General features: G+C 43.4%; 1 long non-coding RNA gene across 1 annotated transcript; it reads left to right on the plus strand.

Moving 5' to 3' along the window:
* Positions 1 to 33,889: 33,889 nt before the first annotated feature.
* On the plus strand, positions 33,890 to 60,703 carry LOC134740152 (uncharacterized). The gene is made up of 3 exons (XR_010127413.1): positions 33,890 to 33,984; positions 54,706 to 54,845; positions 59,852 to 60,703. It is a non-coding gene; the product is annotated as an uncharacterized LOC134740152 (long non-coding RNA).
* The last annotated feature ends 245 nt before the right edge of the window (positions 60,704 to 60,948 follow it).

Below are 60,948 nucleotides of genomic sequence, written 5' to 3' on the forward strand. Positions count from 1 at the left end.
AACAATGTGCTTGCATCTCACAAACATAATGCTGAGCTAAGGAAACCAGACACCAGAATAATGCATACAGTAGGCTTCCCCTATACTTGGAGGAGGAGTGAGTAGCTAGGTGGGAGTGTGAAGGCTTCTGGGGTGCTACTGATGCTTTACTTCTTTATATTGGTTGTTTTATGGGTGTGCTCACATTGTGAAAATTCAGTGAGCTGGACACTTGTGATCTGTGCACTTGTAAATACGATATCTTAAAAAAGATTTTTACTTTTAAAAGTATAGCAAGAATTAGAGAAAGCTTGAGGGCAGCCAAGATGGCCGAATAGAAACAGCTCCAGTCTACAGCTCCCAGTGTGAGCGACGCAGAAGACGGGTGATTTCTGCATTTTCCATCTGAGGTACCAGGTTCATCTCACTAGGGAGTACCAGACAGTGGGTGCAGGACAGTGGGTGTGGTGCACCATGCACGAGCCGAAGCAGAGAGAGGCATTGCCTCACTCTGGAAGCACAAGGGATCAGGGAGTTCCCTCTCCTAGTCAAAGAAAGGGGTGACAGACAGCACCTGGAAAATCGGGTCACTTCCACCCTAATGCTGTGCTTTTCCGACGGGCTTAAAAAGCGGCGCACCAGAAGATTATATCATGCACCTGGCTCAGAGGGTCCTACACCCACGGAGCCTCGCTGATTGCTAGCACAGCAGTCTGAGATCAAACTGCAAGGCAGCAGCGAGACTGGGGGAAGGGCACCCACCATTGCCCAGGCTTGCTTAGGTAAACAAAGCAGCCAGGAAGCTCGAACTGGGTGGAGCCCACCACAGCTCAAGGAGGCCTGCCTGCTTCTATAGGCTCCACCTCTGGGGGCAGGGCACAGACAAACAAAAAGACAGCAGTAACCTCTGCAGACTTAAACATCCCTGTCTGACAGCTTTGAAGAGAGCAGTGGTTCTCCCAGCACGCAGCTGGAGATCTGAGGACGGGCAGACTGCCTCCTCAAGTGGGTCCCTGACCCCTGACCCCCGAGCAGCCTAACTGGGAGGCACCCCCCAGTAAGGGCAGACTGGCACCTCACACGGCCAGGTATTCCTCTGAGACAAAACTTCCAGAGGAATGATCAGACAGCAGCATTCGCGATTCACGAAAATCCGCTGTTCTGCAGCCACCGCTGCTGATACCCAGGCAAACAGGGTCTGGAGTGGACCTCTAGCAAACTACAACAGACCTGCAGCTGAGGGTCCTGTCTGTTAGAAGGAAAACTAACAAACAGAAAGGACATCCACACCAAAAACCCATCTGTACGTCACCATCATCAAAGACCAAAAGTAGATAAAACCACAAAGATGGGGAAAAAACAAAGCAGAAAAGCTGGAAACTCTAAAAAGCAGAGCACCTCTCCTCCTCCAAAGGAACGCAGTTCCTCACCAGCAACGGAACAGAGCTGGACGGAGAATGACTTTGACGAGTTGAGAGAAGAAGGCTTCAGATGATCAAACTACTCTGAGCTACAGGAGGAAATTCAAACCAAAGGCAAAGAAGTTAAAAACTGAAAAAAATTTAGATGAATGTATAACTAGAATAACCAATACAGAGAAGTGCTTAAAGGAGCTGATGGAGCTGAAAGCCAAGGCTCGAGAACTACGTGAAGAATGCAGAAGCCTCAGGAGCCAATGCGATCAACTGGAAGAAAGGGTATCAGTGATGGAAGATGAAATGAATGAAATGAAGTGAGAATGGAAGTTTAGAGAAAAAAGAATAAAAAGAAATGAACAAAGCCTCCAAGAAATATGGGACTATGTGAAAAGACAAAATCTATGTCTGATTGGTATACCTGAAAGTGACAGGGAGAATGGAACCAAGTTGGAAAACACTCTGCAAGATATTATCCAGGAGAACTTCTGCAATCTAGCAAGGCAGGCCAAAATTCAGATTCAGGAAATACAGAGAATGCCACAAAGATACTCCTCGAGAAGAACAACTCCAAGACACATAATTGTCAGATTCACCAAAGTTGAAATGAAGGAAAAAATGTTAAGGGCAGCCAGAGAGAAAGGTCAGGTTACCCACAAAGGGAAGCTCATCAGACTAACAGCAGATCTCTCGGCAGAAACTCTACAAGCCAGAAGAGAGTGGGGGCCAATATTCAACATTCTTAAAGAAAAGAATTTTCAATGGAGAATTTCATATCCAGCCAAACTAAGCTTCATAAGTGAAGGAGAAATAAAATATTTTACAGACAAGCAAATGCTGAGAGATTTTGTCACCACCAGGCCTTCCCTAAAAGAGCTCCTGAAGGAAGCACTAAACATGGAAAGGAACAATCAGTACCAGCTACTGCAAAATCATGCCAAATTGTAAAGACCATCAAGGCTAGGAAGAAACTGCATCAACTAACGAGCAAAATAACCAGCTAACATCATAATGACAGGATCAAATTCACACGTAACAAGATTAACTTTAAATGTAAATGGACTAAGTGCTCCAATTAAAAGACACAGACTGGCAAATTGGATAAAGACTCAAGACCCATCAGTGTGCTGTATTCAGGAAACCCATCTCATGTGCAGAGACACACATAGGCTCAAAATAAAAGGATGGAGGAAGATCTACCAAGCAAATGGAAAACAAAAAAAGGCAGGGGTTGCAATCCTAGTCTCTGATAAAACAGACTTTAAACCAACAAAGATCAAAAGAGACAAAGAAGGCCATTACATAATGGTAAAGGGATCAATTCAACAAGAAGAGCTAACTATCCTAAATATATATGCACCCAATACAGGAGCACCCAGATTCATAAAGCAAGTCCTGAGTGACCTACAAAGAGACTTAGACTCCCACACAATAATAATGGGAGACTTTAACACTCCACTGTCAACATTAGACTGATCAACGAGACAGAAAGTGAACAAGGATACCCAGGAATTGAACTCAGCTCTGCACCAAGCGGACCTAATAGACATCTACAGAACTCTCCACCCCAAATCAACAGAATATACATTTTTTTCAGCACCACACCACACCTATTTCAAAATTGACCACATAGTTGGAAGTAAAGCGCTCCTCAGCAAATGTAAAAGAACAGAAATTATAACAAACTGTCTCTCAGACCACAGTGCAATCAAACTAGGATGCAGGATTAAGGAACTCACTCAAAACTGCTCAACTACATGCAAACTGAACAACTGGCTCCTGAATGACTACTGGGTACATAACGAAATGAAGGCAGAAAAAAAGATGTTCTTTGAAACCAATGAGAACAAAGACACAACATACCAGAATCTCTGGGACACATTCAAAGCAGTGTGTAGAGGGAAATTTATAGCACTAAATGCCCACAAGAGAAAGCAGGAAAGACCCAAAATTGACACCCTAACATCACAATTAAAAGAACTAGAAAAGCAAGAGCAAACACATTCAAAAGCTAGCAGAAGGCAAGAAATAACTAAAATCAGAGCAGAACTGAAGGAAGTAGAGACACAAAAAACCCTTCAAAAAATTAATGAATCCAGGAGCTGGTTTTTTGAAAGGATCAATAAAATTGACAGACCACTAGCAAGACTAATAAAGAAAAAAAGAGAGAAGAATCAAATAGATGCAATAAAAAATGATAAAGGGGATATCACCACCGATCCCACAGAAATAAAAACTACCATCAGAGAATACTACAAACACTTCTATGCAAATAAACTAGAAAATCTAGAAGAAATGGATACATTCCTCAGCACATACACCTTCCCAAGACTAAACCAGGAAGAAGTTGAATCTCTGAATAGACCGATAACAGGATCTGAAATTGTGGCAATAATCAATAGCTTACCAACAAAAAAGAGTCCAGGACCAGATGGATTCCCAGCCGAATTCTACCATAGGTACAAGGAGGAACTGCTACCATTCCTTCTGAAACTATTCCAATCAATAGAAAAAGAGGGAATCCTCCCTAACTCATCTTATGAGGCCAGCATCATCCTGATACCAAAGCCGGGCAGAGACACAACCGAAAAAGAGAATTTTAGACCAATATCCTTGACGAACATTGACACAAAAATCCTCAATAAAATACTGGCAAACCAAATCCAGCAGCACATCAAAAAGCTTATCTACCATGATCAAGTGGGCTTCATCCCTGGGATGTGAGGCTGGTTCAATATATGCAAATGAATATATGTAATCCAGCATATAAACAGAACCAAAGACAAAAACCACATGATTATCTCAATAGATGCAGAAAAGGCCTTTGACAAAATTCAACAACCCTTCATGCTAAAAACTCTCAATAAATTAGGTATTGATGGGACGTATCTCAAAACAATAAGAGCTATCTATGACAAACCCACAGCCAATATCATACTGAATGGGCAAAAACTGGAAGCATTCCCTTTGAAAACTGGCACAAGACAGGGATGCCCTCTCTCACCACTCCTATTCAACATAGTGTTGGAAGTTCTGGCCAGGGCAATTAGGCAGGAGAAGGAAATCAAGGGTATTCAATTAGGAAAAGAGGAAGTCAAATTGCCCCTGTTTGCAGATGACATGATTGTATATCTAGAAAACCCCATTGTCTCAGCCCAAAATCTCCTTAAGCGATAAGCAACTTCAGCAAAGTCTCAGGATACAAAATCAATGTACAAAAATCACAAGCATTCTTATACACCAATAACAGACAAACAGAGAGCCAAATCATGAGTGAACTCCCATTCACAATTGCTTCAAAGAGAATAAAATACCTAGGAATCCAACTTACAAGGGATGTGAAGGACCTCTTCAAGGAGAACTACAAACCACTGCTCAATGAAATAAAAGAGGATACAAACAAATGGAAGAACATTCCATGCTCATGGGTAGGAAGAATCAATATCGTGAAAATGGCCATACTGCCCAACGTAATTTATAGACTCAGTGCCATCCCCATCAAGCTACCAATGACTTTCTTCACAGAATTGGAAAAATTTAAAGTTCATGTGGAACCAAAAAAGAGCCTGCATCACCAAGTCAATAGTAAGCCAAAAGAACAAAGCTGGAGGCATCACGCTACCTGACTTCAAACTATACTACAAGGCTACAGTAACCAAAACAGCATGGTACTGGTACCAAAACAGAGATATAGATCAATGGAACAGAACAGAGCCCTCAGAAATAATGCTGCATATCTACAACTATCTGATCTTTGACAAGCATTAGAAAAACAAGCAATGGGGAAAGGATTCCCTATTTAATAAATGGTGCTGCGAAAACTGGCTAGCCATATGTAGAAAGCTGAAACTGGATCCCTTCCTTACACCTTATACAAAAATTAATTCAAGATGGATTAAAGACTTAAACGTTAGACCTAAAACCATAAATACCCTAGAAGAAAACCTAGGCATTACCATTCAGGACATAGGCATGGGCAAGGACTTCATGTCTAAAACACCAAAAGCAATGGCAACAAAAGCCAAAATTGACAAATGGGATCTCATTAAACTAAAGAGCTTCTGCACAGCAAACGAAACTACCATCAGAGTGAACAGGCAACCTACAAAATGGGAGAAAATTTTCGCAACCTACTCATCTGACAAAGGGCTAATATCCAGAATCTACAATGAACTCAAACAAATTTACAAGAAAAAAACAAACAACCCCATCAAAAAGTGGGCAAAGGACCTGAACAGACACTTCTCAAAAGAAGACATTTATGCAGCCAAAAAACACATGAAAAAATGCTCATCATCACGGCTCATTAACGAAATGCAAATCAAAACCACAATGAGATACCATCTCACACCAGTTAGAATGGCGATCATTAACAAGTCAGGAAACAACAGGTGCTGGAGAGGCTTTGGAAAAATAGTAATGCTTTTACACTGTTGGTGGGACTGTAAACTAGTTCAACCCTTGTGGAAGTCAGTGTGGCGATTCCTCAGGGATCTAGAACTAGAAATACCATTTGACCCAGCCATCCCATTACTGGGTATATACCCAAAGGACTGTAAATCATGCTGCTATAAAGACACATGCACACGTATGTTTATTGTGGCATTATTCACAATAGCAAAGACTTGGAACCAACCCAAATGTCCAACACTGATAGACTGGATTAAGAAAATGTGGCACATATACACCATGGAATACTATGCAGCCATAAAAAAGGATGAGTTCATGTCCTTTCTAGGGACATGGATGAAATTGGAAATCATTGTTCTCAGTAAACTATCGCAAGAACAAAAAACCAAACACCACATATTCTCACTCATAAGTGGGAATTGAACAATGAGAACACATGGACACAGGAAGGGGAACATCACACTCTGGGGACTGTTGTGGGGTGGGGGAGGGGGGAGGGATAGCTTTAGGAGATATACCTAATGCTAAATGAGGAGTTAATGGGTGCAGCACACCAGCATGGTACATGCATACATATGTAACTAACCTGCACATTGTGCACAGGTACCCTAAAACTTAAAGTATAATGATAATAAAATAAAATAAAAGAAAAAGAAAAAAAGAAATGAGTGCTGCCCTTCCCCCGTCCAGGGAGCTTAGCGTGTTAGGCAGTTGCAAGTCCCAGTGCTGGCTGCTGCCCCTCCCCCAAGGAGCTGAAACGGCTTAAGACACCAGGCAGCCACAGCGGGTGCTGGTCGCCCCTCCTCCTGGGAGTTCGGTAGGCTTAAGCAGATTCCAGCTGAGAGGCTATAAGAATCTGCACATTGCGGAGTTGGAACACTAGGCCCCAGTGGCATGGGTTCAAAAGTGGAATCTTTCCATCTGTGGGTTGCACAGTTCCATGGAAAAAGCAGAGTTTCCCCTGCTGGGTAGTGCGCTCACTCACCACCTCCCTTGGTGGGGGGAGGGGGTTCCCCTTCCCCTGTGTCTCTCAGGTGGGAGGCACACCACATTGCGTGGGTAACGCCAGACTTCTAGTCAATTTTGATGAGACAACCTGGATACGCTGGTTGCCGGTGAAGGACTCACAGGCTTATTTTTTTTTCATTATTTTTTATTATTTTTATTATTATTATTGAGATGGAGTTTCACTCTTGTCACTGGACGGGAGCCTCTAAACGCTGCTGCTTCCACTCTGCCATCTTGGCCCCGCCCCTCTCTTCTTCCTGTTAGCCTGCATGGAAGGAGGGCAGGCTTTTCCCCTGCAGTGGCTGCTTGTTCTGTGTGGAAAAACAAAAGAAAACAAAACCTTCTTTGCTGTACCACCGTCAACCCACTGCCAACACCGTGTTGTGTATGCAACTGCTTTTCTCAAGTCAATTTCATGAACATCTCGGTTAAAAATAGTCTTTCTACTATCCCTCTTCATGGCCAGAGCCTTTGAGGCATCATTAGGCTGAACAACATGCCAGAACTTATGCAAGCCTGGGCTGTCAAGAGTACCAGCAGGGAGCTCCTGGTGTAGTTTGAGAGCCAAGTGGTGAGGGTTTGGCAACTTGGACCAAAGCTATCTCTCTTCTGTCTTGAAAACATGGTGAGATGACCAATGGGCCTCCTGTGTTCAGCTGTTTCTCATGACTTCTGTATGCTTACGTTTTTGGGAGCTGGAATCTGACTCTTCTGCTACTGAAGCCTGATTCAGCAGCCTACTGCTTGGGAGCCTGAGTGCATTCCCTAACTTCCTTGTCCGTTTTCTCAACATGTAAAACTGGGAAAACACAAGTATCTATCTCATTGTGAAGAAAATTCAAAGGATTTAATGCCTAAAAGTGTTTCTTACAGTTGTGTGTAATTAGTTTCCTTGAACAGATTCTTATCCTGGAGTCTGGTAACAAAGGTATAAATAATGAAGAACAGAATTCATTCAAAACTGTAGCTGAGGCTGCAGGAGGCTTAGCTCAGAGTTACTCCCTGTTGAAGCACTGTTCATCCTCATCAGAGGTGGCAAAACCCTGGAGAAATTCTTTTCTATTGTTATTTTAAATATATTTTTATTTAATTTTTAATTTTTATGGGTACACGGTAGGTGTACATATTTATGGGGTACATTGATGTATTGATACAGGCATGCAATGTGTAATAATGACATCATGGAGAATGGGGTAGCCATCCCCTCAAGCATTTATCCTTTGTGTTATAAACCATCCAATTATGCCCTTTTAACTATTTTACTGGGAACTTCTTAATCTTGGGGCAAATACCGAAATTGTTAGCAGAGCCTACAGGTTTCTACATTGAGAAGAAGCCTTGGAGAATGTGTGCAAGTGTTGCGGAGCCAGGAGATGAGCAGCTCATCACACCCAACAGCCCCAACCTGCCACTGGATGGACTGACTTCCAGGGTCAGGGTACAGCGCTGACCTAGGTCTGGCCTGGTTTTGCTTGGTTTGGGGCCCTGATTTGTCATGTCTGACACCTGCTCTCAAAGAAGAGCCTGACTATGTCATCCCAGCTCCAGGTATGACTCCGGCTGCTCTTAGATCCATTGCTAATGGAAACTTTATCCAATGCCTTTCCCCCGGTTCTTGTTTTGGTTCCTTAACTGTAACTCACTGTCCACATCCTAGCTGCTAGACAAGGATTCTGTTTATCTGGCAAGCTCAGAATAGTGGGCTCTGTGAGGGGATAGGGCTGGGGTGATCATCTGTGTGCCATGTGCTGGGTGATTTACATAGAAATCGGCTATTTCAACACTTAGCGTTCTCTGTATAGCATTATCACCAAATTACAGAAAAGAAAACTGAGCTTTACAGTGGGCAAGTAGGTTAGCTAGTGAGGGGCAGGACTGGGGTTCCAGCCTAGACCTGGGTAAATCTCAAGCCAGTGCTTGTTCCAGGGCACAGCCTTGCAGTGGCACCAAGAGGAAAATTGGCTAGGAGTCTAGACCTCATCCTGGCTTCCTCTCCCTCCTTCTCATCATGTTTCCTGTATTCCTTAGAAAGACTGCTCTGTGAGGTTGGGTGTGGTGGCTCACACTTGTAATCCCAGCACTTTTGGGAGGCCGAGGCAGGTGGATCACTTGAGGCCAGGAGTTCAAAACCAGTCTGGCTAACGTGGTGAAACCCTGTCTCCACTAAAAATAAAAAATAAGCTGGGCGTGGTGACGGGCACCTGTAATCCCTGCTACTCAGGAGGCTGAGGCAGGAGAATCTCTTGAACCTGGGAGGTGGAGGTTGCATTGAGCAGAGATCATGCACTGCACTCCAGCCTGGGCAACAGAGCGAGACTCTGTCTCAAAAAAAAAGACTACTCTGTGAAGGGTTAACTATTGTGAAGACCTCACCTTCACTTGAGAAGACCTGTGGTGCTGCTCAGAGAATTTGTTATAGTGCTGGAGGTTGTGGGTGGCCTCTCCTCAGACCTGATGTTAATAGGTACCTGGATTTAAAGCACACAGTGAATGGGGTCAGGGCTATGTCTTCGTCCTAGCCAGCAATATTACAAAATATTGTTTTGATGCTCATGCTGGCTCAGAAAACTCCACCCACTTCTCAGTAAACTCACTCTAGGGGCCTGCTGTCCAATGGTAGTCAATACCATAATCTTTATGGAGAGAAGGTAAATGCAGCCTGGTTGCAGGGCTACTCACCAAGGACTGGGGAGAGAAGATGGAGTCCCAAAAGAGGTTTGCCTGCTTCTCTCCCAGGCCATGGCCCTAGGGAATCTGTTTCAAAAGTGTAGCTCATGCATTTCGGCCCAGATTCCTAACATCTGTCCAGCTGTGTGGTCGCCAGGGCCTCCAGCTGCCAGTCAGATGGGAACTTGAAAGGCGACGTGACCTTCAGATAAACAAAGCAAGAGCTGAGGTAACAGCAAACATCAGGCAAATATTTGCCATAGGAACTGCGTTTGAACTTTCCCCCGTGGTGTAGGTCCAGGTTTGCTAGCACAACCTGACCTTAGCAACCTTGCCCTCTCCTTGTTGTTTTGAGATAATTCATTTTAATGTGTAGGTTTTCCACAGGCTCTGCTTGAGTCAATAAGTGATCTCGTGACCCCAGAGCATTCTATTTGGGGCTCCTCTACAGGAAGCCCAGCATGGATCCAGGGCAGGTGGGTAGTCTTTTCTTTTCTGGATGGAGCACACCTAGATACTTTAGTTATGGTACTCATGTCTTAGGAAGAGTGTAAAAAACTGAAGAAGTGGTTAAGAACATCTTGAACCATAACGTGGTTCAGATGGAATGAAATGGATGAGTTTACCTTGAAAGCAACCCATCTCCTAGCCCACTACTTCTTGGTTCATGCACTGTTGCTTTTCTATGGCTGATAGAAAGTAATCTTGATTATCAGAAGATGTGGGTCTATTATTAAGGCTATCACTAAGAAGACAAAGGAGGAAGTGGGAAGAAAAGGAAGAAGGATGAAGAGAGAAGGAGATGGAAAACAGCAAGGAGATAAAGAAGAAGAAGTAGAAGGAGGCATGGGGAAGGGAAAGCAGGGAGAAAGGGGAGGAAGAGAAGAAGAAGGTGGCAGAGAAAAGAAGGAAGAGAAGAGAACTGATATCTTCTGAGTGCCCACTGCATGCCAACAATCTTGCATGAATTATCTTATTCAACCGTGAAAACAGTCCTTTAATTTAGGCACTAGTAGTTCCCCATTTTTCAGATAAGAACCTCACTCCTAGAGAGGGTTGATAACTTCCCCCAAGTCACACATCCAGGAGTGACAGGGCTGGAACTGTGCCACTCAGGATGGTGTGACCCCACAGCTCCACCCACATCTGCGCTTGCTCTAGAGGCCTGTATCTACACAGAACACCACGGTTGGGGAAGGGGAGGTTTCATCGGCCAGTGGTGATGCATCAATATTGGACAAATGCCCAGTTATTAACAGAGAGAATACCTTTAACTTCTAGCCTCTACTGAAAAAAGGAAGGCTTAGTACCCGGAACTCTCAGCTAATAAGATTTTTATTCATTCAGAATTTTTTTAAGAAACTTCCAGGAGAGTCCATAAGGCCTATGACATTAAATTAAATCTTTTGCACGTTCTGAATTATCAGACCCAGACCCAAGGAATTGGAAATTGTATTTGGAATCATTTCCCCAAAGCCCCATCAAATAGTGTAGTCATCAGAATAACCTGGGGAGTCTGAATCCTGAATCGGTGTTCTCGTGGATTCTGGTCCTGGTTCTGGCAGTCACTGGGCAGGCAGCCTTGGAGGGGCCCCTAAAATATCATTCAGTTCCCTCATCTATAAGGTGGGTGGTTCAGGCTCCTTGTATCCTGAAAGATAAGATAAGCACATTTCAATACATACTGAAACTGAAGGGATGGTCACATCACCACCCTGAGTCTCCAGCTGGCTTGGGAAGGTGAAGGAAAGGGACAGACAAGGTGCTCCTGGGCCAGTTGAAGGAGGGACCCTCCTGGTGTGGGGGTAAGTAAAGGGCAGACATGCAGAGTCAATGATGTTTTTTTACCTGGAACCCAAGGAATGGGTGAAAGATGAACAGAAAGCATTCTAGCCAGAGGGAACAGCAGGGGTGAGGCCTGGAGGCAGGAGAGAAGCTGCCATGCAATTGATCATTGGACAGAGCTTGTTGAGAATTACACCAGGGCCTCAGGCATAAGCCAGGACACTGCCAGGCAAGCCAGGTGAATGTCATCCTAAACATAGGCTGCGCTAATATTCTTGGTTTTCATCCTCAAAGAGATTAGGGGTCCCTGACAGGCTTCTTTTATTTATTTCTTTTTTCACAGGTTGTATGTCTTATTTGTATCTTTTGACATATCATTCACATATAGTAAAGTGCACAGATGTGAAGTTCACACCTTGATGTGTGTCTACCTGTTTATACACCCAGGTAACTGTCACCGGATCAAGACTTGGGGCATTTCCACATCTGCAGAAGGCTCCCTTCTTCCCCTCAGTCCTAACCTTTCCACCCCAGGGAGACAATTTCTTGACTCTACCAAACTTCTAAATGGAGTCATACGCTGTGTGCATTGCAGGACTCTAGTGCCAGGGAGGGGTTGATGTGATCCATTTGATTTGCATTTGGAAGATGGTATCCTGCTGTCTGCAGCATGGAGAATGAATGGGAGGGGCCCCACTTGCAGCTGTAAGATGAGATGGAGGCTGTTCAGTCCTCAGGACCTAGGAGACAGGGGCCTGAATGGGGAAAGGATGGAAAATAGTGGCAGACGGTGGTTAAATCAACCAGACCTGGTGGCTGTGTATGGGTATGGGGGATGGAAGAACTAACGCTGGTCCCTGGGCTGCTGTCTTGGTGCCTAGGAATCGGGGCAGAGAAGCTGTGCATTGAGCCAAGGAACCTGGAGAGGGAAACCCAGAGGAGGAGGATGGGAGTGACTTGGGGCCTGGGGCTTGTTGAGTTTGAGATGCTTGGTACCGCCAGGTGGAGGGGCTGCACAGGTGGATGGACTGAGATGCCGATCAAGCAATGGGCACATCCATAATCCTGGGCAAACAGACAGAGCTGTGCTCATAAGACAATTGCTCTGGGAGAAAGAAATTAATAAGAAAGCAGTCAGAACTCAACAGTCATGAGTCTCATAAGATGTTTCAGTCAGTGATGGACCAAATATACAATCGTGGTCATGTAAGATTATAGTACCGTGTTTTTACTGTATCTTTTCTACATTTAGCTGTTTAGATACACAGATACCATTGTGTTACAATTGCCTGCAGTGTTTAGTGTCGTCGCATGCTGTATGTGTTTGCAGCCTGGGAGCTATAGGCTATGCCATATAGCCTGGGTGTGTAGTAGCTGTACCATCTAGGATTGTGTAAGTCACTCTATGATATTTACACAACAAAATCACCTATGATGCATTTCTCAGAATGTATCCCCACCATTAAGTGATGCATGACTGTAATGATCAGCTGGGTAAAGAAAAGTGCACCCACAAAGAGACTGAGAGGGACCCCAGAAAAGTTGGGGGACATCCAGGAGAATATGGAACTGCAGAGTCAAGGGGAGGGAGTGCTTCCCAAAGGCTGAGGACAGGAGCGGCCTTTACCGTGGCTATGAATCTTGTTAAGCTGCTATCAGGACCCAGTTCCCTGCTCCTGCATCCTTTCTCCTGAATCACGACTAGCAGCTTCTCAGTGAGAAACTTCGAATCATGTAATTGGAGTAGGTCTGAAAGCATTGTAAGAAGTTCTGTGAGATTCAAACTTATTGCTTTATATATGATCTTAAGACTCAACCCCTGGGAGCTGGATACAACCATGGTTTTCCAACAGCTTCAGATAGGGTATCTGAAGGCAGGCAGTCATTCCTCTTAGAGGCTTTGGGGCCTCAGGCCCTTGTTCTCCCTTCCCCTCTGGTATCTCTGAGATCATCAGCCCTGACTTCCTGAGTGGCCAGGGTCACTTTCCTTTTAGAAAAATTAGATAAGTAGAACAAGACAATACAAACAACAGACAAAAAACCCTGTGAGATCATCAGGTACAATAATAGTAACGATTATTCATCCACCATCTGTTTTGGGTGGGGCACTTCACATGCTTTATCCTATTCTCACAATGGCCCTGTGAGTAAGAGATTCCCACTTTTCAGATGTCGGAGTTGAGGTCACAGTGCTAGTGAGTGGTGTCTGAGCCACGTGAGGCTGACTGTAGACTGGGCCCACCGTTCCACCGCACCATGCCGAGTCTCAAGAATGTATATGCTCTGTTGAAAATCAAACCCTGGCTCCTGAGTGACAGATGGAAACACTGGGGTGAATCATGTTGATTCACTTCCATAAGCATTTACCAAGCCCCTTCTATGCCAGGCATGCACCATGATCAGCACTGGGGAGACAGAGGGAAAATCTTGAGCAGGTGAACTTCCAGCTGAGACAGAGAGACACAATAAGCTAATGGACAAATAAAGTCATTTTAGAACATGCTCAGGGCTCTGAAGGGAATAAGAGGAGGTGAATGAAAGTGATCATATGAAGGGGCAATTAAAGTTGGGCTGTCAAGGTCTCCAGGAGCCCAAGTTCCAGGGAACTCCTGCCAGGTTGGAGCTTCTTCCAGGCTGTGCAGTTTGCCTTGAAGACCACATTCTGATCCTGTGGGCCAGCAGGTGTGTTACTTGCTGGCCAAGGGCCTAGGGTTCTATCATCAGTAATGTTTGCCAAAGGGACTAAGCAGTTTTCATTTCTAAGGCAAGGTAAATCCTGCAACAGTCAAAACTGGCCTGTGATAAAGATTTGGTGAACATAGAACGTGCATGGTGGAATGTATTGACTTAAAGACACCTCAGCTCCCCACATCAAGAAAACCTTCAACATCTTAAAGCAAAGGCACTACCTAGGAGAAGGCATGACAGTTTCACCTAAAAGATAGTCTTGGAGGCTAAAGGGACCCAGTGACAGGGTAGTGCCTCCTAAGCAGAGCTGGTACCCTAGGAGAGAATCCCTGTGACAAAGGTCCACATGCCTGGGCCAGAGCTGGGGTGGAGCCAGGTGGCTGCCTCCCCTGTAGATGAGTCTCCTGGGCATTCAAGCCCCTGGAAAGATCTGTCATTTCCTTAGGAGTGGAGTCTTCCCATAAGGGTTCAGACTGGGAAGTGGGAACCTCTAGTCCAGCCTTCCCAAGGGCTTGGGGTCAGCTATGTGGACATGAGGGACACTGGCCAGGTGGAATTGAAGACTCACCCAAAGCAAGTCTTCCTCATCCTCCTCAGGGATTGGAGCTTGGAGAAGCCACCCCTTCAGTGCGGGAGAGCTCTGTTCTCTCCTTGGATAGCGTGCACCTGCCCTGGTACAGGTGGGGAGGTGCTGACTAGGAACCTCCTGCCCAGGACTTGAAGGATTAAGCCCATTTCCGTTAGAGGAGGCCTGTGGGAGTTACCAGGCACTCAGCACTGCGGGAGCACATGGCAAGGTCACTGCCCTTGCTTCACTCCTGGACTGGCATTTTTCCTGGAAGAAGGACAGCTGGGAGCAGTGGTGGTGGCCCTTGGACCCTGCTCCTCCATCTGCTTTCCCAACTGCTTGAGGGTCTTGCCATGACAGAGAGTGCCTAGGAGGAGGGCATCCAGCCACTTCATCTGGATGTTTGGGACCACACATATCAGCCCCAACTACTCTCCCTTGCCCTTGCCATTCCGCCAGTTGACAGCCTTGAAAGGAGATGGGATATGGTACAACAATCACAAACTTTGGCTCCTGGGAAGCCCAGGAAGTGGACTTGGCTTGGCCCCACTTGCTGTGGCTCCAGCAAGGCCTTGCATCTGCCTCCCCATCTGAAGTCACGGAGATATTCCTTGCTAAAGGGACCTGTCTGGGCCTGACATAGGAGGCGCTCCACAAATGGACTGTGCCCGTATCCTGAGCCTCCCACACCCAGAAGCTCAGGTGGAAAGTCACCTGAATGGACGTGTTCTCCCTGTGTCGCTTGACTTAAGGTTTTGCCCACATGCCCCTGCATCTCACTCTCTCCCTGCTTCCAGTGTTCCCTGCCAAATCATCATTCTCTAAACCGTTGCCTAAACCATCATCCTCTAAAACACCCTTTTCTAAACCACTGTTCTCTAAACCACCCTTCTCTAAACCACCATTCTCTAAATCACCCTTCTCTAAATCACTGATCTCTAAACCACTGTTCTCTAAACCACCGTTCCCTAAACCATCATTTTCTAAGCCACCCTTCTCTAAACCACTGATCTCTAAACGAACATTCTCTAAACGACCATTCTCTAAACCACTGTTCCCTAAACCATCATTCTCTAAACCACCCTTCTCTAAACCACTGTTCTCCAAACCATCGTTCTCTAAACCACCCTTCTCTGGCCTCATTGTGCTCACATTTCTGCTTAGATGCTTCCAGGATGCTTCACTCCATGCAGACAAGCTCTTGGGTCTTGGCCCCCCCTGGATCCTTACACTGGGAGCCTGACTCTGGACCTTTACCTCACAGTCCCCTTGCCTTGGGAGGTTCTCTCCCCAGGTCATGGTGGGCTCCCAAACATGCCCCTTGCTGGCTTTCCCTTCTGCTCCTCCGAGTCCATCAAGATCTAGCTGTCTTGTGAGGGCTGACTTTGCTCCTACCTTCTTCTCGGAGCTTTCCCCAATCAACACACCTCTGAAATCTTAGAGTCTGTCTGTGGGTAATTAATTTAACACTTCACACATACTGTCTTGTCTCCTTCCTAAAACAGAGCCCCTTGAGACCGGAGCTAGTAGTCTTCCATTTAAGTCTTCATCTGATTGTCCTCAACACATACCCAGGGCTCTGTGTCAAGAGCAAGACCCTAATGAACCTGACAATCACTGGGAAAGAGAAAAATTATGCCCCAGAAAGTTTTAAATTAATCAACTAAGATCCATATTAAAAAGTAGGAACATTTGTAGAAAGAATAAAATAATGAAGATGAGAACAGAAATCAGAGAAATAGAAAAAAAGTACCCTAGAAAAGGTAAACAGAGCCAAAATTGTTTTGAAAAGACTAATAAAAGTGATGTGCACTGGCAAGATGGATCACAGGGTAAGTGGGCAGCTCTCAATGGTTCTTAACCCAAATGCCATCCAGATGTTGGGCTTAATTTATCAAAACAAGTCTGAAATCTCTAAAAGGCATTCCAGTCTGAACCTACGGGTTCATTAACATTTACTTAACATGCCTCTTCAGGCCTCTGCTTCCACTGCTCTGGGATCTCAGGCTCTCAAATCCAGTGCCCTGAGGAGGAGGAGAAAGAGGAATAGGCAGAGGTCAGGAGCATGGTAAGCTCTATCCTTTCCTGGATTCAGAGATCTTAAGTAACTTGGAAGACAGAGATGCCATCCCCGAGTCCCTAAATGAACATAGGTCATTAGAGATCAGAGAACAGACAAACAGCACTCAAGCAGAGTGTAACTCAATCCCACACTTGGAGACACATGCACGGCATTTGAGGAAGTGCCTGAAACTCACCTAGAGGATGGCATTGCCTTTGAAAAAGGAAACCAAGACCAGATTTACGAGCCTGCCACCAAACTGAAATAATTAGCTCAATTTTCTCGGCCATTGCCGCAGACTTTCAAGCTCTGCTTTAGGAAAGAATAATTTACATGAGAGGAAAACGTGCAAGCTTTACTATGCATTTATTAACATACCACAAGCATCTATTTCAAGACTAATGGAGATGTTTCTCAGTTGGTTAAGTAAATAAATAAATAAATAAATAAATAAATAAAAGCATCAGGAAAGACTCTAGCAAGTGGGTAAGACTCTAGAAGTGGGTAACATGTGAGGGAGAAACTCTAGCTGGGGTCCATGTCCTCCCATTGGGAATTGTCTATTCAGACAGAGAGACTCTGCTGGGCTACTCCCAGAGGGCACAGAAGAAAGACTTTTCTATGGGTTCAACACTAACGCCTGTCTTATATCTGGAACCAGGACCTTTTGCAATTCAGTAGAAATCTGCTGGGAACCTGATGTGTGCCAGGCATTGGTCTGGAATCTGTGGATACTAGATGAATTAGTTGTAAGCCCTGCCCTTGAGGAACCACAGTCTAGCTGGGAGGACAGTTATCTTAACACGCATGTAGGGCACAGTATGATCACAGGCAGGAGGTGCACAGAGGTTCTTTGTGAATGAGTTAATGAACAGTTAATGAATGACTAATGATGCTAGCAGTATGCACACCATGCCTAAGTTCTCTGGCTGTCCTCGCCTGCCAAAGGTGTATTGGACAAGGTGAGCATAAAGATTATCACCCACAACACTTTTAAGAGTGAAGGTGACCTATGGAAAAATGCTCAAGGACAACAGGAGTAACCAGAACTGTCGTAAGCAAACTGAGATTGTACGGTCATACTAACTACGGGAAAGTAGGAAACTGGAAAGACAGGGAAGCATAACATGGGAAGAATGTTTACTTTTTCTCCACTCATTTCTTAAATGTTTAATTTTTTTTAAACTTTTAACTGTGGCAAAACATATATACAATAAAATTTGCCATGTTACTTTTAAGGGTAAAGTTCAGTAGCATTAAGTACATTCACATTGTTGTGCAATCTTCAAAACTCTCTTCACCTTGCAAAACTAAAACTCCATGCCCATTCAGTGATAGCACCCCATTCCCCCTCCCTCTGGCCCCTGGCAACCCTGCTTTCTGTCTCTATAGATTAGACTACTTAGATGCCTCATATAAGTGGACTCATACAGTATTTGTCTTTTTTGTGTGGCTGGTTAATTTCACTCAGCATGAGGTCATCAAGGTTCTTCTACTCATTCCTTGGTAAGTGTTATCACAGCATCAAATTCACACTTGCAATGACATCACTGAGAACTAAAAGCTATGCAGTCATTGCATCATTGCTATTCTCAGCTGACCAGATTTAGTTTGAGCTTTTCTTTCTTTTGTTTGCATTGCATTAGCTACATTGCAGGAATTCTTAGACTATTAAAGTGCAGATTCCATTGTGGAAAAACACAAGTTGTTCACAAGGCCTTCAATAGCTCACAGTCTTGTTGCTAATTGAAGAATAACCAGACCAGGGCTTCCTGGGACTGGCAGGTTGGGCCCACTGACACATTATTGTTTCAATGGTATTAGTCTGTGGGGAATTTTGTTTGTTTATAGGCTTCTAAATTTGGGGTTCATGGCTATTTTATAAGTCTATGTAATCCTCAATTTTCTTATGAATTTTATACCTATGTTTTATTTAAAAGTGTATCATTCCTGTGATTATTACATATGGCATGCCTGTAACAAAATATCTCATGTGCCCTATAAATATAAACACCTACTATGTGCCAATAAAAATTTTAAAAAATGTATTATAGTTTAAGTTCTGGGATACATGTGTAGAATGTGCAGGTCTGTTACATAGGTATACACATGTCACAGTGGTTTACTGCCCCCATCAACTCATCATCTACATTAGGTATTTCTCCTAATGCTATCACTCCCCTAGCCACCCACCTCCCAACATGCCCCAGTGTGTGATGCTCCCTCCGTCTGTCCATGTGTTCTCTATTCAACTCCCACTTAGGAGTGAGAATATGCGGTGTTGGTTTTCCGTTCCTGTGTTAGTTTGCTAAGAACGATTGTTTCCAGCTTCATCCATGTTCCTGCAAAGGACATGAACTCATCCTTTTTTATGGCAGCATTTATTCCATGGTGTATATGTGCCACATTTTCTTTATCCAGTCTATCATTGATGAGCATTTGGGTTGGTGCCAAGTCTTTGCTATCGTGAATAGTACTGCAATAAACATACGTGTACGTGTGTCTTTATAGCAGAATGATTTATAACCTTATGGGTATATACCCAGTAATGGGCCAAATGGTATTTCTGGTTCTAGATCCTTGAGGAATCACCATACTGTCTTCCACAATGGTTGAAATAATTTACACTTACACCAACAGTTTAAAAGCATTCCTATTTCTCCACAACTTCTCCAGCATCTGTTGTTTCCTGACTTTTTAATGACCACCAATCTAACTGGTGTGAGATGGTATCTCATTGTGGTTTTGATTTGCATTTCTCTAATGACCAGTGATGATGAGCTTTTTTCAAGTTTATTGGCCACATAAATGTCTTCTTTTGAGAATTGCCTGTTCATATCCTTTGCCCACTTTTTGATGGGGTTGTTTTTTTCTTGTAAATTTGTTTAAGTTCCTCGTAGATTTTAGATATTAGCTCTTTGTCAGATGGATAATTGCAAAAATTTTCTCCCATTCTGTAGGTTGCCTGTTCACCCTGATGATAGTTTCTTTTGCTGTGCAGATGCTCTTTAGTTTAATTAAATGTCATTTGTCAATTTTGGCTTTTGTTGCCATTGCTTTTAGTGTTTTAATAATGAAGTCTTTGCCCATGCCAATGTCCTGAATGGTACTACCTAGGTTTTCTTCTAGAGTTTTTATGGGTTTAGGTCTTACATTTAAGTTTTTAATCCATCTCCAGTTAATTTTTGTATAAGATGTAAGGAAGGGGTCCAGTTTCAGTTTTCCACAAATGGCTAGCTAGTTTTTCCAGCACTATTTACTGACTAGGAGATCTTTTTCCCATTGCTTGTTTTTGTCAGGTTTGTTGGAGGTCAGATGGTTGTAGATGTGTGGCATTACTTCTGAGGCCTCTGTTCTGTTCCATTAGTCTATATGTCTGTTTTGGTACCAGTACGATGCTGTTTTGGTTACTGTAGCCATGTAGTATAGTTTGAAGTCAGGTAGCATGAATGTTCCAGCTTTGTTCTTTTTGCTTAGAATTGTCTTGGCTATACGAACTCTTTTTTGGTTCCATATAAATTTAAAGTAGTTTTTTCTAATTCTTGAAGAAAGTCAATGGTAGCTTGATAGAGATAGCACTGAATCTATAAATTACTTTGGCAATACGGCAATTTTCACAATATTGATTCTTTTTATCCATGAGCATGGAATGTTCTTCCATTTGTTTGTGTCCTCTCTTATTTCCTTGAGCAGTGGTTTGTAGTTCCCCTTGAAGAGGTCTTTCACTTCCCTTGTAAGTTGGATTCCTAGATATTTTATTCTCTTTGTAGCAATTGTGAATGAAAGTTCACTCATGATTTGGCTTTCTGTTTGTCTATTATTGATGTATAGGAATTCTTGTGATTTTTGCACATTGATTTTGTATCCTTAGACTTTGCTGATGTTGCTTATCAGCTTAAGGAGATTTTGGACTGAGATGATGGGGTTTTCTATATGTACAATCATGTCATCTGCAAACAGAGACAATTTGACTTCCTTTCTCCCTATTTGAATGCCCTTTATTTCTTTCTCTTGCCTGATTGCCCTGGCCAGGACTTCCAATACTAGGTTGAATAGGAGTGGTGATAGAGGGCATGTTTGTCTTGCGCCAGTTTTCAAAGGGAATGCTTCCAGCTTTTGCCAATTCAGTATGATATTGGCTGTGGGTTTTTTATCAATAGCTCTTATTATTTTGAGATATGTTCCATCGATACCTAGTTTATTGAGAGTTTTTAGCATGAAGGGGTGTTGAACTTTATCGAAGGCCTTTTCTGCATCTATTGAGATAATCATGTGGTTTTTGTCATTGGTTCTGTTTATGTGATGGATTATGTTTATTGATCTGCATATGTTGAACCAGCCTTGCATTCCCAGCGACGAAGCCAACTTGATCGTGGAGGATAAGCTTTTTGATGTGCTGCTGGATTCGCTTTGCCAGTATTTTATTGAGGATTTTCACATCAATGTTCATCAGGGATATTAGCCTGAAATTTTCTTTTTTTGTTGTGTCTATGCCAGGTTTTGGTATCAGGATGATGCTGACCTCATAAAATGAGTTAGAGAGGAGTCCCTCTTTTTCTGTTGTTTGGAATAGTTCAGAAGGAATGGTACCAGCTCCTCTTTGTACCTCTGGTAGAATTCGGCTGCGAATCCGTCTGGTCCTGAGGTTTTTTGTTGTTGTTAGACTATTAATTACTGCCTCAATTTCAGAACTTGTTATTGGTTTATTCAGGGATTCGACTTCTTCCTGGTTTAGTCGTGGGAGGGTGTATGTTTCCAGGAATTTATCCATTTCTTCTAGATTTTCTAGTTTATTTGTGTAGAGGTGTTTATAGTATTCTCTAATGGTAGTGTGTATATCTGTGGGATCACTGGTGATCTCCCCTTTATCACTTTTTATTGTGTCCATTTGATTCTTCTCTCTTTTCTTCTTTATTAGTTTGGCTAGCAGTCTATGTATGTTTTTAATTTTTTCAGAAAACCAGCTCCTGGATTCATTGATTTTTTGAAGGGTTTTTCGTTTCTCTATCTCCTTCAGTTCTGCTCTGATCTTAGCTATTTCTTGTCTTCTGCTAGCTTTTGAATTTGTTTGCTCTTGCTTCTCTAGCTCTTTTAATTGTGATGTTAGGGTGTCCATCTTAGATCTTTCCTGCTTTCTCCTGTGGGCATTCAGTGCTATAAATTTCCCTCTAAACACTGCTTTAGCTGTGTCCCAGGGATTCTGGTACATTGTGTTTTTGTTCTCATTGGTTTCAAAGAACTTATTTATTTCTGCCTTAATTTTGTTATTTACCCAGCAGTTATTCAGGAGCAGGTTGTTCAGTTTTCATGTAGCACTGTGCTGGAAGATCCAGTGCTCTCTTTAGAGCCAGCAGGCAGGAATGTTTAAGTCTGCTGAAGCTGCACCCACAGCCACCCCTTCCCCCAGGTGCTCGGTCCCAGGGAGATGGGAGTTTAACTATAAGCTCCAGACTGGGGCTGCTGCCTTTCTTTCAGAGATGCCTGCCCAGAGAGGAGGAATCTGGAGAGGGAGTCTGGCTACAGCGGCTTTTCAGAGCTATGGTGGGCTCCACCCATTTCAAACTTCCTGGCAGCTCTGTTTACACTGTGAGGGGAAAACCGCCTACTCAACCCTCAGTAATGATGGACGTCCCTCTCCCCACCAAGCTCGAGCCTACCAGGTAGACTTAAGACTGCTGTGCTGGCAGTGAGAATTTCAAGCCAGTGGATTTTAGCTTGCTGGGCCCCGTGGTGGTGGGATATGCTAGACCACTTGGCTCCGTGGCTTCAGCCCCCTTTCCAGGGAAGTGAATTGTTTTGTCTCAATTGCAATCCAGGTGCCACTGGGGTAAGGAAAAGAATTCCTACAGCTAGCTTATTGTCTGCCCAAATGGCTGCCCAGTTTTGTGCTTAAAACCTAGGGCCCTGGTGGTGTAGGAATCTCCTGGTCTGCAGGTTGCAAAGACAGTGGGAAAAGCATAGTTTCTGGGCCAGAAGGCACCTTTCCTCTTGGCACGGAAGTCCCTCAGGGCTTCCCTTGGCTAGGGGAGGGAGTTCCCTGACCCCCTTGTGCTTCCTGGGTGAGGTGACGCCCCACCCTGCTTCGGCTTGCCCTCCATGGGCTGCACCCCTTGTCTAACCAGTCCCAGTGAGATGAGCTGGGTACCTCAATTGGAAATGCGGAAATCACCTGCCTTCTGCATTGATCTCACTGGGAGCTGCAAACTGGAGTTGTTCCTATTCAGTCATCTTGCCAGCCACCCCCAGAAAAAAATTTTAAAAAGTGTATCATTCTAAATAGCAAATTGTGGAGCAATACATACAATATAGAGGTAGATAGATAGATAGATAGATAGATAATTATGACTGAATATGTATTTATGTCTGTAAAGGTACAATCCACTTACAACTGTACCTAACTTTAGGAAATAATTTTTTAAAACTCCATATGACTTTATGCTGAGTTTATTAATGTCATATTTAATTGAAAATTCTTTACAAAGCAATCATTTGGAGCCCAGGATGCACTTATCCTTGAAGCCATCATTTATCTATACATTCATTCATCCAATCAGTCAACAAATATTGCACACCAGGAACTATTCTAGATACCAGGATGTGGAAGAAACAAGACAGATAAAAATCTTGCCCTAGAAAAATTTACCTTTAAAAACAAGGACAAAGGGACAGATAATAAACCATCAAACAAATAAAAATAATAACTTCTGAGAGCAATAAATGCTCTTAAGACAATGAAATATTTTAATGTAGTAGAGTATCTGGAGGTGGGGTGTGGAGGATGGAGTTTTTGGAGAATGTTAGGAAAGAACTTTTGAAAACAGGAATGTGGAAGACGGAGACCTGGAGGGACAGCCTCCCAGGAAGGCGAAATGGCACTGCTAATGTCAGAGTTGGGAAGGCTGGTATGGACCAGAGCAGGGGAGAAGATGATGAATAATGAGTGGATCCCTGATGGACATGAGGCTCGTCTGATGGATTTATGAGGGAGGCAAGAACTAGCAATCATAGAGCACTGGGCAGTTCTGTGCCGGTGTGGAACACGCCAGCTGTCCTGGAAGCCACAATGATTCCACCGAGTGAAGTGAAGTGGTCTCCTAAGAGTCACGTGGAGGTGGAGAAGAGGAGGGAGTTGATGGGTGTAGTGATTCATGTTTTGGGCCTGAGTTTGAATCCTGGCTCTGGCTAGGGAATCGCCTATTCACCCTGGGGTTCTGTTTTCTCATTTATAAAACTCTGGGGGTGGTCACAAGGTCTATTTCACAGAGTGATGGTAGATTTTAAATGAGCCAGGGCACCCACAGTGGCTCACATTCAGAACTGAAGAGCCATTTGATTACTCTAAGACTTACTTCTCTGAAAACCACCTAGCCAGGGATTTAGACTGGCAGGGGTTATAGATAGCACTTGCTGGATGACTGTGGGGGGAATCAGCTGCTTTGTGTGGTTATGCTCACGCTTGTTAGGGTTCAATAACTCTTAAGAAACTAAAGCCACATGACAGATAGGAGCCACTAGGAACCTGGCACTGGAGAAGCTCAGCCTGTAACCATGGACATCACAGAGTTACTAAGTCAATGGGCTTGATTGCATATGTGTGTGTTAGTTATGTTTTTCAACCATGCATTCTGTGTGGATCCTACATTCCCTTAGTACACCTGTACCATGCCTGCATTTTGGGGTCATCACAGAAACCACTCTGCTCAGAGGAAAAGGGACTGGGGTCCTGGTTGTCTCTTGTGAGATGAGAAAGATGGAGGCAAGCAGGGGTCCACAGAGAGGGGAACATCTGCAGGAAAGTGCAGTCAGGGTCAAATGAGTGTGTGGGAGCCAGTCTTCCATGTAAGGCAGAAGTCCCATTCATAACAGCACTTACTTTGAATCTTGGCTCTTTTGACTTATTGACTTATGCCCTCGATTGAGTTATTTACTAGCATGAGCCTTGGCTTCCAGATCTGAAGAATGAGGATGGTACCTTATTATTTTGGTATTATGATTCCTGGATAATAAATTCACAGTTCTTAAAAGAGTTCAGGTACAGAGTGCTCAATAACTGGTGGGAAGCCCCAGCACAGAGCTAACCCAGCCCACTCTGTAGCACTGCTAAGTGGACATTATTGTCCCTGCTGTAGGTGTGAGAAAATAGAGGCAACCGAACTTAAGTAATCTGAAGAAGAGAAAGTTGCCAAGTGGTAGGAGCAGGTCTCAAATCCACACCTATCCCTAAACCCATGCTCGTGATTATAGGTCTTGCCTCTCAAACTTGAATATGAGTAAAAAGGAGAAGAAATGTTTTTTGTTTATTATTTTATATTACTTTAAATTCTGTGATACATGTGCTGAATGTGCAGGTTTGTTACATAGGTATACATGTGCCATGGTGGTCTGCTGCACCTATCAATCCGTCATGTAGGTTTTAAGCCCCACATGCATTAGGTATTTGTCCTAATGCTCTCCCTCCCCTTGCCCCCAGCCCCTTGATAAGCCCCGGTGTGTGATGTTCCCCTCCCTGTGTCCATGTGTTCTCCATTGTTCAACTTCCACTTATGAGTAAGAGCATGCGGTGTTTGGTTTTCTGTTCCTGTGTTAGTTTGCTGAGGATGATGGCTTCCAGCTTCATCCATGTCCCTGCAAAGGGGACATGGCTGCATGTCCCCCTTTTTTTTATGGCTGCATAGTATTCCATGGTATATATGTGCCACATTTTCTTTATCCAGTCTATCCTTGATGGGCATTTTTGTTGGTTCCAAGTCTTTGCTATTGCAAGTAATGCTGCAATAAACACACATGTGCATGTGTCTTTATAGTAGAATGACTTAAAATCCTTTGGGTATATATCCAGTAATGGGATTTCTGGGTCAAATGGTATTTCTGGTTCTAGATCCTTGAGGAATAACCACACTGTCTTCCACAATGGTTGAACTAATTTACATTTCCACCAATAGTTTAAAAGTGTTCCTTTTTCTCCATATCCTCACCAGTATCTTTTGTTTCCAGACTTTTTAATGATTGTCATTCTAATTGGAGTGAGGTGGTATCTCATTGTGGTTTTGATTTGCATTTCTGTAATGACCAGTGATGATGAACTTTTTTCCATATGTTTGTTGGCCGCATAAATGTCTTCTTTTGAGAAGTGTCTGTTCATATCCTTTGCTCACTTTTTGATAGGGTTGTTTTTTTCTTGTAAATTTGTTTAAGTTCTGTGTAGATTCTGGATATTAGCCCTTTGTCAGATGGATAGATTGCAAAAATTTTCTGCCATTCTGTAGGTTGCCTGTTCACTCTGATGATAGTTTCTTTTGCTGTGCAGAAGCTTTTTAGTTTAATTAAATCTCATTTGTCAATTTTGGCTTTTGTTGCATTTGCTTTTGGTGTTTTATTCATGAAGTCTTTGCCCATGCCTATGTCCTGAATGTTAAGAAATATGTTTTAAGGTGATATAATGACAATGCTTGGGACAATGTGAAAGATTATGCATATGTAGGGGAGAAGACATTGCTTATAATCCCCTGTCAGCACAAGAGTCTGCCCAGAAATAGAAACACAGCCTATGGTGCTGCATAGCTGGGCATGCAATTCACATGCAGTCTCCAAAATGCTGCTGCATGTGGAAAACGTTGAATGAGGAGGCTTTCTCAGACGACGTTGTCCTGGCCCCCTCAGTCCCCAGGACAATGTGGACAGGGTTCTGTGCATGAGTACTAGAGTGTCTGGGGACCTCATTTTACAGTTTCATCTCTTGCCCTGCTCTGAAATCTTGACGCTGCTAACACAACTCAGAGCGTCACTCTGCACCAACTTCCCATGGAACTCTGTCTTCCCAGCATCAGCACACGCACCGGCATCCTTCCAGCTGTCCAGCACATGAACTCAATCCTGTGTTTACTCACACTTCATAACTTGGTTTTCTTTCTTACAATCTTAAAGCCAGACTTTGGTATGCAAGGAGTCCTCCAATCCAGTAGATTTGGGATCTAGGTTGGTTTGGTTTGTTAATCAAAAAAATCAGTTAAGCAAAGAACCACAAAAATAATATTTGGATATCATAAATATTTTATTTTACTTTAAAACATATACATAAATATTTGGTTACTAATCTTGTGACATAAAGCCAAAGCCTCTTCTGAGGTGTGGGCCCAGTAGGAGTCCCATGATGTCCCTCTTGCATAATGCATGTCTAAGCTGCATCCTCTATACATTCCATTGTTAGCTTTTTTAAAACGGACTCAGAACTTTAAAACGATTGCCAAGCATTCTGATTGTAGAATTTTAGTGGCTATTTCCCATTTTAGTTCCCCAATAGGTTACAGCTACTTGGAAACACTGAATTTGGTAGCATTATTTTTTAGTGGCTATGCTCAATAAGTCTTTCCACACTTGCAATTTAATTTTTCACAGGGATTTCTTCTGGGTATTTACCCAGAGGAAATTATACACAAAGGATACTTGCACATGCATGTTTATAGCAGCACATTTACAATTGCAGAATCATGGAACCAACCCAAATGCCATCAATCAAGGAGTGGATAAAGGAACTGTGGTGTATATATATGATTGAATACTACTCAGCCATAAAAAGGAAAGAATTAATAGCATTTGCAGCGACCTGGACGTGATTGGAGATGATTATTCTAAGTGAAGTAACTCAGGAATGGAAAACCAAACATTTTATGTTCTCACTGATATGTGGGAACTAAGCTATGAGGACACAAAGGCCTAAGAATGTACAATGGACTTTGGAGGATTGGGCGTTAAGAGTGGGATAGCGAGGGACAAAAGACTGCCAATAGGGGGCAGTGTATACTGCTCGGGTGGTGGGTGCACCAAAATCTCACAAATCACCACTAAAGAACTTACTAATGTAACCAAATACCATCTTATGGTACCCCAATAACTTATGGAAAAATAATAAAATAAATAAATAAAAATAAAACTAGCTACAAAATAAAAAAATAATTTTCACAGGAATGACAACTCATTTGTACCCATATCTCATTGATTTGAATAAATTTACTTATATTAAATAACTTTGATAACAAGTATAAGAGTTATAAATAGATATGAGGAAAATGAAGACAGACCGCTGACAAGCATCCAGCTCACATTAGGTGGGGAGGTAGAGCCAGAGTGGCCCAGGGAGCAGGAGCTTTGCCTGCCTTCTGCATGTGCACAGCAGAGTGGACTATGTCCAGGAGTCCAGAGAGTCAGCTGAGGGGCTGCTTGAGAAAGCTTCAGAGTACATGGTGACCATTTTCTTAGGATGCGCTCTCCAGCAGTTCACCTGACAATCTTCTTCTAATGCTTTATTTGTGCTTTAGCTGTCTCCTCTGCTAAACCTTTCCTGTCTTATTCCAAGACTACCTTTCCTAGATACTTCAATTGCACCTAGAACTTTCCATTAATATCAAACTTAAAATATCACATTGCAATTGTGTTTCCATTTTTAATCTTTGCTACTAAATTATAATTTCCTTCAATCAGGTCCTGTACCTTATTTACCATTATTTTCCCAGAGCCCAGCATAATGTCTTTCTCATTGCAAATATAAGTGTTTATGAAAGAACAAACCTAAAATGGCCCAGTCCTACTGGACCAACAAACAAACAAACCCACAAAACCTAGACTAAGCTTTCAAAGCTTGTTCTTCTTAACTGATACCTTTCAGTCAACCTTACTTGCCCAAATACTGTATATTCTACGATCAACACGTGCAATGCTGCTTTAAATTTTCACTGGGCACCTTGGGAGACCAAGGTGGGTGGATAATGAGGTCAGGAGATTGAGACCATCCTGGCTAACACGGTGAAACCCTGTCTCTACTAAAAATACAAAAATTAGCCGGGCATGGTGGCACACGCCTGTAATCCCAGCTACTCGGGAGGCTGAGACAGGAGAATCGCTTGAACCTGGGAGGCGGAGTTTACAGTGAGCAGAGATCGTGCCACTGCACTCCAGCCTGGGCGACAAAGCAAGACTCCGTTTCAAAAAAAAAAATTTTTTTTTCCACTGGGGGCCTCCTCACTGCTGTTCCAGATCCACTGAGTTTTCTCTTGGCTTTCGCGTCCTGCTTATGCCTCCCAGTTCCTCCCCTTGACCTGGTGTTGGGATCTGATTTCCCTGGGCATCTGGATTGAATCCACCCTTCTGGCTGTTCCCACGTTGGTAGATTTTAGAGAGAATATGCTGTCTGGCACTGGTCCTGGTGATTCAACCCTCCCTGTCTGTGCCTGCTCTCACCAGTGTTGGCCTTGAGGAAGAATGGTTGTAGGTGGGCTGGAGAGTTCTTTGGTGATGCCATACCTGATGATCTCATACAAGTGTCCCCAAAGCAAGTGCATCCCTTGTGACAACTTCCTAGTTGGGGTTCTTTAATTTTCCAGGGTAGCCCCTATTAAGTCTTAAATTCAAAGCCAAAGTCTGGACCAAAGTATTAGAGGACCAAACAGAAGTTTTAAAATTCCCTGTACTATGTCTACCAGAAGGTTGAGAAACTTCTTTGCTGGAAAGATTACTTGTCTCCTGACCTATGATTCTAGAGTCCTCACAGTGGAACTTCAGGTCTTCTCCATGATAGGTGGACACAGTAGGCAATGTTCACAGTGAACGGACTGGTCAGGTAACCAGGAGGAAAAAGTGACCCAAGTTATGCTACCCTTGTAGCAAATATCAAGGCCTAAAAAATCAGAATTCTGTATCAACCCAGGTGTTTAAATTTGATCATCCAAGACTGCAACCTAATGCCCCTCAACAGGCCATATCCCCCCTAAGAACCCTTGGTTTGTGTATGTTGCAAACTTCTCCATGTCATCACGTAGCATGGGATTCCAGTACGTGTTACTTTTTGCTTCTTAGATTGGTTGCTTTTGCTTAGATTGATGGCCTTAGGGCAGTTTTAAATGGCTGTCTTGTAATATGATCAGGTAAGAATATCTGGGAAACCTTTTATGTTTTAATTGGTAATGGTTATGCCAATAATTCTTGATGAATACAGTAAAGCCAGGAGTCCCCTTCTTGCATCGTGTTTACACTTCACATCAACCAGGAACACAATCTGAGAAGTTTTCCCTGGACCAAGGGAGAAAGAACATAGCTCCGGGAAGGAATCAAGCCTGGCTAACTCTCAGTGAAAGGAAATGGTGTCTGATCTTGCTAATTCCTGCTTCGAGTATTAAAATCTCAAACAAAACAGAATGTATGTGTGCACATGGGTGCACACACACACACACACACCACCACTGACAACAATAACAACCTCCACAAGGGGAAGCCATGCTTCCATAAGCACAATTGAAAGATTTCTGAACCTCAGACCAGAAAGCCACATGATTTTTCAGTCAATTATTGTCTCTATTGCACTCCCAAGACTGAGCTGTGAGAAAAACTAAGGCATCACATGGCATCCATGGGCCCAGCCCATTCCCATTGCAACAGTCATGGCTCTGCACATGAGAGAAACTATAGGGAGAGCTGGGACCTGGGAAGGAATGGTCAGTCTTGAGTGGCAGAGAACTTGGAGCAAGAGAGGGACTGGAGTAGAGCTGGAAGCACCATGAAGGCCTCTCCTGCAGGAGCTGCTAAGTTAGCTCTGGTCAGCACCTCCCAAACACATCTGACCATGGGATAAAAATTACGATGTTCTGATAAAACACTAATTAAGGGTTAAGAAGATGGAGTACATACTTGCCTCAAAATAGGAAAAATCAAAATTTTAATATTTTGGAATCTGTAATAGAAAAAAACACATCAATTAAAAAATACTTTTTCACAACATACATTTTGGTTGTTTATAGTAAGTATAGCATTCCCTCATTCCCACTTTGAATCTTCCTTTCTCCATCCTGAGAGGCAGTGAATGTTGAGATCCGAGCCTCTCTTTATCAGAGGGTTCAGAGAACTAGCCACCAGCTGGACTGAAGGAGATGTTACTGTCCACCTCTTCTCCCCCAATGGGACTGGAGCCAGGTCTCTGCCCAGCTGAGAGACAGCTCCCACGTGGGTGCCCCTGGGCCTCCAGAGGGCTCCCCCTGCAGACTCACTCCCAGCCCTGACTCACTCCTGGGTTCTCCTTTAAGACCAGCGTTAGCAAGTCCCAGCCCAGCCCTCTCCCCGGGGCTTGCCCTGTTGAAATGCTCCTCCTGGAACTCACCTGCAGCCACAGGTGCCAGGAGGGGACAGCAGCAAAGACGGAGGAGCCCCTCCTGGGCTTCAGCTGCCTGTTTATTAAAGTAGCTTAAATTAAATGCACTTCGGAGTGTGAGAATTAAATTTTTTCAATTAAAAAAATATTTTTAGAGAGTTGTAGGTTCACATGCAGTGGTAAGAAATATTACAGAGATTCTCCAGTTTCCCCTAGTGGTAACATCTTACATAAGAATAGCTGTCATAACCAGAAATTGATATTGATCCAACCATCGACTTTATTCAAATTTCATCAGGCTCACATGCACTGTGTGTTTGGTTCCATGCAATTTTATCATGTGTCCAATCATGTGACTGCCACAGTCGAGATACAGAGCAGTTCCATCACCAGGAGGGCCCCTGGTGTTACCTTTCTAATTGTTTTCTCCTCAGCCAGGTGTGTGCAGATGATACTTGAGAGGTACTGAGTGTGACTGCATCATGGCAAATGGTGTCAGCATGTGGTATGTACCCAATGTTTGTATCCCTCAAATTCATATGTTAAAATCCTAATGCCCAAGGTATTAATGCCATGGTATTTGAAGGTGGGGCTATTGGGAAATGATTAGGTCGTGAGGGAAGAATCCTCATGAATGGGATTAGTGCCCTTAATAAAGGGACCCCAGGGGACTTGGTCATCTCTTCCACCATGTGGGGACACAGCCAGAAGGCGCCATCTGTGAACCAGGGAGCAGGTCTTCACCAGACACCAAACTGCTGGTGCCTTTGTCTTGTACTTTCCAACCTCCAGAACAGTGAAAAATAAATGTTTGTTGTTTAAGCCTCCCAGTCTATGATAGTTTTGTAATAGCAGCCTGCACTGAGACAGCATATGCTGTTTCTTCTCCTCTCCCTGCAGGGGATCTTTGGAATGGGGGAAGGGGACCAAAGAGTCACCCTGCCCCTCAACATCAACCAACAAAGAGACCACAGATGAGAGGAAAAACATTTTTGTCAACAGATCCCCCCCTCATGGGGATGGAAAGTCACATAACTTCCCAGACTGTTTCCACACCTTTGAAATGAGTACTAGGTTGTGACTGCCAGAGAGCACAGGGCTCCTGGGGCCCAGGGGGAGGTCCTCTCTGTAGATGGCCTTTGAACCTTGGCCCATTTCTTTCACAGGATGGCTCCGGGATTCAGGGAGCACGTGACGCCAGATTCACAGATCACCTGGTATCAGCCATGTGTAGGAGAGGATCAGTCCAGCAGCTACTCACTCCTTGGGGCAGATGGCTTCCTGGGTGTGCATTTTCATGTTGACCCAAGGCTTCCTCAGCTGGCTGAGACCAGAGTCGTCACAGACCTGGGAGATTGACACAGGGTGCCAGGTGGCCATGGAACCTCCTTCCTGGATTCAGGACTTCCTCAGCGTGAATCTGGGAAAGCTGTTCCTGGAGCTCCCGGCCCATGAGGGTGATGCACAGCTTTCTCCCTAAGCCTCATGGACTTGGACTTGCTGTGATTCCCACAGTGACCTCATCAGCCCCTGTTACAGGAACAAAATATGCCAGCACCGCCCTTGACTTTATAGGTCCTGGCAAGGTGTGAGACACTTGGTTTTCAACAATGTCTTGGTCTCCTTAAATTCTAGGGGAGGTGTGCCAAAAAGTGGCATCACTTTCCACAGTCCAGGACTCGGAGGAGGTTACTTCACACACTTGCTGACTCAGGTGTGTGTAGAACAACTGAGGTAGTGTTCTAAGCTGTTTCTGTGTATTCTCTCAATCCTCACAGCATCCCAATCAGGTAGGCGCTGTCATCTCCACATTTTGCTGATGAGGAAACTGAGGAACAGAGAAGTTGAGTAAATTATCCCAAATTACACAGCTAATTGAGAGAGCTTGAGGCTGTCCCAAATGACAGTGATGGCTCCCAATTGCTTCAACTTGTTATTCAAAATTATGCCTACCATACATTTTCTCTTTCTCTCCCTGACAACTTACTAGCCATCGAGTTAGAAATTTGAGAGAAAAATAAATAAGATAGAGGATTTTATCACCCTTTCACTGCACATCCTTTTAAATCTCCAATTCAGAGTGGAGGTGTTGGGGGCAACCTGGGGTCAGGGGGAGCAGAGGTAAGACGTCCAGAGGGAATTCAGGGGGAATTCCCAGCGAGCAGGCCCATTCCTCCCAAGATGTGCCCATTTGGCCCAGAAGCAGCAGAGCGTGTCCTTGTGGGAGTTTCTCACCTCCTGCTGGAGAGCCCTGGCCTATACTCTCCTGCCTGCGCCCCGCAGACCCAGGCTGAACCCTGAGATGGGGATGGGCTGAGCTCCTCTGTAGGCAGCCGCAGCCCATTCCCATAGATACAGAGGAGACCCAGTGGGGAGGGCTCTCACCCTGCCGCCACCACCAAGCCTGTGCAGCTGGGTGCTGAGGGCAGGCTGACTCGGGAACCCGCACATCCAAACAGCCCCGGGGCGCGCTTGGATGGGTTCCACACCAAGAGCTGCTGAGTGCAGGGCGGACTGGATGGAGCAGAGATGCCTCAACAGCATGGGCTAGAAGTGGGCCTGACAAGGCAGAAAGAGGCTCATGGGGTGGCATTTGGGACTCCCCAGCCAGGCCCAGGGCGTCTGTGTACAGTGAGAGGAATGGCTCCCACTGTGAGATACAGGCTGGCCTCAGAAACCCAAACGCAGATGGGAAGGAAAGTGGGGAGCAAAGGGTGGCTCAGAGCCAGGACTTGGGTCTCTCCCAGGGCTTCTAGGGGTCTGTCTCCCCCTCTCCTGGTGCGTGGGCTAAGCCCTATTCCATAGCAGTGATGAGGGAGGGACCAACCAAGGTGTGTGTGCCTTGAGGCCCCCATCTTGGCACCAAGCCTTGGGGACATGGTCTCCCCTGCATCCCTCCCACACCCACATGTGCCCTGGGTTCAGGCGAACAATGAGTGCGGAAGCCTAGTGAGCTAGAGAACCCTGCTCTTGGAGTTGTCCCTGCAGTCCCATCAGGCGCTGTGTATCAGAGCTGCACACCTGCACCGGCAGAAGGAACAGGACCCCAGGCTGCAGTGAGCAGGCAACCTCAGAGCCCTCTTCACTGAAGCACTGGAGCCTGGGCGGGTTTCCATCAGCGGAGTCAAGTAATTGAGCTCAGATTAGATTAAATCCAGATGCATCCCGTGTTTAGTGCCAATTGCTCACGGCCAGCAGAGGCGGGCAAGGGGTCTGGACTGTGTCACGTCGTGCCTTCTTGGAGGCTGACTGCTCCCTCCAGCTCAAGGTGAGTTGACCCGAAATACCAACAGTCGTGTTCCTGGCTGTGTTTCACCTCCACCTGGCACTTTGCATGGATCTGCTGCTGCTCAGGTGGGCGGCTCCTCTGCCTCCTGTTTACAATGGGGGTCGGAGCCTTGAACCCTCTGTCCTTGCCATCATTGGCTGGGCTGACAGCAGAACAGAGGCCCACCCTGCACACCTCACTCACCCAGGCACAGGGCACAAGTGGGCATCTGGCCCCTGCACGTCCTTGGGAATCCCCATCACTATCTGGAGATTGCCACGTGGGTGAGGCGTGGGAGGCCAGGCAGGCAGGATGCGGGGGCGCTGCGATTTGTCATCTAGTGCTGAGTTCGCAGCTTGAGAAGAAAACAACCCAGATTTAAGTGCTTTGCTTCCTACTGGGAAATGGCTTGACTGTAGCCATGGCCTTAAGCCCAGGGCGGAGAAGCCCCAGCTGCACCCTCTTGGCGGCTGAGAGTGGCCTTCAAGCCAGCCCCAGCTCACAGCCCAGCTTGAAGGCACAAGCAGGGACAAGGCCACTGCAAGAAAAGCAATGAGTCCAGAGAAGGGCATTCAGGCTGGAGAGCTTGGCACTTGGAGTAGAACAAGTTACGAGTCTGAACCAGGGAAAACATTGGGGAGAAACTTGGGATGAAGCAGCAGGGCACTGGGTTGAGACTGGAGGTTTAGGAGGATGGCTCAGCACCCCTACAGAGGTGGAAGGGATCCAGTGGTGACCACAGCGTAACTGGGGGTGTGACAAGGCCCAGAGTTGAGCTCTGCCTGTGAAGATAGAGAGGGGAAGAAGGCACCTTTGCTGGGATTTCTCTTCTCGTGTTTCGATGCACCATTTTCCCATGGTTATTAATTACTCTTTTAGTGAATAAAGGCTGTGTATTAGTTATTTATTGTTGTGCAACCAGTTGCCTTAGAAAATAGCATCTCCAAACAGAGAAAATTGATTATCTCACACAGGTTTTGAGGATCAGGAATCCGGGAGCAGCTCACTTGGGTGGTTGTGGCTCTGGTTTCTCAAGAGGTTGCAGTGAGGATGTCGGCTGGGGCTGTATCATCTGCAGGCTCAAGTGGGGCTGGAGGACCTGCTCTCAGGATGGCTTCCCTCATGGCTGTTGGCTGGAGGCCTTGGGTTCTGGCTGACTGCTAATAGGAGACCTCCTTCCATCCATGTAGACTTCTCCACAGGGCTGCTTGAGTGTCCTCACTTTATGGCAGCTGGCTTTCTCCAGAGCAGGAGATCCTGATGACTTCTGAGATGGTTCCCTACATTCCATCCCCTGGTGTACACACCCTGTGCAATCCCCTTCCCTTGAGTGTGAGCTGGACTTACACAAATGGTGCAATCTCACTCCCATGATTACGTTACATTATACAGCAGAAGGAATATTACAATCAAGATCCGTGATCAGTAGACTTTGGGTTAATCAGAAATATTATCCTAGGTGGGCATGATCTAATCAGGGGATCCTTTAAAATGGATCAGAAGGATTTGAAGCCAAGGAAGTTCCTGCTGACCTTGAAGAAGCAAAGGGTCATATTATGGAGGGGTCCAGGTGCCAAGACCCCAAGAGCAGCCTCTAGGAGCTGAGAGTGTTCCTAGCCCCTGTTAAGCTTGGCAGAGGGCCCCAGACCTCAGCTGAGATCTCAGTCCTGGACAGCACTTTGATTTAAGCCTTGTAGGACCCTGAGCAGAAGACCACCCATACGGCACCTGTGATCTAGAGAACTGTGATATAATACATTTCAAAGTTTAGAATAAGTTCCTGGTAATTCATCATGCAGCAACAGAAAATGAATACACTCATTCCCTGAAGTTGCACTCCATCACTTCTGTCTTTTCTCTGTTTTCAGAAATTAGTCACTAAGGGCACCCACACATCAGGGAAGGGGTCTGCCTGTTGAAAAGAGTGTTCAAGAACTTGTGGACTTCCTTTAAACCAACACAGGCTGTACAGTGCGTGTAATGGGACCATGTTGATACACCCAGTGTGGAGATGAACAATGGCTAATCATTCTAACGTCTAGAGAGAATTTGCACAGGGTGATAATGGACTTAGGTAAGGCAAATGAGCATTTTATTTTAGGAAGTGACAATCCCAGCTACAATGTCGTAGGTTGGTGCTTTTTTTCCCCTTTTGATGTCCCCTTGCAAGCAATCTACAGAGTAATTGTGTAGATACAGGAGGAGGATGGAGCATTCCTGCCTTTAATTTGAAAGTTATGATGCATTAATCAGCTCCAGTCTGAGCCTTGCAGGAGTGCTAAATTTGGGACGTGTTAGTAAGCATCTTCCAGATGGGGTGGGGGAGGAGGACATGGGTGGAGTTCAGATAACCCACAGGCAAATCTTTTGGGACACTTTTCACAGGAAAAGCTCACTGTCACCAAAGCTTCATTCCACTTCTGAGCCATAAAACAGTTCTTGGCTCTTGGATTAACCAGTCTTCGACATTTGCCATAATGTCAGCGTTTGAAGCAACTGGGAGTTTTCTGTCTCTGCTTGGTCCATGAGAGATCATCTGATACAAGCACAAATGCTGGCTCAGGATTTCTTTAATTCCCACAAAATTTTCTTCTACGTGGCTACATAGATGAAATGAAGACACATTTAACTCCCCCTATTCAAGTTCTGCCTTTTGTGTTCCTAAGAGCTGTGGTCTGGGTGGGTGACAGTGGCTCAGAGAGCCATCACTGTTATAAACAGAGGAGGGCCACATGGCTGCGACTTTGTCTTCCCAAGAAGGAGAGAAGAAGAGAAAAAACAAACTGGATAATTTAAGAATGTGTCAGCAATTTGGCAAAAGACAGAGAAGTGAAAGAGCCTTATGAGTTCATAAATAAGCCACAGATCCCAGCTGGATTTAGTAAAAATCCCCAAAGGTTTTGTGTACTGACACCAGTCAGGTTGGTTTCATTTCATCTTAGCTCTGGCTGGAGGCCTGCGTGAAGCAGGATGGATGGGGACACGAGCAAACGCAGGTTGTGGTAGAAAGGAAGAGTCCGCTCCCAGAAGGCCTCTGAGCCAGAGGTGCGAGTCAGAAGGAGCTGGGCTACCTCTTAGGCTGCCTAGACTGCATTTCCCATGGAGTCTATTAACATGGTTGTATTTTCAAAATGATGATGGTGAGGGTAGCAAGTTTTATGGCCAAGTGTCCCAAGACAAAAGTGCTTGGGGACAGGGAATGCACTTGGGTTAGGGCCCACACAGGACCTTTTTTTTTCTTTCTTTTTGAGACAGTGTCTTGCTCTGTCTCCCAGACTGGAGTGCAGTGGCACAATCTTGGCTCACTGCAACCTCTGCCTCCCAGGTTCAAGTGATTCTCATGCTTCAGCCTCCCAAGTAGCTGAGACTATAGGTGTGTGCCACCACACCTGGCTAATTTGTATTTTTATTATAGTAGAGATGGGTTTTGCCATGTTGGCCAGGCTGGTCTTAAACTCCTGACTTCAGGTGATATGCCCGCCTCAGCCTCCTAAAGTGCCACCCAGGATCTTGAACACCTGTGATCCCTCAATCTGAGTCCAAAGGGAGCTGCTCCTGCTCAGTGCACTGACCCTCAGATCTGGGTGCAGATGGAGAGCTGATGTCCCTGCAACACCCTGCTCTGGCCTCTTCTTCTGTAGGTCATGGTGTCTGTGTACTAGAGACACAAGAAACACAGGAAAGACATCATCTTGCATGATGGGCCATCTGTCTTCTGTTGGAGGCAAGTTTCTCACCTTCGGCACAGAGACTCCCAATTTTTGCCACTTTCTCAGATTGGGTAGAAGAAGATAGGAGGTGCCCACTGAATCCCTGGAACTTCCTGAACTGAGCTGGGAAACTGAGTGGGAGCTGAGACTTGACCCAGACTGCTCCATGGACAGCAGGTGTCAGGAGGAGGCAGCCGGTCTGCAGCCCTCTTCTCCTGGGCCATGCCATGAATCCTCACCTGGAGGTGTTGTGCTGAGTTAAGGTAGAATGTGCACGCATTTTACCACTTAATCCTCACAACAATCCTAAAAGGTAGTGATTATTCTTGTCTTCTTTACAGATTAAAAAGTCAAGCAGCAAATTGTCTTGTCCAAGGACAGAGGCCTACCTAGTAAGTGGTTGAACCAGGCCTCAAGCCCAGGCCTTTCACTCTCACACTCTGGCACCCTCATATCCACACACTCCTTGAAACACTACTCTGGATCTTTGGCTTGAGGAATCTCTGGGGACAAACCCAGCAAACAGATCTTGAATTGGCCCAACGGGCACACACAGGGGTCAGAGTTGCATGGGGTAATTCAGTCCAGGTGACTTAGCACATGGCAAAGAGAAACAAAACTTACCTGGGCATCCACTCACTGCTGCACTTGTGTGTTTCAGGGCAATTGTTTGTGTGGGTTGTGTTTCTGACACTCCTCCAATACCCAATATCTGATGTCTGTCCTCAGTTACATCAAGGGGTGTAGTGGGGTGAATAGTAACCCTGCAGAGTTATATTCTCATCTAAACCCCAAGACCTGAGAATATTACCTTATATAGCAAAAGATGTAATTAAGGACCTTGAGAGGAGGAACGTATCCTGGGTCATCCAGGGCCCTAAATGCCATGTATCCTATAAGAGGGAAGCCAAGGGAGTTTTGACCCAGACTTGCACAGGGGACAAGGCCCTGTGAAGACAGAGAAGGCCTTGGAGAGACATGGCCACAGCCCAGGAACACCACAGAAGCTGCCAGAAGCTGGAAGAGGCCGGGAAGTCCTTTCCCTAGAGCCTCAGGCAAGAGCATAGCCAGGCCAACACCTTGACTTCAGACTTCTAAATTCCAGGCCTGTAAGATAATAAAGTCCTGATAAAGCTGCTGGGTTTATGGCCATCTATTACAGCAGCTGCAGGAACTAATACAATGAGTAAAGCCCCTTCCCACCATGGCCTATTCCACCTGCACTTAACGTGGCCTGGGAAGGGCATGGGCTGACAACTGCCTGATTGCACCTGTGCGAACCAGTGAATGAGAAAATCAAGAAGGAGTCACCCAGGCCAGCTCTGAAGACCAACCCCAGCCCAGCATCACACAAGCTGCCCAGACAGCCGCAGGGCCTCCCTGGAGATGCTACCCCACGACCCAACACCCAGGGCCTAGAAACCAAGACACCAGAGATGCACTCCCAGGAGGAGATGGAGGACATAGGATCCTTGGAAGCATACTGTTGTGCAACTGTTTTTAAATTAACATTCCATCTGCTACTGTGGGAAAAGTATTTCATTCCTTTTACTGGCTACATAGTATCTCATTGCAGGATGCCTTTAGAAAGAGGAAAGAGAAAGGTTGTGCCTGGACAACACAGTGAGACCCCATCTCTACCAGATAAATTTAACAATAGCTGAGTGTGGTGATGCACACCTCTGGTCCTAACTATTCGGAAGGCTGAAGAGGGAGGATTGCTTCATTCCAGAAGGTTGAGGCTGCAGTGAGCTCTGTACCTGCCACTGCATTCCAGCCTGGGTGACAACAAGATCCAGTCTCTAAAAAATAAATAAATAGGAAGGGGCAGCTGTGTGTGCAACTTCAGCAGACTTAAATGTTCCTGCCAGCTCTGAAGGCAGCAGCAGATCTCCCAGCACAGCGCTCAAACTCTGCTAAGGGACAGACTGCCTCCTCAAGTGTGTCCCTGAACCCTGTGCCTCCTAACTGGAAGACATCTCCCAGAAGGGGTCGACAGACACCTCATACAGGAGAGCTCCAGCTGGCATCTGGCAGGTGCCCCTCTGGGACAAAGCTTCCAGAGAAAGGAACAGGCAGTAATCTTTGCTGTTCTGCAGCCTCTGCTGGTGATACCCAGGCAAACAGGGTCTGGAGGGGACCTCTGGCAAACTCCAGTAGACCTGCAGCAGAGGGACCTGACTGTGAGAAGGAAAACTGACAAACATAAAGGAATAGCATCAACATCAACAAAAAGAATGTCCACACGAAAACCCCATCTGAAGGTCACCAGCATCAAAGAACAAAGTTAGATAAATCCATGAAGATGAGGAAAAACCAGCACAAAAAGGCCAAAAATTCCAAAAACCAGAATGCCTCTTCTGCTCCAAAGGATAACAACTCACCAACAAGGGAAGAAAACTTGACAGAGAATGAGTTTGACGAATTGACAAAAATAGGCTTCAGAAGGTGGGTAATAACAAACTCCTCCAAGCTAAAGGAGCATGTTCTAACCCAAAGCAAGGAAGCTAAGGACCTTGATAAAAGGTTAGAGGAATTGCTAACTGGAATAACCAGTTTAGAGAAGAACATAATTGACTTGATGGAGCTGAAAAACACAGCACGAGAACTTTGTGAAGCACACACAAGTATCAATAGCCAAATCAATCAACTCAAAGAAAGAATATCAGACATTGAAGATCAACTTAATGAAATAAAGCATGAAGACAAGATTAGAGAAAAAAGAAAGAAAAGGAACAAACAAAGCCTCCAAGAAATATGGGACTATGTGAAAAGACCACTACGTTTGATTGGTGTACCTGAAAGTGACGGGGAGAATGGAACTAAGCTGGAGAACACTCTTCAGGATATTATCCAGGAGAACTTCCCCAACCTAGTAAGACAGGCCACCATTCAAATTCAGGAAATACAGAGAAAACCACAAAGGTACTCCTCGAGAAGAACAACCCCAAGACACATAATCGTCAGATTCACCAAGGTTGAAATGAAAGAAAAAATGTTAAGGGCAGCCAGAGAGAAAGGTCAGGTGACCTACAAAGGGAAGCCTATGAGGTTAACAGCGAATCTCTCTGCAGAAACCCAACAAGCCAGAGTGGGGGCCAATATTCAACATTCTTTTTTTTTTTAATTTTATTATTATTATACTTTAAGTTTTAGGGTACATGTGCATTCTTAAAGAAAAGAATTTTCAACCTAGAATTTCATATCCAGCCAAACTAAGATTTAGAAGTAAAGGAAAAAGAAAACCCTTTACAGACAAGAAAATGCTGAGAGATTTTGTCACCACTAGGCCTGCCTTACAAGAGCTCCTGAAGGAAGCACTAAATATGGAAAGGAAAAACTGGTACTAGCCACAGCAAAAACATACCAAATTGTAAAGACCATCGACACTATGAAGAAACTGCATCAACTAACAGGCAAAATAACCAGCTAACATCATAATGACATGATCGAATTGACACATAACAATTTTAACCTTAAATGTAAATGGGTCAAATGCCCCCACCTAAAAGATACAGACTGGCAAATTGGATAAAGAGTCAAGACCCACCAGTGTGCTGTATTCAGGACACCCATCTCACGTGCAAAGACACATATAGGCTCAAAATAAAGGGATGAAGGAATATTTAACAAGCAAACGGAAAGCAAAAAAAAAAAGCAGGAGTTGCGATCCTGGTCTCTGATAAAGGAGACTTTAAACCAATAAAGATCAAAAGAGACAAAGAAAGGCATTATATAATGGTAAAGGGATCAAGGCAACAAGAAGAGCTAACTATCCTAAATATATATGCACCCAATACAAGAGCACCCAGATTCATAAAGCAAGTTCTTAGAGACCTACAAACAGATTTAGGCTTCCACACAATAATAGTGGGAGACATACACAAATCAATAAACATAATCCATCACATAAACAGAACCAATGACAAAAACCACATGATTATCTCAATAGATGAAGAAAAGGCCTTGGATAAAATTTAACATCCCTTCATGCTAAAAACTCTCAATAAATTAGGTATTGATGGGACATATCTCAAAATAATAAGAGCTATTGATGACAAACCCGCAACCAATATCATACTGAATGGGCAAAAGCTGGAAGCATTCCCCTTGAAAACCAGTACAAGACAAGGATGCCCTCTCTCACCACTCATATTCAACATAGTATTAGAAGTTCTGGCCAGGCCAATCAGGCAACAGAAAGAAATAAAGGCATTCAAACAGGAAGAGAGGAAGTCAAATTGTCTCTGTTTGCAGATGGCATGATTGTATATTTAGAAAACCCCATTGTCTCAGCCCAAAGTCTCCTTAAACTACTAAGCAACTTCAGCAAAGTCTCAAGATACAAAATCAAAGTGCAAAAATCAGAAGCATTCCTATACACCGATAATAGACAAACAGAAAGCCAAATTATGAGTGAACTCTCATTCACAATTGCTACAAAGAGAATAAAATACCTAGGAATCCAACTTACAAGGGATGTGAAGGACCTCTTCAGTGAGAACTACAAACCACTACCAAAGGAAATAAGTGAGGACACAAACAAATGCAAAAACCTTCCATGCTCATGGATAAGAAGAATCAATATCTGTAGCCTTGTAGTATAGTTTGAAGTCAGGTAGTGTGATGCCTCCAGCTTTGTTCTTTTGGCTTAGGATTGACTTGGCGATGCGGGCTCTTTTTTGGTTCCATATGAACTTTAAAGTAGTTTTTTCCAATTCTGTGAAGAAAGTCATTGGTAGCTTGATGGGGATGGCATTGAATCTGTAAATTACCTTGGGAAGGATGGCCATTTTCATGATATTGATTCTTCCTACCCATGAGCATGGAATGTTCTTCCATTTGTTTGTATCCTCTTTTATTTCCTTGAGCAGTGGTTTGTAGTTCTCCTTGAAGAGGTCTTTCACATCCCTTGTAAGTTGGATTCCTAGGTATTTTATTCTCTTTGAAGCAATTGTGAATGGGAGTTCACTCATGATTTGGCTCTCTGTTTGTCTGTTATTGATGTATAAGAATGCTTGTGATTTTTGCACATTGATTTTGTATCCTGAGACTTTGCTGAAGTTGCTTATCAGCTTAAGGAGATTTTGGGCTGAGACAATGGGGTTTTCTAGATATACTATCATGTCATCTGCAAACAGGGACAATTTGACTTCCTCTTTTCCTAATTGAATACCCTTGATTTCCTTCTCCTGCCTAATTGCCCTGGCCAGAACTTCCAACACTATGTTGAATAGAAGTGGTGAGAGAGGGCATCCCTGTCTTGTGCCAGTTTTCAAAGGGAATGCTTCCAGTTTTTGCCCATTCAGTATGATATTGGCTGTGGGTTTGTCATAAATAGCTCTTATTATTTTGAGATACGTCCCATCAATTCCTAATTTATTGAGAGTTTTTAGCATGAAGGGTTGTTGAATTTTGTCAAAGGCCTTTTCTGCATCTATTGAGATAATCATGTGGTTTTTGTCTTTCGTTCTGTTTATATGCTGGATTACATTTATTGATTTGCGTATATTGAACCAGCCTTGCATCCCAGGGATGAAGCCCACTTGATCATGGTGGATAAGCTTTTTGATGTGCTGCTGGATTCTGTTTGCCAGTATTTTATTGAGGATTTTTGCATCAATGTTCATCAAGGATATTGGTCTAAAATTCTCTTTTTTGGTTGTGTCTCTGCCAGGCTTTGGTATCAGGATGATGCTGGCCTCATAAAATGAGTTAGGGAGGATTCCCTCTTTTTCTATTGATTGGAATAGTTTCAGAAGGAAGGGTACCAGCTCCTCCTTGTACCTCTGGTAGAATTCGGCTGTGAATCCATCTGGACCTGGACTTTTTTTGGTTGGTAAGCTATTGATTATTGCCACAATTTCAGCTCCTGTTATTGGTCTATTCAGAGATTCAACTTCTTCCTGGTTTAGTCTTGGGAGGGTGTATGTGTTGAGGAATTTATCCATTTCTTCTAGATTTTCTAGTTTATTTGCATAGAGGTGTTTGTAATATTCTCTGATGGTAGTTTGTATTTCTGTGGCTACAGTAACCAAAACAGCATGGTACTGGTACCAAAACAGAGATATAGATCAATGGAACAGAACAGAGCCGTCAGAAATAATGCCACATATCTACAAGTATCTGATCTTTGACAAACCTGACAAAAACAAGAAATGGGGAAAGGATTCCCTATTTAATAAATGGTGCTGGGAAAACTGGCTAGCCATATGTAGAAAGCTGAAACTGGATCCCTTCCTTACACCTTATACAAAAATCAATTCAAGATGGATTAAAGACTTAAATGTTAGACCTAAAACCATAAAAACCCTAGAAGAAAACCTAGGCATTACCATTCAGGACATAGGCATGGGCAAGGACTTCATGTCTAAAACACCAAAAGCAATGGCAACAAAAGCCAAAATTGACAAATGGGATCTAATTAAACTCAAGAGCTTCTGCACAGCAAAAGAAACTACCATCAGAGTGAACAGGCAACCTACAAAATGGGAGAAAATTTTCGCAACCTACTCATCTGACAAAGGGCTAATATCCAGAATCTACAATGAACTCCAACAAATTTACAAGAAAAAAACAAACAACCCCATCAAAAAGTGGGCGAAGGACATGAACAGACACTTCTCAAAAGAAGACATTTATGCAGCCAAAAAACACATGAAAAAATGCTCACCATCACTGGCCATCAGAGAAATGCAAATCAAAACCACAATGAGATACCATCTCACACCAGTTAGAATGGCAATCATTAAAAAGTCAGGAAACAACAGGTGCTGGAGAGGATGTGGAGAAATAGGAACACTTTTACACTGTTGGTGGGACTGTAAACTAGTTCAACCCTTGTGGAAGTCAGTGTGGCGATTCCTCAGGGATCTAGAACTAGAAATTCCATTCGACCCAGCCATCCCATTACTGGGTATATACCCAAAGGACTATAAATCATGCTGCTATAAAGACACGTGCACACGTATGTTTATTGCCGCATTATTCACAATAGCAAAGACTTGGAACCAACCCAAATGTCCAACAATGATAGACTGGATTAAGAAAATGTGGCACATATACACCATGGAATACTATGCAGCCATAAAAAATGATGAGTTCACGTCCTTTGTAGGGACATGGATGAAATTGGAAATCATCATTCTCAGTAAACTATCGCAAGAACAAAAAACCAAACACCGCATATTCTCACTCATAGGTGGGAATTGAACAATGAGAACACATGGACACAGGAAGGGGAACATCACTCTCTGGGGACTGTTGTGGGGTGGGGGGGGGGGGAGGGATAGCATTGGGAGATATACCTAATGCTAGATGACGAGTTGGTGGGTGCAGCGCACCAGCATGGCACATGTATACATATGTAAGTTACCTGCACATTGCGCACATGTACCATAAAACCTAAAGTATAATAATAATAATAATAATAAAAGAAAAAAAAAAAAAAAGAAGAATCAATATCTTGAAAATGGCCATACATCCCAAAGTAATTTATAGATTCAATGCTCTCTCAATCAAGCTACCATTGACTTTCTTCACAGAATTAGAAGAGACTACATTAAATTTCACATGGAACCAAAAAGGAGCCTGCATTGCCAAGACATTCCTAAGCAAAAAGAACAAAGCCGGAGGCATCGTGCCACCTGACTTCAAACTGTACTACAAGGCTACAGTAACCAAAACAGCATAGTACTGGTACCAAAACAGAGATATAGACAAATGGAAGAGAGCAGAGGCCTCAGAAATAACTCCACATATCTACAACCATCTGATCTTCGACAAACCTGACAAAAACAAGCAATAGGGAAATGATTCCCTATTTAATAAATGGTGTTGGGAAAACTGGCTAGCCACATGCAGAAAACTGAGGCAGGACCCCTTCCATACACCTTATACAAAAATTAACTCAAGATGGATTAAAGACTTAAATGTAAGACTTAAAACTATAAAAACCCCAGAAGAAAACCTAGACAATATCATTCAGGACATAGGTATGGGCAAAGACTTCGTGATGAAAACACTAAAAGCAAAGGCAACAAAAGCCAAAATTGACAAACGGGATCTAATTAAACTAAAGAGCTTCTACACAGCAAAAGAAACTCTAATCAGAGTGAACAGGCAACTTACAGAATGGGAGAAAATTTTTGCAATCTATCCATCTGACAAAGGGCTAATATCCAGAATCTACAAGGAACTTAAACATATTTACAAGAAAAAATAACCCCATCAAAAAGTGGGCAAAGGATATGAACAGACACTTCTCAAAAGAAGATATTTATGCAGTCAACAAACATATGAAAAAAAGCTCATCATCACTGGTCATTAGAGGAACGCAGATCAAAACCACAATGAGATACTATCTCACACCAGTTAGAATGGCGATCATTAAAAAATCAGGAAACGACAGGTGCTGGGGAGAATGTGGAGAAACAGTAACACTTTTATACTGTTTGTGGGAGTGTAAATTAGCTCGACCATTGTGGAAGACAGTGTGGCAATTCCTCAAGGATCTAGAACCAGAAATACCATTTGACCCAGCAATCCCATTATTGGGTATATAACCAAAGCATTATAAATCATTCTACTATAAAGATATATGCACTTGTATGTTTATTGCAGCACTATTTAGAATAGCAAAGACTTGAAGCCAACACAAATGCCCATCAATGATTGATTAGATAAAGAAAATGTGGCACATATACACCATGGAATACTACGCAGCCATAAAGAAGGATAAGTTCATGTCCTTTTTTTTTTTTTTTTTTTTGAGACGCAGTCTCGCACTGTTGCCCAGGCTGGAGTGCAGTGGTGCTATCTCAGCTCAATGCAAGCTCCGCCTCCCAGGTTCACGCCATTCTCCTGCCTCAGCCTCCCCAGTAGCTGGGACTATAGGCGCCTGCCACCACGCCTGGCTAATGTTTTGTATTTTTAGTAGAGACGGGGTTTCACCGTGTTAGCCAGGATGGTCTCAATTTCCTGACCTCATGATCCACCCGCCTCAGCCCCCCAAAGTGCTGGGATTACAGGCGTGAACCACTGCGCCCGGCCGAGTTCATGTCCTTTGCAGGGACGTGGATGAAGCTGGAAGCCATCATTCTCAGCAAACTATCACAAGCACAGAAAACCAAACACCGCATGTTCTCAGTCATAAGTGGGAGTTGAACAATGAGGACACATGGACACAGGGAGGGAAACCTCACACACTGGGGCCTGTCAGGGAGTGGGTGGGTATTATTATTCAATTTGCATTAGGAGAAATACCTAATGTAGATGACGGGTTGATGGGTACAGCAAACCACTGTGGCACGTGTATACCTATGTAACAAACTTGCATGTTCTGCACATGTATCACAGAACTTAAAGTATACTAAAAAATAAGTAAGTATTAAAGTTTGTGTTAAGGCTGGAATTCAAGCTAGTGTTGAAATGCAAAAATTGGCCTAAAATCTCTTACTGTTGGCTTTTTGTCCAAGCAGAGGGCCTATCTCATGAAAATTGTAGAGAATACATTTCACCCAGAGAAATGCTGATTTAATCAATGTGACGTTTAACCAAAAACACGGGCATGTAAGGATCCAAAGCCTCAGCCTACACATAAACTGCAGTTACCGCGGAGGATATCCGGTGATGTGCCTAAGTAAGACTGGCAGGAAAGGGCCATGGAGGAATTCACAGGGAAATGAAATGATTGGGAAGAGAGTGTGAAATAACCCTCACCCCTCAGGTGTGTGTGTACCTGCAAGTGGAGCCAAAAGGGAGTGGGAGGTCTGGGTCCTAGTGCAAGGATTGAATGTGAGCTCAGGTTTCCCTGAAGTTTGGTGGGGAGGCATCTGCAGCAGAAGCCTGCAATGCAGAGGCTGGGCTGAGAGCTGGAGCCTTTATGTTGCTGGGGAAGATAGAAGGGTAAAGATTCTACAGGAGGTAGGGGCCTAGAGACCATATATCTCCACTGGCTGGGCTCCCCAGGCTCTGCCGCACACCCCCAACCCACCCGTCCACCACAGTGGCCTGCACCTAGGCCTGCCAGGAGGTCGTAGGCTCCCCCATGGAGGAGGGAGGGCTCTGCTGCTCCCAGGCTCTGGGGATGCTCATGGCTGCCACTGTGACAGGGCTTCCGCCAGCTCCTGTTCCCCTCTGTGAAAAAGCTCTGCTCGTGGCTCCTGCCCCTGCATCCGGGCTCCCTGAGGCTGGCCATGACTCACCTCCATGTCTGTGGTGTCTCAAAAGGGCATACTCAATGCCATCTGCATCTAAATTACAATGGAGTGGTTTCATAGACCCTTGGCCTCCAAGGACCAAGATTTCAGACAGTTGTGCCCTGGTAACCACTCATGATTAATAAAAATTTTTTGCATTGCTTAATCTTTGTGGTAATAAGTCTTACAAAAATAATCAAAATATTATAAAGACAAATGTGAATCATTCACCCAAGTGGCTTATCTTCTCTTGTTAACCTATTACCTTCCCCTCAGTTTTGCTCTCTCCCCATTGAAGCATATTTATTTACTTCGTCAGGAAAGGGACGTGATGAGGCAGGTGAAGACTACAGAATGGTTCTTCTGGACTTGATCACAGGCCTGATGGAAACAGCTGAGCAGTGCTGAACAGCAATGCCTGTATGAATCATATGAGCAGCAGCAGAAGTGAGACACATGCCATTATAGCACCTGGGGAGGTGAACGTCCTCTCTGATCCCCCCATGCCCTTTCCCAGCTCCCAAAACCACCATCTGCATTTAAGGTGCACTTTTTCCAATTGCATAACTATGCATGTACTATGTTTTATGCAGATCATGTTCACTATATATGCTGCATGGAAATTCAGTTTTTCACTTAAGATCCAACTGGCATCTTTCCATTTAATTTGTATAATTGATCCATCTTAGTCTTTTCAATGGCAGCGTATTATTGCATAGATTATGCCATATGATTTCAGTGCTCTGTTGTAGCATAATTTGTTGAACGAGTTCCCTCTCAATGAAAAGTTGGGTTTTTGCAAACAAGACTGTGACATATTTCATGTATGTTCATCTTTATATACCCCAAACATATTTCTGTATTATTATTCATAAACCGTGGTGAAAGATTATAAGTATATTTTATTTTAACAGATCTGATGACATCTTCCACCATAAAGTTTGTGCCAGTTTATAGCCCCACTCATAGTATATATGAGGATTTCACAGTGGCCTTTTCAGAAGTTCAGGAATCCAATGTCAAGACTTAGAAACTTGTCCAGATGAGGCCACCACGATACAGGGACTCTCATGTAATGGAGGATTTTCCTTAGAGAATTTCAGGATTTCAGGACTGAACAGAGACGGAGAAGGGTAAAGGGTGGTAGGATTGAGTGAGTCAGGCCAGAAACCTCTAGTTAGCTACCAAGACAGAAGGAAAACATGCATTCAACTTATTTAATTAAACCAAGCTGTGTCGTTTTCTTGGCATCCTTTGCTTCCTTTTTATAAGGAAACTTTCTGGAAGGTAGCATTCATGCTGTCCCTTCAGGGAAGCTGATATCTCACCCAGGAACTGGGTGTGGATTTTCCTTTGGCCCCTTGATAGTGGATTTACCCACCAAATGCTTGTATTTTTGTAACTGTTTTTTAATTTCATTGTACGCATGCTAAAGAGGTGTTTGACTTTTTTCACATGTCTTTTATTAAAATGATTTCTGGAAAACATACTGAGCTGTGGATTTTGGAACCAACAGGAGTGGAATGCTGCCTGCCTCATAAAAACATAACCAAAAGCATGTTGAGCAAAATGGCAGGGCTTCCAAGGCCTGGCAAAGTACATCCTTGGAGAAGGTCCTGGGATCATTCTATTGGACAATGCAGCACTGGTTAAGCAACAGCGAAACTGTGTATTTTCTCAAGCCCAAATGCCAGCAGACTCCTTGAAAATTTTTTTTTGTGTGCTTGCTGCCCCTCCCAAGAACCTAGCGGCAGAAACCCTAAAGCTTTGCAGTTTGTGCTTTGTACCTGCTACCTGGACTGGGAGAGCATTTGTTTCTCTATTTCCTTCCATGAGCATCGGTCCATGATCAATAAATGCAACCGAGGAGCCGAAGTCAGGAGGACAGTGAAACCCCAGGGCTCTCCCACACTGCTGGCAGACACAGCACCTCAGCTGAGGCCCAGGCATACTGCCGGGATCCCTGCTTGGCTGGGGTATGAGGTTCCTTGACTGGTTCTCTGGATCTAAGTCAAGTAATCTAAAACATGGCACCTCTTCTTACAGTGTGTGCCAGGGCCACGTCTGCCACGCAGGCTGAAGGCAAGGTGACCACGTGGCATCTGTATGAGATAGGGGAAACTTTGGAGTAGCAGGGCTAAACATCTGGAAAAGAGGGAAAGCCAGGTGGAATGGGGAGGGAGGTGGGAGGAGATCAGGACAGGAAGAAAAGATGGAAGCGGTCAACAGCACGGCATGCTGCCAACAAGAGACAGGAAGAGAGAAAAGCGCCTCACTGGGCTTAGCAATTAGGAGGTTACTCAGATTTTGCCAGTAGTGGCCTCAGCCACATGGTCAAAGCAGGAGTCAGATCTGCCCCTGCTGCAGCTCACTCTCTATGGTTCTAATGGCCCTTCTTCCTCTCTGCCCAGCAGAGGCCTCTCAGAAACGACACTAGTCTCCAGAACAGCCTGGTTTGTCAGCCACGAGGAGCCCCTGAAGACAAGGGTGCTGGGGACCCAGGCTTGCCTTTCTAGGTGGCTGGGGTGGGTAGAGGGTGGGGAGGTGCTCTGGATCCTCTGCCCACAGCAGGACTGTGGATGGAATGGTCAGTGAAGAGGTGAGGTTGTAATTTCAGGCAGGGCCGAGCAACGCACAACCCATGCCATTTGGCAGCCTCCTGCCTTGGGATGTGGGGACCACCTATGCTCTGTTCCCTTCTCCCTCACTTCCTTCTTCCACCACCCTCTGGTCTTTCTGCCAGAGAGGAGCCCACCGTCCCCTGTCAATTTTGAAACTCGGTCCAGAAACTCAGGTAGAGAGCAGCACCCAGCCCGCGTACTGCCCAAACACAGAGCCCTGCCCTGAGTACACATGAGGACACAGCCCAGCCAGAAGGAGGTGGAGCCCAGGCCCCAACCATCCTGAGGCTCCAAGCATCCTGGAAGACAAGCTGGAAGCTGAGAACCATTTGAGTTCATCTTCTGAGGGCCTCAGAGAGGAAAATACTAACAATCACTAAATTAATAGTCTGACTACGCACCTGGCCATAAACTCTTGGTATGCATTACAAAGTTACACCTCACAATAGATAACTATCCTATTTTGCCAACTTGACAGATGAGGAAACTGAGAGACAAGAACAAAAGTGAGGTCTTCCAGCCAGTAAGTGGCTGGGTCTATATTCTTAAGAATTTCACTCCATTGAAAACCATGGAGATAGGGGAGTCTTTGGAGTCAAACAGAAATGAATCTTTGCCTGGATTCCACAATTTGCTGTATGTATTGTGACATATAGCTATACATACACATGCTATGCATGCTCTATATAACATGAAATGTAAAGATATAGATGTATTCTAAAATGCATATAATTTCCACATGTAAATCACACATCTTAAATCTTTCCCACCTCTTCTTCACCTGTACTTGTAATGTGAGTCCTTGCAGGTGTAGTATGTGTATGTTGAAAACAGGGGAGAGCTCAAAGCCCTGCCTCCCCCATCTATGCCACACTGCAATGTGGGGAACGCATCTGCCACCCAAAGGACAGCTGGCAGGAGAAATGTCTGCAGGCCTCACATGCTGCTCAAATGCAGGTGACACAGACTGGCTTTGCTCCCAGCTTTCCCCCATCTCTCAGACAAAGGAGAAGCAGACAAGAGACATTAGACATGTTGATATAATCAAGTCACTTTTCAAGCAAGCCCAGCTTTCTTTTACTTTGCCAGCACCAGCTTGTGTCTTAGAGGAGCTGACACCCAACAGCAAACTAAAATAAACTCCCTAAGTCAGCCATGTCGCTTCTCAGGACTATAAGCAGGTGGGAAGTCTGCCATGTCATCCCACTGGGCCATGTCTGTTCTCAGTGCCACACCTCCCGCCGTCCTGTGGGGAGCCCTGGCCTTGTGTGGCCACCTTCAAGCCTTCTTTCTTTACACATGGCCCTCCCCATGCTGCTGGCCCTCCCGGGTTCTTGTGGAGGTCTGTCTTCCTGGCGGCTTTGATGGTAGAGCTCTCTGCAAAGCTGCCTTGACAGTGATAACGCAGTGTCTCTAAAAACAAAGAAAAAATAAGATCGCTTAGATTAAAGGAGTCCACTGAATGCTCAGCTTTAAAGAAATATTTGATCAGTTTGATGACATCAAAATTGTAAAGTCTTATATGACAAAAGCAATAAAAAAGCAAATAATTGCGAACTGGACAAGAGATGAGAGTAGAGCATTCAGAGAAAAGGGAATCCAGATTGACAACAAACATGAAAAGACACAGTCTCCCGCAAACCAAGGAAATGCAAATTATAACAGCAAGGGCAGACTGCTGTTCTGCCCATGAGACTTATAGAAATTAAAAAGAAATTGGCAGTGGCAAGGATACAATTGGTGAGAGTATCAATTGGCAAGAAATTTTGAAGATAAATTTGGTATTATCAGTTAAATTTTAGATGCACATTTCTTATCCTGACATTTTAAATTCTAGGTGGCCGTTTTAGAGAAACACTACATACCTGCTCAAAGAGACATACATGAAATACCATTTAAGATAGAATAAAAAGGAAGTGCTCCGAATGTTCACCAACATTTGCAACATTTGGCAGTTCACCAGCAGAGATGGCTGCAGATGGAATTGGGATGTATTTGCACTGCAGTGCAGCCATTTAAGATGATTAGGTACCTCTCTATGTTCTGATCTGGAAATATCTCTATGGCATAGGTGAAAAAAGGAATTTGATGACAATGTATGATACAATGCTAAATATGTTAAGATGTTTAACATAATATGTTATGCTAATATGTTAAATATGTTAACTACTGATTTTTACATGTAAAAATGTATATAAGAAGTCAGACATCAAACTGATAACCTTTGAAGATACAGCTACAATTAGAAGTAGAACGGGGGACAGTAGTAGTGAAGGGAACTTTTACTTTATGTGTAATTTAGAATAGTTCAAAATTAATATGTCCCAAAATGGTATATTCATGTATTTATATTCAGGAATGCTTTTTTAAATGATGGAAATCAGGAGAGGAAAAGTCAGAGACAGCAGGACAGGTCTGGGAGAGCTGCTCTGTTTGTTTCCAGGAGCAGGGCTAAGCCCAGCCCTCTGAAGGTGCTCCATGAGGTGGGGCTGCACACTCCAGCTCCCAGTCCATCTCAGGCATGCTGCAGTGTGTCCATGCTGCCGCTCCCCTGCTGCACCAGCAACAGAGGTGCAGGCCACCAGCAACATCTTCTGTGCCCCTTGAAAGAATGTAGCACCCCTGGAGCCAATCCTGGAGGGCATCCAGGGGCCTCCTTCCCTTATACTGTGTCCCTAAAATGGACATGCTGGTCTGTCTCCAGTGTCCCTCAACCTGCTAAGACCAGATTCCTGAAGGCTTGAAGTTCTTGAGAGGGAAGCACGGCATAGAACAAACAAGCCAAACAACACTGAAGACTGAGTGTCTGCAGGGAAATCCTTTCACCTGAGCCTCAGCTGGGGCATGCCTGTGGACTCCTGGTCACTTTCTGCCCTCCTATCACCCAGGGAGAAGTTGAGTCCTTGGACACCTCCCTCCTGCACTGCATCTCCACCCCCACACAATCAATCCCTAGTCCTGTCCCCTGAGGCCACCCTTTGTGTCTTGCATCTGCCATCTTGGCAACAATTGACAGGAAGAAATTCCACTATCATTAGGAAATAAATGAGTTTATCCTGAACTGACAAGATCTGGATATAGGGCTGTGACATTGTGAAAAATATACAGCCATGTACTGCCTGGGATGTTTCAGTCAATTATGGACTGCGTATAAAACAGTGGTACCATAAGATTATTGCCATATACAGGTGTACATTTTCAATCTTTTATACAGTATTTTTACTGTACCCTTTCTATGTTTAGATACACAAATATCACTGTGTTACAATTGCTGACAGTATTCAGTACAGTAGGATGCTGCACTGGTTTGTAGCCTAGGAGCAATAGGCCGTCACACATAGTGTAGGTGTGTAGTAGTCTATATCATCTAGGTTTGTGTAAGTATACTCTGATGTTCAAACAACAATGAAATTACCTACACCTAAGAACATATTTCTCAGAAAGTAACCAATAGTTCAGCAACCATTTTATTGTTTTCCCCTTTTCCTGGCTTACAACTTCTTAAGTCCTCGGAATCTTCCAAAACGTTGAGTGTCTTTTTATGCTAATGAGTAGGCTGATGTCTGGCAGCCCCCAGGTAGCTTCAGGATGGGATGCTGGTCAGCAGAAATACTCAGGCATGATTTGAGGGTTGGGACTTTCCCCTCCATCCCCCAACCTCCAGGGATGGGAGAAGGGCTGAAGTTAAGTTGATCACCAATGGCCAATGACCTAATCAAGCATGCCTACATAATGAAGCTTCCATAAAAACCCAAAGGGCTGGATCTGCAGAGCTTCCAAACATCCAAACCTGCGGAGGTTCCTGAAAGATGGTGTGCTCTAAGAAAAGAAAAGTAGCTCAGGGCAGTCTGAGGTATGTGAGGGATGCAAAATCCATTAGGCCCAGAGAGTCCGAGTGTGGGACTTCAGTCAAGCCCCACTTATGCTGGAGGACAATGGTTTAAAGTCATTTTGTGATACAAATAAACAATGTATAGCTAATCAAATCTTACATTATTTTAATGTAAATTATTGGTAAAAAACTCAGGAACTTCTCTTTTTCCTTTAGAAATTCACTTGCAAGTACTGCTAATCAGTGTGTACATTCAGGGCAACCTGAATTTATGATCTGATTGCAATTCTGAAGCTTAGCCCCCCACCGCCCCCAAATTCTCTGCTTATATTAATTTGGCCTCAGCTTCTTCCTTCTAGGTCGACATATGTGGTGTAGTTGGCAGGATCCAGAGCTACTCCCCCCAACCCTCCAGGGTTTCTCTCTGAAAGCCCTGCTTGGCACCAGCAGGAACCCATCGCATTCTCTCTGCCTTCAGAAGTTCCAACAGGTATTTCAGGTAAGTTCTATTGAACTTGTGAGTTCTCTTGAATTTGAAGCTTCTACTCTTTTGTTGAAAGTCTAGATGTTATTTGGATCAGTTTTCAAAACCTCTTTTTCCTTTAAGACTGAGGGCTTCGGTCTGTCTTTGGACAGGAGGTTCCAATAAAGAACTCTGAAGAGAACTGGCTTTTTTCCACCTCTACCTTAGGACAGAAGGATTGGGTTTTTCTACCTTTGTCTCAGGATTGGGAATTCAGGTCATGGGAATGGCAATGTGGACCAGTGGTCTCAGTTGACATAGTATGCTTTTTAAGATTGCAGAGGTTTTCTATTGTTTGAGATTGGGGCTTGGTTTTTCATTTGTGATCAAATCCTGTTAAAACACCAGCTGAATTTGTATATAACATTTATGGGACTTCATCTTATAAATACCTAGGAAAGTCGACCCACCCAACCCAGGATGTTTTTAAGCAGCACTAGCCAATATGGGGATCCTTTGAAATGTTTAAAATAATTCATTTGCATGCACAGTTGGAGAAAAAAGCTGGCTTTGATACCAGACAAACTGAATGGGAGACCTACTTTATGTTCATTGTGGCTGTACTCTAATGATAAGAGATTTGATAACATTTCATGTAGAATTCTATGGTCAGAAGTTGGCTTAAATAAAAGCTGATATTTAAGGTATAGTGTTTTTGAGTAAAAATAACAAAAAGATTTTTTTCTTTTCCTTTTTTGGATCTTGTTTGTGGGAATTTTTTCAGTTAACTAAAACTTCTGTTTAAGAATGTTTGGCCTGTCTGTTTCTATCTTGCTGGCATAATTCTTGCTGAGAAAAATGTAAAAACTTAGTCTTTAAAAAAAAAAGACTCCTCAATTTGGCTCCTCTAAGACTTATTGTTCTATTTCCTTCCACTTCTGGTTCTCTATCTTTTTGCCGTTTTTGATACCACATGAAGAAATCTAAGGGAGACTTCAAATGACTATGACGCCACTTGAAAAATACAGAAAAACGCAGTCCCCCTTTTGAGAGTTTTCTGTTTTTCTCATGGAGTACAAACAATTATGGGCAGGTTCCTATCAGGTCTAAAACTCTTCTGTCTTTTGCAATAAGTTACCTGATCTCTTTGGCTTTGGGGCGGGTCCCAGGAATTACTTTGTACTGTAAGAGAGAACTTGACTTTTTGTGTGTGCAATGGCTGACAAGTCACTGGACAAAGCTGCAGTTTTGGAAGCAGCTGACAGTGGTTGTAATGAATATTTGCTCCTCCAGGGGGCAACTTGTTTCTTCGTGTGTTCAGATTAAAAGGCAGATTTGAACACTTGGAGGCTGTGGGAACACTCCCCATCAAGCAGTAAGATTCCTGTGGAGAACAGGCTGCTCTAGAGAGGCCTGCTTGGCACTAGGTCACCCACCAGGCTCAGGGGAATGTCTGTACCAAGGAGTACTGCAGAAACATTGCACAGCCTGGTCCTGTGGTGCTTCCCTTTTTTGGGGGTCCTACAGCTCCATATAGAAGTGGGGTCCTTGATTTTTAAAGACCTAGATGCACTGCCTTCCAGTTGTGCTGCTTTTTACATTTCAAATATTAGGCCAGGGAAACTGCAAATACTTTCTTTGCCCTATTCATTAAAGGGATCCACCCTGAGTCAGTAACCTAATCAAGAAATAAACTAAGTTGAAAGACCCCCTATCTAACTAGATTGCTGGCATTTAGCTGGCTAGTTTGACACTCTTTATAGAAGAAGTATATCTTTAAGGAAATCTCCATTTATAAGGGCACCTCCCCGCACAGGAGCCGTTAGAAACTTTTACAGTAAGAAAGACATTGGCTTAACGTTTATACACCAAATCTTACCTTTGTTTAGGATACCCTTCCTGACAATCTTGTTTTGAGTGGGCCTTTATTCGTGTCCTTTTTGTTTCAGCAAATAATGGTGTTTAGATCTAAGTTCTGTGACTTGGAGATGTAAACTTTCACCTGAGTCATCCCTTTGAAGGTGTAAATTTAGGGTTGCTTAAGTAACAACTGTCTAGAGCAATGGAACAGGTAATCAAGAGATTAATAGTTTAAAGGGGGAAGAAAATTATTTAAAAACTGACAAATAAAAAACTGTATAAAGCTATACAGCCTGTTTTTATCCATGTGTCTGAATGTCTGTATGTTTATATGTGTCATGTTTATGTGATATTTCACTATCAAAATATATAAAATATCTATTTCATTGGCTTAAGGAAAAAGGAACTGCTTAAATAAAATATTTTAGCAGAAAAATAGAAATTAACTCAAATGCCTTTAGTTCACATGACTTGGAAAACATTAGTAAATAACTCGTTTAACATTATTGGTTTAATGAAAACAGCTGTGTCTTCTGATCAGCAAAATAAACATGTGTTTAACTTTAGAGCTATTTTTTACATGATAACTGCCTAACATTATGGGTTACAGAAGTGATTAACAAAGAAATAACTTGAGATGATGCCTGACTTTGTTTAATGAACTAGTCAAGCATAATTTTTAAGAATGAATACATTAAATAAACGGAATAAAAGTTTATAAACAAAATTTTCATAGTTTCAAAAATCTTTTTCAGAAACAGTCATATTATGTTAAATTAATAGGTAATTATAAAATACTTGAGTCATTTATATGATATAGAAAAACTAAATATATTTAGATCTGTTAATAAGGAAAAGTTATGAAATAGTTTTCATCTACAAGTACTGGTATAAGAGTTCAAAATTTACTTTTTAGCTTTTTCACTGGAAATTAGGGTTACTAATGATACCAGTGGAAGGTGTCCAAGTTACCAGTGGTGAATCCATACAGGTCTGCAGCAATCTCAGTTTTTGCCTCCTCAGAAGAAATAATTCAACTAAGGGGCATACAGCAGAAAGAGACTGAGGCAAGTTTCAGAGCAGGAGTGGAAGATTATTTAGAAAGGTGTTAGAACAGGAGAGAAAAGAAGGTTCACTTGGAAGAGACCTAAGTGGGCACCAAAGGTCAAGAGTGGTGTTTAACCTGGACCCTAAGACTTTATAGGTTGGCCTCTTTGCCATGATCCTTCCCTTAGGGGGAGCTGCCCACATACGCAGTGCCCTCCTTACCCTTGGGAGGTGAGCATGCGCAGTGTGTTCAGGAAGTTGTATGCATTCCCATCTGAGACTTTCCTCCCTTTTCCTGTGGTGCTGCCCCAGAAGGTCATACTTCACCATTTTGCCTCTTAATGTAGATGTCCAGGAATTTGCTTCTCCCTGGCGCCTGCATTCAGTTAAATAACATTTTAGTGAAACAGACTTGACCATCAGGAAATGGCCTCTCTCTGGTGCTTTTTATCACTTTTGTTTTATTTATTTTATTTTATTTATCACTTTTAGAGAGACAATGTGATAATTGCCAAACCAGCACCTAATGTTCCTAGTGGGTGGGGAGCCCTTTCCTGCCCCACTCATGCCTGTGTAACTACCTGCAGCACTAAGAGTCAATGTTATAGCTAATATGTATAATTAAAACTACTTGATATAGGAAAAACCTCTATTATAGAGCATATCAAGGAAGTAAGATGTAAAGAAAGTTGAAAAGAGAAAGTGATTTTTTTATTTTACATGACTGAGGACTTTGTGGTCAAAACAATAAGGAAGAGAGAAAATCACATTTTTATAGAAACCCAATACAAAAAGAGAAAGTATAGGACAAAACTGGAGGTTTGTGAAAGATAAATCTTGCAAAAAGAATTTTGTGTGCGATCAAGTTGGCTAAAATTATACGGGAATTATTTTAAGTTTTTCTAAAGATTCAGCATTAATATGAAAAGCACACTAATGCAAGGCCAGAGTCCTGGCTCCCATGTTTGAACAATAGGGTTTTCCCTATAATTTTAATAGAAAATTATAAAAGATTATAAGAGGTTTATGGAAAGCTTATTTTGTATGGTCAAAGCTGATTGAGACTGGATGGATTTATTTATAAGTCTTTATTAAACTTAGCTTTAGCATTAATAATATACTGACAAATGTAGAATATGCTTTCCTCTTTTGAACAAGATTTTCATGTGGTATTAATAAGGATAGTGAAAGGCTTTTGTTCAACTTTTGAGTAAACTCAAAAAAAGATCTTTATTAGGTCTTTTGATTGTTTAGGTCTTTTGATAATTTAGATAACTGAGTCTTCTCTCTCAAAGAGTAAAGGTTGTTTGAAATTTTTGAATTATCACTTTGGTTAAATGAATGACTATTATTTACAGTGAACTGTGATCCTAACTTGATCAAGTGTTATAAACCTTTAATATTTGATATACTACCCAAAGTCAAATTTCAATTTCTGAAATTAAATCTTTTCCAAAAGTAAACTCTAGAAATCTAAGAAAGATATACTTAGCTTATTTGGTATGTTAAAATCATATGGGAAGCATTGTCAAATGTCAAATAAATAATGGAGTTTAATTTTTTAGTCATATTTTTCTGAATATGTTATTATTTTGATATATCATGATATATGTTGTCAAGCATAATTATGATTTATCCTTGGTAAAAATGGGGAAATGGGAGAGAAAAATTGCGTTTCAGAAGACAAGTACAGTATGCCTGTTATCAGATTCTAGTCTTGCCCATTGTTTTTGAGTTTTTATTAGTTTCCTACAATTTGGACTAAATCCTGAATTCTTTCTTGGCTGCAAGTCTTCAAACTAATGCTTTTGGACTTTTCTCTCATTTTTCTCACTTGGAATCACTAGAATTTAAACCTGCTTTTCTTGAAGCCCTGCAAACTAAAGTTAGAAAACTTGATATAAACTTCAGGAGGAGTCAGCACAGCACAACTCACATGTACACAGCCTTTGTGCCTGCTGATGTGTGGGCTACTCAGGAAGTTCACATGAACACGTAATTCAAACTATAATCCAGGAAAATCTGTAAGATTGCCACTACAATCTGAAGATACTTCTGAGACTCTAGAAAAACTAGTTTATTATAGACTATTCCAGACATTAAGAAAAACCTTCGTTTTTCTTTTGTTTCCATAGAAACGCCTCTTATTAAAGACCGGCTTGCCTGCATCAGCTGTAGAAGCCCAGCCTCTCTGTAGTGCCACCTCCTAGAATGGACACAGCTGTTTGACCGAATGCTTCTACTCTTAGGACTAAGAGACTGATTCAAGAAGATATGGGACAATATATTTATTTATTTTTCTTTTCTGCTCATCCCAATTTGTTTTTTCCCCTTCTTTGCCTTCTTTTCCTCTAACCCAAATCTCTCCATAATCACTGATTCAGCTGTTGATATGTGAAACTTCTAGGGAAGTTCCAAAAAGGAGGATTGAAGGAGTGCAGGGAACTTGGCCCCAAAATATGGCTCCCTGGTATGAGTATTTTCAATTAAAGTCTCTCAAGATCAACAGAAACTGGAAGAGTCCTCTCCCTTATCTACATGAAGACCCTGCAGACCCACCAAAGAGAACAATTACTTTTCCTTCTCCTCCCTGTTATCTCATTATCTATTGCAGAAAAGAAAACCAACACATGACCACACCTGAACAGACGCTTTCAAAAAAATAATCCATTTCTCCAGCTTATTAAATTTTCAAAGAGAACCATTTACGAATTACTCTCTGTTTCTTGACCCATTCATTCTCCTTAATAATAATTTATTGCCCCTCAACAGAATCACCTACATTCCGCCTTCCACCCTCCTCTCTGAAAAAACGCTGTATAAGCATCTGGACCTCATGGGATATTGGGTAATCACCTTATTTTTCCCCGTGTACACGTTAATAAATTTGTATGCATTTCTCTTATTAATCTGCATTGTACACTTAAAAAATATTAAAAGAGTGAAATTTATGTTATGAATATTTTATCACAATAAAACAATATTTTAAAAAACTGACAAAAATTCTTTTTAATTTCTTTCAAGTGAGGAATTACCAACTACTTAACAGGGTGCTTAGAATGGGGGATTTTACCAGTTAAATGACATGCTTTTTACAATTAACAATTGCTGTTATTTACTGAGTATCCACTTTCTCTGCCAGCTCCTGCGTTAAGCACTTTACATATATTAATTCAAATCCTTAAAAAAGAAAATAAAGAAGAGAAAAGGAAAGAAAAATAAGAACATGTAA

Source organism: Pongo pygmaeus, chromosome 8, assembly GCF_028885625.2.
Source record: "Pongo pygmaeus isolate AG05252 chromosome 8, NHGRI_mPonPyg2-v2.0_pri, whole genome shotgun sequence".
In the NCBI taxonomy this organism is placed as follows: domain Eukaryota; kingdom Metazoa; phylum Chordata; class Mammalia; order Primates; family Hominidae; genus Pongo; species Pongo pygmaeus.